The following is a 72089-nucleotide window of genomic DNA, read 5'->3' as shown; positions in this document are numbered from 1 at the left end:
CATATGATGATGTGCAAGTAGAGATACTGGTGTGCAAAAGAGCAGAAAAGTAAATAAAATAAAAACAGTATGGGGTGAGTTAGGTAGATTGGGTGGGCTATTTACAGATGGACTATGTACAACTTCAGAACCCCCATCAGAAGCTAGCCAGCTAACTAGCTACTAGCTAGTAGTCAGTTAGACACGGCTAGCGGTCTTCACCGTTAACTCGGACACCAGCCAGCCTCAGCTCGGTCAATACCTGCCAGTCTGCACAGCGTGATATCAACCCAGAGCATATCAGACTGCTTTTTCTCTACCACATCTCCGGACTCCTACCCCAAGCTCTGGACCTTTACACCGGATCATCACAGCTAGCTAGCTGCTATTGCCAGGTCGCAGTTGTAAATGAGAACTTGTTCTCAACCTGCCTACCTGGTTAAATAAAGGTGAAATAAATATCAGAGTGGCAACTTCTGGCTAACATCTCTGTCCTGAACCAGTTAGCCTTGAGCTAGCCTCGAGTTAGCCCATCTTCCGGCTTGACGAAGAGGTCCACCAGCTAATTCTTGGGCTACAATACCTCTTTTGACAATTGGCCTGGACCCTTTACTGCCGACACGGAGCCCCGCCGATCCATCACGACTGGTCTGCCGACGTAATCGTCCGAGGTGGTTTCAACAGGCTCTTCCGTTGCGGCCTCACCGAAGTCCCATCTGCTAGCCTGCTAGCCCCGGTCTGAATCACCGTGTCTCCAGCTCGGCTAGCGTAGCCCCGGCCCGCTAGCTGTCTGAATCACCGTGTCTCCAGCTCGCCTAGCGTAGCCCCGGCCCACTAGCTGTCTGAATCACCGTGCCTCTAGCTTGCCTAGCGTAGCCCCAGCCCGCTAGCTGTCTGAATCACCGTGCCTCTAGCTTTCCTAGCGTAGCCCCGGCCCGCTAGCTGTCTGAATCACCGTGTCTCCAGCTCGCTTAGCGTAGTAGCGACTACTGAATCGGCTCCCTGACTCATCTATTGCTACTCATTGAACCCTATGATCACTCGGCTACACATTCCTCTCCCTAATGTCAATATGCCTTGTCTATTGCTGTTTTGGTTAGTGAATATTCTCTTATTTCACTGTAGAGCCCCCAGCCCTACCCAATACGCCTTAGATAGCCCTTTTGTCCCACCCCCCACACATGCGGTGACCTCACCTGGCTTAACTGGTGCCTCTAGAGACAAAACCTCTCTCATCGTCACTCAATGGCTAGGTGTACCTCCACTGTACTCACAGCCTACCATACCTTTGTCTGTACATTATGCCTTGAATCTATTCTTCCACGCCCAGAAATCTGCTCCTTTTACTCTCTGTTCTGAACACACTAGACGACCAGTTCTTATAGCTTTTAGTCGTACCCTTATCCTACTCCTCCTCTGTTCCTCTGGTGATGTAGAGGTTAACCCAGGCCCCGCAGCCCCCAGCAACACTCCCATTCCCCAGGCGCTCTCATTTGTTGACTTCTGTAACCGTAACAGCCTTGGTTTCATGCATGTTAACATCAGACGCCTCCTCCCTAAGTTTGTTTTATTCACTGCTTTAGCACAATCGGCCAACCCTGATGTCCTAGCCGTGTATGAATCCTGGCTTAGGAAGGCCATCAAAAAAGCTGAAATTTCCATCCCCAACTGCAACATGTTCCGACAAGATAGAACTGCCAAAGGGGGCAGAGTTGCAATCTACTGCAGAGATAGCCTGCAGAGTTATCTCATACTATCCAGGTCTGTGCCCAAACAATTCGAGCTTCTACTTTTAAAAATCCACATTTCCAGAATCCCTGGACACCATATGTGAATTGATTGCCACCCATCTATCTTCAGAGTTCGTACTGTTAGGTGACCTAAACTGGGATATGCTTAACACCCCGGCCATCCTACAATCTAAGCTAGATACTCTCCATCTCACACAAATTATCAAGGAACCTACCAGGTACAACCCTAAATCCGTAACCATGGGCACCCTCATAGATATCATCCTGACTAACTTGCACTCTAAATACACCTCTGCTGTCTTCAACCAGGATCTCAGCGATCGCTGCCTCATTGCCTGCATCCGTAATGGGTCCGCAGTCAAACGACCACCCCTCATCACTGTCAAACGCTCCCTGTGAAACGCACACTTCTGCGAGCAGGCCTTTCTAATCAACCTGGCTCGGGTATCCTGGAAGGATATTGACCTCATCCCGTCAGTAGAGGCTGCCTGAACTAAGAACAGATAGAGCCCCTGGTTCACCCCAGACTTGACTACCCTTGACCAGCACAAAAACATCCTGTGGCGTTCTGCATGAGCATCAAATAGCCCCCGCGATATGCAACTTTTCAGGGAAGTCAGGAACCAATATACACAGTCAGTTAGGAAAGCTAAGTCTAGCTTTTTCAAACAGAAATGTTCTTCCTGTAGCACTAATTCCAAAAAGTTTTGGGACACTGTAAAGTCCATGGAGAATAAGAGCACCTTCTCCCAGCTGCCCACTGCACTGAGGCTAGGAAACACTGCCACCACCGATATATCTAAAATAATTGATCATTTCAACAAGCATTTTTCTACGGCTGGCCATGCTTTCCACCTGGCTACCCCTACCCCGGCCAACCCCGGCCAACAGCGCTGCACTCCCAGCAGCAACTTGCCCAAGCCCCCCCCACTTCTCCTTCACCCAAATCCAGACAACTGATGTTCTGAAAGAGCTGCAAAATCTGGATCCCTACAAATCAGCTGGACTAGACAATCTGGACCTTCTCTTTCTAAAATTATCCACCGAAATTGTTGCAACCCCTATTACTAGCCTGTTCAACCTCTCTTTCGTATCGTCTGAGATCCCCAAAGATTGGAAAGCTGCCGCTGTCATCTCCCTCTTCGAAGGGGGAGACACTCTAGTCCCAAACTGCTGCAGACCTATATCCATCCTGCCCTGCCTTTCTAAAAATCTTTGAAAGCCAAGTTAACAAACAGATCACCAACCATTTCGATAAAAGACAGTACTGTGCAGCCGTCTTCATCGACCTGGCTGAGGCTTTCGACTCTGTCAATCACTGCATTCTTATTGGCAGACTCAATAGCCTTGGTTTCTCAAATGACTGCCTCGCCTGGTTCACCAACTACCTCTCAGATAGAGTTCAGTGTGTCAAATCGGAGGGCCTGTTGTCCGGACCTCTGGCAGTCTCTATGGGGGTGCCACATGGTTCGATTCTCAGGCCGACTCTTTTCTCTGTATACATCAATGTTGTCGCTCTTGCTGCTGGTGATTCTCTGATCCACCTCTACGCAGACGACACCATTCTGTATACATCTGGCACTTCTTTGGACACTGTGTTAACACACCTCCAAACGAGCTTCAATGCCATACAACACTCCTTCCGTGGCCTCCAACTGCTTTTAAATGCTAGTAAAACTAAATGCATGCTCTTCAACCGATTGCTGCCCGCACCTGCCCGCCTGACTAGCATCACTACTCTGGACGGTTCTGACTTAGAATATGTGGACAACTACAAATACCTAGGTGTCTGGTTGGACTGTAAACTCTCCTTCCAGACTCAATTAGGCATCTCCAATCCAAAATTAAATCTAGAATCTGCTTCCTATTTTGCAACAAAGCTTCCTTCACTCATGCTGCCAAACATACCCTCGTAAAACTGACTATCCTACCGATCCTTGACTTCGGCGATGTCATTTACAAAATAGTCTCACCAAAGCCCCATATACTACCCACCACTGTGACCTGTATGCTCTAGTCGGCTGGCCCTCGCTACATATTTGTCGCCAAACCCACAGGCTCCAGGTCATCTATAAGTCTTTGCTAGGTAAAGCCCCGCCTTATCTCAGCTCACTGGTCACCATAGCAACAACGACCCGTAGCACGCGCTCCAGCAGGTATATAACACTGGTCATCCCCAAAGCCAATGTCACGTTCTGACCATAGTTCTTGTGTGTTGTGCTTGTTTTAGTGTTGGTCAGGACGTGAGCTGGGTGGGCATTCAATGTTGTGTGTCTAGTTTGTCCGTTTCTATGTTTGGCCTAATATGGTTCTCAATCAGAGGCAGATGTTTTGTGTTGTCTCTGATTGGGAATCATATATAGGTGGCTTGTTTTGTGTTGGGATTTTGTGGGTGGTTGTTTCCTGTCTCTGTGTTTTCTCTGCACCAGATAGGGCTGTTTCGGTTTGCCACGTTTGTTATTTTGTAGTATTTGTAAGTGTTCACAGTATTCGTCTTGTTAATTAAACATGTTGAACACGAGCAACGCTGCGTCTTGGTCCGATCCCTGTTACACTCTCTCTTCTCGTGAAGAGAGGGAAGGCTGCCGTTACAGCCAACACTTTCTTTAACTGCCTTTACTTCTAGTTCTCTACTGCCAATGTTTGAAACGAATTGCAAAAATCACAGAAGCTGGAGTCTTATATCTCCCTCTCTAACTTTAAGCATCAGCTGTCTGAGCAGCTTATGTTTATGTGGGAGGGGGATGAAGTTACCCTTGGACACTGATCGAGGGTCAGGTTCGTTCCCATCACCACAGGATTGGATGATGCGTAACTGAACTTAGATCTGTGTCTGAGACAACTTGATCGTCTTCTGTTTTAAGTGCCTTCTGTTTGTTTTATAAAGCAGATATTGTACCTATACACAGCCAATCTGTAAATAGCACACCCTACTACCTCATCCCCATATTATTACTTACCCTGTTGCTCTTTTGCACCCCAGTATCTCTACTTACACATTTTCTAGCTCTGAGTCTCTACTTTTATCAATGTAATAAATATAATTTCTAATTTTGCTACATAAGACCGAATCAAGCCGGTCGGTCACATTTGACTGTGTAAAACCTAGCAGTACTACTGATTTCTCTGAGAGTGAGGCAGATATATATTATTACTGTGTAAAACCTAGCAGTACTACTGATTTCTCTGAGAGTGAGCCAGATATATATTATTACTGTGTAAAACCTAGCAGTACTACTGATTTCTCTGAGAGTGAGGCAGATATATAGCATTTAGCAAATACCCATGACTATTTGTCTCTCTGAAATGAAACCATCAAGTGATAGATTTTAAACAAATACATGTCTTTCATTGAACAAGCATTCCATGATTAGCTAGTAAAAAAAAAAAAACTGACCAATCTCTTTCATAATTTCTTTAAACAATAAAATTACATTTACGCACATTTTTCAAAAAGGATGTATAGCGTTTTGGAATGAAACTTTGGAATTAAATATTTCCCAATCTGAGCTCAGAGTAGATGAGAGATGTAATGTTTGTCTCTGTTGTGTTGAAGTCCAATCAAGCAGGAGAGACCAGCCTCCCCTGTACCCAGCTGTGTGTCCATGAAGAGTGACCGGTCTATGAAGCAACCTATATACTTTAGAGAGGGAGACTTTTCTACTGAACAAAGGTAAGAAGAACTCATGGGTCATGGTCAGTGAGTTAAACAACATTGTATCTAGTCATTTCTCCTCTCCCATTTTCCCATTTCTTTTTGTTGTTTTCATAATCCATAGGCTAATCCTTTTGTCCATGTTCATAGTCCTAAAACAATATTAAACAAACACAACATTCCCTCCCTGTGTGTGTGTGTGTGTGTGTGTGTGTGTGTGTGTGTGTGTGTGTGTGTGTGTGTGTGTGTGTGTGTGTGTGTGTGTGTGTGTGTGTGTGTGTGTGTGTGTGTGTGTGTGTGTGTGTGTGTGTGTGTGTGTGTGTGTGTGTGTGTGTGTGTGTGTGTGTGTGTGTGTGTGTACTCCCTGGATGAGGAGATGTATCTCATGTTTTGTCCACAAATTGAAGTAACGCAGTTACAAAATGTCTGTTGAAACTGGCTCATTAGATTAGAACAGTGGTGGACAAAGTTCTGAATTAAAGTAGTAAAAGTAAAGATACCTTAATATAAAATGACTCAAGTAAAAGTGAAAGTCACCCAGTAAAATACTACTTCAGTAAAAGTCTAAAACTATTTGGTTTTAAATATAATTAGTATCAAAAGTAAATGTAATTGCCAAAATATACTTAAGTATCAAAAGTAGATGTAAAGTAGTAATAATTTAAATTCCTTATATTAAGCAAACCAGACGGCACCATTTTCTTGTTATTTTAATTTACGGATAGCCAGGGTCACATTACATCAGTCAGACATCATTTAAAAACAAAGCATTTGTGTTTAGTGAGTCTGCCAGATCAGAGGCAGTAGGGATGACCAGGGATGTTCTCTGTTTAGTGAGTCCTCCAGATCAGAGGCAGTAGGGATGACCAGGGATGTTCTCTGTTTAGTGAGTCCACCAGATAAGAGGCAGTAGGGATGACCAGGGATGTTCTCTGTTTAGTGAGTCCTCCAGATCAGAGGCAGTAGGGATGACCAAGGATGTTCTCTTGATAAGTATGTGAATTGGACCATGTTCTGTCCTGCTAAGCATTCAACATGTAAATCATAAGCATTAATATGGAGTTGGTCCCCCCGTTGCTGCTATAACAACCTCCACTCTTCTGGGAAGGCTTTCCACTAGATGTTGGAACAGAGCTGCAGGGACTTGCTTCCATTCAGCATTAGGGAGGTCGGGCACTGATGTTGGGTGATTAGGCCTGGCTTGCAGTCGGTGTTCCAATTCATCCCAAAGGTGTTTGATGGTGTTGAGGTCAGGGCTCTGTGCAGGCCAGTCAAGTTCTTCCACATCGATCTCGACAAGCCATTTCTGTATGGACCTCACTTTGTGCACGGGGACATTGTCATGCTGAAACAGAAAATGGCCTTCCGCAAACTGTTACCACAAAGTTGGAAGCACAGAATCGTCTAGAATGTCATTTTATGCTGTAGCGTTAAGATTTCTCTTCACTTGAACTAAGTGGCCAGAACCATGAAAAACAGCCTCAGACCATTATTCCTCCTCCACCAAACTTTACAGTTGGCACTATGCATTCGGGCAGGTAGCGTTTTCCTGGCATCTGCCAAACCCAGATTAGTCCGTCGGACTGCCAGATGGTGAAGTGTGATTCATAACTCCAAAGAACACGTTTCCACTGCTCCAGAGTCCAATGGCGGTGAGCTTTACAGCACTCATGCCGATGCTTGGCGTTGCGCATGATCTTTTGTGCGGCTGCTCGGCCGTGGAAACCTATTTCATTATATCTCCCGAAGAACAGTTATATCGCTGACATTGCAGTTTGGAGCATCAGAGGACAGACCATTTTTATGCGCTTCCGCACTCGACGGGCTCGTTCTGTGAACTTGTGTAGCCTACCACTTCACGGTTGAGCTGTTGCTCCTCCTAGACGTTTCCACTTCACAATAACAACACTTACAGTTGACCGGGGCAGCTCTAGCAGCTCTAGCAGGGCAGGAATTTGACAAACTGACTTGTTGGAAAGGTGGTTTCCTATGACGATGCCACGTTGAAAGTCAGTGATCTCATTCTACTGCCAATGTTTGTGTATGGAGATTGCATGGCTGTCTGCTCTATCTTATACACCAGTCAGCAACGGGTGTGGCTGAAATAGCCGAATCCACTAATTTGAAGGGGTGTCCACATACTTTTGTATATATAGTGTAGATGCTCTGTCCTGGTCATTTATGATATGTAGGTTATATACAGTACATTCTCTGTCCTGCTACTGGTAGGACTATAACATTATGTGAACTGATCTGAACAGGTTTAGACTGGTCATCTATGATATGTAGGTTATATACAGTACATTCTCTGTCCTGCTACTGGTAGGCCTATAACTTTATGTGAACTGATCTGAACAGGTTTAGACTGGTCATCTATGATATGTAGGTTATATACAGTACATTCTCTGTCCTGCTACTGGTAGGACTATAACATTATGTGAAACGGATCTGAACAGGTTTAGACTGGTCATCTATGATATGTAGGTTATATACAGTACATTCTCTGTCCTGCTACTGGTAGGACTATAACATTATGTGAACTGATCTGAACAGGTTTAGGCTGGTCATCTATGATATGTAGGTTATATACAGTACATTCTCTGTCCTGCTACTGGTAGGTCTATAACATTATGTGAACTGATCTGAACAGGTTTAGGCTGGTCATCTATGATATGTAGGTTATATACAGTACATTCTCTGTCCTGCTACTGGTAGGACTATAACATTATGTGAACTGATCTGAACAGGTTTAGACTGGTCATCTATGATATGTAGGTTATATACAGTACATTCTCTGTCCTGCTACTGATAGGACTATAACATTATGTGAACTGATCTGAACAGGTTTAGGCTGGTCATCTATGATATGTAGGCTATATACAGTACATTCTCTGTCCTGCTACTGGTAGGACTATAACATTATGTGAACTGATCTGAACAGGTTTAGGCTGGTCATCTATGATATGTAGGTTATATACAGTACATTCTCCGTCCTGCTACTGGTAGGACTATAACATTATGTGAACTGATCTGAACAGGTTTAGACTGGTCATCTATGATATGTAGGTTATATACAGTACATTCTCTGTCCTGCTACTGGTAGGCCTATAACATTATGTGAACTGATCTGAACAGGTTTAGACTGGTCATCTATGATATGTAGGTTATAGCTGAGGTATAGACCTCGATCTGCATATCACTAACAACCCACTACTATACATTATAACCTAGTCTACTTTACATAATATAACATCTACATATCACTAACAAACCACTACTATACATTATAACCTAGTCTACTTTACATGATTTAACATCTCTTACTTGATGCAAAACACCTTTCTGAATGGATCAAAGATTTCCCCCTCAGATCAATCATGTCCATTTCAGCCCTTCCGTCTACATTCTCAGATACGTTTAGAAAATAACAGATTGAAAGACAGAGACAATAAATAGCCTACTTTTAGTGAATACAAATAATTGTGAGACATGGCCTTGTGTTGCTGTACTGGCTAGAACTACCTTAACAAACAGTGACTTATTATTATTATTGTTGCTGTACTGTCTAGAACTACCTTAACAAACAGTGACTTATTATTATTATTATTATTATTATTGTTGCTGTACTGTCTATAACTACCTTAACAAACAGTGACTTATTATTATTATTATTATTGTTGTTGTACTGTCTAGAACTACCTTAACAAACAGTGACTTATTATTATTATTATTATTATTATTGTTGCTGTACTGTCTAGAACTACCTTAACAAACAGTGACTTATTATTATTATTGTTATTATTGTTGCTGTACTGTCTATAACTACCTTAACAAACAGTGACATATTATTATTATTATTATTATTATTATTATTATTATTGTTGCTGTACTGTCTATAACTACCTTAACAAACAGTGACTTATTATTATTATTATTATTATTATTGTTGTTGCTGTACTGTCTAGAACTACCTTAACAAACAGTGACTTATTATTATTATTGACAGTTACCATGGAGATGAAATGTCACATGTCACATAAACAATACGTGTTTATATCACCTACTGGAGACACCTGTTCTCACACCACATTCTGGGGACACCACTTTCCTGACAACCTGGAGACAAGATGAAAACATAAAAACATTTAAAAAATAATCTATAATAAATACACCCCTTTAAATGTAATTTGATTCATTGAAATCAGGGTAGATGACATTGTGGGGACTGGGAAGGTGAACAATGTGGGGACCCAAGAGGAAACTCCTTATTTGGCATCAACAGGAAGTCCCATCTGGGGACCAAGTTCCGACCACCATATGTTTGTATTAGTAGAACCGCCTGGCCTTGCAACATATCATTACCCACTAGAGAACGTTGCCGGGCGTCCTCTTTAGTATATATTGAATATATAGATATATATTATTGTGTGGGCTATGTGTCCTGCTTGCGGAACAACTTCTGGTGAAATTCAAATAAATAATCATAAAAATGATGGATATTAAACATTTAGGTACATACAAGTGTCTTATATCGGTTTAAAGATTAAATTCTTGTTAATCTAACTGCACTATCAGATGTACAGTAGCTATTACAGCGAAAACATGCCATGCGATTGTTTGAGGATGGCGCCCCACATCAAAATATTTTTCCACCGGCACAGGTTTCATAAATTCACAAATAGCGATTAAATATTCACTTTCTTTGTGAAAATCTTCCTCTGATTTGTCATCCAAAGGGTCCCAGCTATAACATGTAGTGTCATTTTGTTAGTTAAAATCATTCTTTATATCCCAATAAGTCAGTTTAGTTGGCACCATCGATTTGAGTAATCAACTCGTTCAACATGCAGAGAAAGGAATCCAAAAATCTACCCCTAAACTTTTTTTCAACAAGTCAAAATAAGTTTCTATTTAATCCTCAGATACCCTAAAATGTAATCAAACTGTAATATTTCTTACGTATGTTCAATAGGAAACCTAATTTAGCAGGTGTGTTCTGTCTTCATCGTGTGCGAATACACAAATTTCCAAGACTGTGTCCCTGTACTAAAACAGATATTTCTTATTCATTTTGGAAGTTACAAGCCTGAAACCTTGAACATAGACTACTGACACCCTGTGGAAGCCATAGGAACTGCATCCTGGGAGCTAAAATTCAGTATGCCCCTATACTTTCCATTGTAAGAGCACAGGCTCTCAAAAAAAAAATCAGGTTGGTTTTCCTTTGGATTTTCTCCTACCATATCTATTATGTTATATTCTCTTACATTATTTTAACATTTCTACAAATGTCAAAGTATTTTCTTATATCCTGGCTTCAGGGCCTGAGCAACAGGCAGTTTACTTTGGGCATGTCATTCAGACGGAAATTGAGAAAAAAGGGGCCTAGCCCTAAGTAAGTGTGAGACATGACCTTGTGTTGCTGTATTGTCTATAACTACCTTAACAAACAGTGATTTATTATTATTGAGAGTTACCATGGAGATGAGACTACACGTTAATCTGATTACAATAAATAACCTGACTGTTTCGATATGTCTGTTAGTAAATATTTTTTTTCTCAAAGAGTTAATGAATAAATGATAACAATTGACATTCAATAATTAGTTGTCACTGTGTTAACCACAACCAACATGCTGGATCTCTGTTTAGGGGACAGTGCTCTAAAATGAGTCTCTCTGGGGAGAGAGAGGAGGGGGGCCCTGCCTCTAAAATGAGTCTCTCTGGGGAACATGACACCAAAGCTAAGAGGTAAGATGACAATTTTATGAAGAATTTATTAAGTTAATTTCCAAAATAAATAGCTATCTTAAGATGAATGCACTTACTGTAAATCACTCTGGATAAGAGCATCTGCTAAATCAGGGGTTCTCAATCCGGGGTCTGTGGAGGTACTGCAGGGGTTCTCAATCCGGGGTCTGTGGAGGTACTGCAGGGGTTCTCAATCCGGGGTCTGTGGAGGTACTGCAGGGGTTCTCAATCTGTGGTCTGTGGAGGTACTGCAGGGGTTCTCAATTCGGGGTCTGTGGAGGTACTGCAGGGGTTCTCAATCCGGGGTCTGAGGAGGTACTACAGGGGTTCCACGGCACCCTGACTGTACTCGTTGCAAATTTAGACATTTGATATAATTTTCACATGACACAACCACTTTTCCTACTCTTAATTATTGCCTAATATAATGGATTGCATATTTTTTTACCATTTCTGAACTTTGTTACAAGCAGAATTTTGACAATATTACCGTTATATCAACACACTCTTCACACCCGTTTAACAACTCTACATAGCTTTGGCATAGTAGGCATCAAGTCCCTTGCCAATAATGTTCCCTACAACGTTGCATACAATGTTCATTTTCATCGAACACATATTACACCCTAGATGCCTTCAATTGCCCAATTTATAGCCATGCCCAATTTAGGATTATTATTTAATGTGGATGTTGGATGTTGGATGTTGCGTCCAAAGGGAAAACTTGAAATAACATGATGTAGATAACTAAATAATCAAAAGAAAAACGTGTTTATTATACACTCTTAGAAAAGAAGGTTCCTTATATCAAATCAAATCAAATTTATTTATATAGCCCTTCGTACATCAGCTGATATCTCAAAGGGCTGTACAGAAACCAACCTAAAACCCCAAACAGCAAGCAATGCAGGTGTAGAAGCACGGTGGCTAGGAAAAACTCCCTAGAAAGGCCAAAACCTAGGAAGAAACCTAGAGAGGAACCAGGCTATGAGGGGTGGCCAGTCCTCTTCTGGCTGTGCCGGGTGGAGATTATAACAGAACATGGCCAAGATGTTCAAATGTTCATAAATGACCAGCATGGTCAAATAATAATAATCACAGTAGTTGTCGAGGGTGCAGCAAGTCAGCACCTCAGGAGTAAATGTCAGTTGGCTTTTCATAGCCGATCATTAAGAGTATCTCTACCGCTCCTGTGGTCTCTAGAGAGTTGAAAACAGGAGGTCTGGGACAGGTAGCACGTCCGGTGAACAGGTCAGGGTTCCATAGCCGCAGGCAGAACAGTTGAAACTGGAGCAGCAGCACGGCCAGGTGGACTGGGGACAGCAAGGAGTCATCATGCCAGGTCGTCCTGAGGCATGGTCCTAGGGCTCAGCTCCGCCGAGAGAGAGAAAGAAAGAAAGAGATTAAGATAGAATTAGAAAGAGCATACTTAAATTCACACAGGACACCGGATAAGACAGGAGAAGTACTCCAGATATAACAAACTGACCTGTTGCGGTAGGGGAGTTTGCTATAAGACCATTGAGGTACCCCCGTCGAGAGTGATACAAGTCGTCTCACTCAAGTTCTTATGTCACCCGGCTAACAGGTGACTCACAGGTCCGCCGGACTGACCTGGTTAGGTATCCTGCCCTTTATTCGGAGATTAGCCTTATTTATTGCCGGTAGGTTTTTTTTCAGGATCTTAGAGAATTTAATCAGACTTAAAGTACCTCTCATTTTACTTTCACTTTCCCTTTGTATGCTCCTATATCTAGGCTCACGCAAGCTCTGACTTAGTTACGATTCAAATCAAATCAAATCAAATTTTATTTGTCACATACACATGGTTAGCAGATGTTAATGCGAGTGTAGCGAAATGCTTGTGCTTCTAGTTCCGACAATGCAGTAATAACCAACAAGTAATCTAACCTAACAATTCCACAACTACTACCTTATACACACAAGTGTAAAGGGATAAAGAATATGTACATAAAGATATATGAATGAGTGATGGTACAGAACGGCATAGGCAAGATGCAGTAGATGGTATAGAGTACAGTATATACATATGAGATGAGTAATGTAGGTTATGTAAACATAAAGTGGCATAGTTTAAAGTGGCTAGTGATACATGTATTACATAAAGATGGCAAGATGCAGTAGATGATATAGAGTACAGTATATACATATGAGATGAGTAATGTAGGGTATGTAAACATTATATTAAGTGGCATTGTTTAAAGTGGCTAGTGGTACATTTTTACATAATTTCCATCAATTCCTATTATTAAAGTGGCTGGAGTTGAGTCAGTATTTTGGCAACGGCCACTAAATGTTAGTGGTGGCTGTTTAACAGTCTGATGGCCTTGAGATAGAAGCTGTTTTTCAGTCTCTCGGTCCCTGCTTTGATGCACCTGTACTGACCTCGCCTTCTGGATGATAGCGGGGTGAACAGGCAGTGGCTTGGGTGGTTGTTGTCCTTGGTGATCTTTATGGCCTTCCTGTGACATCGGGTGGTGTAGGTGTCCTGGAGGGCAGGTAGTTTGCCCCCGGTGATGCGTTGTGCAGACCTCACTACCCTCTGGAGAGCCTTACGGTTGTGGGCGGAGCAGTTGCCGTACCAGGCGGTGATACAGCCCGACAGGATGCTCTCGATTGTGCATCTGTAGAAGTTTGTGAGTGCTTTTGGTGATTTACAGTCTATGTCCGTCGACTAATACTACTTGAATATTAATATAGAGGATATCTGTTGCAATAAAATGATTATTCTGTCCAGACCATTATATAGCCTTTAGTTTAGAAACTAGACTTATTTCCCTAAATTTGGGAGTGTCAGAGGCGTTTTCTCCCATAGGGATCTAGTTTCTACTTTTTATTCAATGTTTGCAAAGCACACAGTTTTACACGTTATTACAGTTTCTTTACATCCTTAATCTATAACATCAAACAACATCAAAACACTACTATTAATGCCTTATCTATGTATTACAACAAGCAGTTAATTACCTTAGCGTAGGTTGACCTGGTTGGTCCCCAGAGAGTATATTCTTCAACTCACAATTGCTCTACCGGTATAGCCAATCACTTCAGTATCTGTTCCTCCTGCTAGAAGTTGTACCACTTTTTTAATAGTTTTTCTGGTAATGACCGACCCTAAGGGGTGTAAATTAAAACAGAAACCATCAAGTTCAATGATCGATACATACATACCAGGTTGTTGATAAACCCAGGAACTTTAAACCTTTAACCTGTTGAGGACAGAGGGCGCTATTTTCACTTTGGGGGAAAATCGTGCCCAATTTAAATGGCCTCGTACTCAATTCTTGCTCGTACAATATGCATATTATTATAACTATTGGATAGAAAACACTCTCTAGTATCTTAAACCGTTTGAATTATATCTGTGAGTAAAACAGAACTCATTTTGCAGCAAACTTCCTGACAGGAAGTGGAAAATCTGAAATCAATGCTCTGTTCTAGGGCCTGCCAATAAATGGGCTTGATATATATTAGTATACATGCACTTCATACGCCTTCCACTAGATTTCAACAGGCAGTGAGAGAAGAAATGGAGAGTATAACATCATCTGAGGTCGAATAAAAGCTCTTGGCATGACGTGACCCCAATTTCCTGTTTCCTGGAACGCGCGAGAAGGGACCTGGTATTGCCTTCTGTAAAGCTGTCGTTATAGACGACTAATATCTCCGGCTTTGATTTTATTTGATAAATGTGACAATATCATCGTAAAGTATGTTTTTTCAATATAGTTTTATTAGATTATTGAAATTTTTTCGGGACGTTAGGCGTGTTGCTTTGTCTGCGTATGTTCACGAAGGAGAGCTTCGCGCCACTTTGCTAGCTTTCGGTGCTAATTGACTGGAGAAGAGGACATTCTAAAACCAAACAACGATTGTTTTGGACAAAGGACCCCTTGTACAACATTCTGATGGAAGATCATCAAAAGTAGGACCCATTTTATGATGCTATTTCATATATCTGTCGAACATGTGTACTATTAGGTAGCGCCCAGATTTTGGGCACCCTCTCGCTATAACATAAGCTGGATGTCGTAATGAAGTTATTTTTAGAATTCTAACACGGCGATTGCATTAAGAACTAGTGTATCTATAATTTCCTATACAACATGTATTTTTTAGTCATGTTTATGAATAGTTATTTGGTCAGAATAGGTGAGTTTTAGAAAAATATACGCACATTCTGGGAAAAAGATGCTACGTTAGCACAATGTATAACCACTGATTTCAGCTCTAAATATGCACATTTTCGAACAAAACATAAGTGTATGTATAACCTGATGTTATAGGACTGTCATCTGATGAAGCTTATCAAGGTTAGTCAAAAATTATATATCTTTTGCTGGTTTGTTACGATCGCTAACATTTGCTGCTGGTAAATGGCTTGTGTTTCTGGCTATTGTGGTAAGCTAATATAATGCTATATTGTGTTTTCGCTGTAAAACACTTAAAAAATCTGAAATATTGGCTGGATTCACAAGATGCTTGTCTTTCATTTGCTGTACACGATGCATTTTTCAGAAATGTTTTATGATGAGTATTTAGGTATTCCACATTGGTCTCTATAATTACTCTGGCTGCTTTGGTGCTATTTCTGACGGTGGATGTGATGGTAGCTGCAATCTAAAACTGATTTATAGCTCAAATATGCACATTTTTTGAACAAAACATAGATTTATTGTGTAACATGTTATAAGACTGTCATCTGATGAAGTTGTTTCTTGGTTAGTTTGGTTGGTTCTTGGTTAGTTAGGTTGGTTTTGTGCATGCTACCTGTGCTGTGAAAGAAATGCCTGTGCTTTTTTGTATTTGGTGGTGAGCTAACATAAATATACGTGGTGTTTTCGCTGTAAAACATTTTAAAAATCGGACATGTTGACTGGATTCACAAGATGTTTATCTTTCATTTGCTGTATTGGATTTGTTAATGTGTGAAAGTTAAATATTTCTCAAAAATATTTTTTGAATTTTGCGCTCTGCCTTTTCAGTGGAATGTGGGAGGAGTTCCGCTAGCGGAACCCCGGGGCCAGACAGGTTAATGACCATTCAGAACACGTTCTCAGTACCCTAGTAACATATTAGATAACATAGGGATTTTTAGGAGTCCCCCTTTTGACACCCCTAGGGTGTCACTCATTATCCAAAGATTAAAAGAAACACACCTTTATTGTATAAAGAATAAAAACCATCTAATCTACCCTGCTACACCTAACAGGTACTAGGTTGGCTACCACCCACCCAGGAAATGTAAACCTTGACATAAGGTAGGACAACATACAGGGTAAAAGATTACAAGGATATATTGTGAAACAAAAAGCAATGAATTAAACTAAAAATAAGCTATTTTTGTTTTTATTTTTATTATTTTATAGCAAACCATGGATCATCCTCTGTCATCCTCTGTCAAGGCAGTCTCAGCATCCCCCCCGGGAGCAAGCGTGCTCTACATCTGTAAAAGATTTCCTCAAACAGGGGATAATACATGCAGCACAGTACATTAACATAAGAAATACAACTATTAGGGTCAGAATCATTGCAGTGTACTTATCAAATCAGCCACCCAGCCAGGAGAACAGTCCCCCCTCCTCCCCACCTGCAAAACCCTTCATCTCCACAGATAACTTTTCCCACCCACTCAGAGCTTTTGAAATGCTCCCATCCGGACTGGTATTGTTAGGGATAAACGTGCAACATTGTTCTCCAAACATTTTACAAACACCTCCCTGGTTGGCCAGAATCATGTCTAGTGCTAGCCTATTTTGTCTAGCGGTTCGAAAGGTGGCATCCAATTGTTCAGCCATCCCCGTAAGTACGGTGTGGGTGTAGTTAACAAATCGTTGTTGATTATAGTAGACATAATTGATCCAGGCAGTTTGCTTAGCATCCACAATAGCTGGGCCAACAATGGGCAACAAATGCCACAGGCCATCATTCCTGTTTAATGCCTGGAATTCGTGGGGGACCCCTATTGGGACCCCAACAGGTTGGTGTGGATGTTATCTGCACCCTCGGACCAAGGAGCGTCACGTTTCTGCCGTCTCCTGGGTTGGTCCCGAGCCTCTGTGTCATGTGCAGATCCCAGGAGTTGGTTAGCTGTAACCTCCATAATAGTCAATAGTGTTATCAGACTGGCCAAAGCACATGTGCCCTGCCAGTCTCCTTTCAAAATAGGGGTCAACCGCCTGGCAGGTCCACACATCCACCATACATCAGCAACACCTCTAGTTTGGTTCAGCCCTTCAACGGGCCAGGTGGCATTAATAGTGACATTAGTGATGCAGTCAGCAGTAGGGAGCCTCCCATAGTCTATACCCCTACCTGTACCAGTGATACAGCTGTAATTTAACTTCTTATGGCTGCAACTGGCAGCACTGAGTAACCTGGAAAGAGGTGGCCATTTCAAACGGCCTCCTACTCAAATCTTGCTCGTACAATATGAATATTATTATTCTTTTTGGATAGAAAACACTTTCTAGTTTCTAAAAGAGTTGGAATTATTTCTCTGAGTGAAACAGAAGTCCTTTTGCAGCACTTTTCCTGACCAGGAAGTGAAATGTCAGAAATTTATGCTCTTTTCAATCTGATGCCTATACATGGTCTTAACATCTAGGAGTCTGCTGACAGTCTATACGCCTTCCTATTGGTGTAAAGAGGATGTCAGAGAAGAAATTTCTTTGCTCCTCTTGGTCTGTGGTGGAAAAAAACCTATTTCTTTGACCTGAGCGCCCACTTCCGGTATTCTGAAGGAAGTGGGATGGACTTCTGTTTTGCCTTCCTAACGAACGGCTAACATCTCCGGCTCGAATTTTTTTGGATATATGTGACCATATCATCGTAATGTATGTTTTTTCAATATAGTTTAATCAGATTATTGAAACTTTATTCGGGAGTTTTGCCGTGTTCCGTCGTATGACTGTGTTTACGTTGGGCCACGGCTACTGGAAATGCTAAATGAACAGGGATATTTCTCATTCTGAAACGAAACAACGACTCATCTGGACAGAGGACGCCTGTTTCAACATTCTGATGAAAGATCAGCCAAAGTAAGACTCATTTTATGATGTTATTTCATATATCTGTCGTGCATGTGAACGGGTCGTGGGCGCCCAAATGTGTCTCTCTATTGTGGCTACGCTAATATAGCGATACATTTTGTTTTCGCTGTAAAACATTTAATAAATCGGAAATATTGTTTGGAATCACAAGTTGCCTATCTTTCAATTGCTGCAAACTATATATTTTTCGGAAATGTTTTATGATGAGTAATTAGCTATTTGACGTTGGTGTCTGTTGGTGTCTGTAAATATTATGGCTGCTTTCGGTGCACTTTCTGATTTGTAGCTGAAATGTAAAATATGATTTATACCTGAAATATGCACATTTTTTGAAAAAAAATATGCTATACAATAAATATGTTATCAGACTGTCATCTGATGAATTTGTTTCTTGGTTAGTGGCTATTTATATCTTTATTTGGTCGAATTTGTGATAGCACCTGATGGAGTAAGAAACTGATGGAGTTAGAAAAGTGGTGTCATTTGCTAACGTGGTTAGCTAATAGATTTACATATTTTGTCTTCCCTGTAAAACATTTTAAAAATCGGACATGTTGGTTTGATTCACAAGAAGTTTATCTTTCATCTGGTGTCTTGGACTTGTTAATGTGTGAAAGTTAAATATTTTTAAAAACTAGCTTTTGAATTTCGCGCCCTGCACTTTGAGCTGGATGTTGTCATATTGTGGGCGGTGTCGGGCTTGCAGCCCAAACAGGTTAACCCATGTCCACTGATCACACAGTCTTTTCTGTTAAGTGTTTTGGCTGTATACCTCATATAGGCTATCCACATATTATCCTTACCCTCATAGCCAGTTTCAGTCCCCAATTGGTCGCTATCTGAGATATCCTTTACATTTATTACCTGTACCGGATTGGAGAGCTTAGGTGATGATGTTGCACACGGTCTTGAAGTGGTGGAGGAGTTCGGCTGAACCTGGACATGGCCTGTTGGAACTGGTGGTGGTTTTGGGAAATCTTCGTTAAGGAGTTGACCCCCGAACTTTATTAGCTACGGTTCTTCTCCTTAACTCTGTGATAGTTCGGCAGTGTCAGTGTGTCCTACCCTCCTACAAGTGTGAAATGCCCTCAGTCTTACCCGAATACATTGTGTGATATGAACCCAGGTAGTTCTTTCAGCTATTCTCACTGCGAATGCAGTCACCAGGAGTGCTTGGTATGGCCCCTCCCACCGTGGCTGCTTCCAGTCCTTTTTCTTTCGTGATTGGACCCAGACCCAGTCCCCTGGCCCAATCATGTGAGTAATCTCCTCCTGTAGTTCTCCTGTAGAGCATAAAATCTTGGACATACGGGTTTGGTTAATAAACAGTCTTTTAATTAATAATAGTTCTGCTAGAACCTCTGTCATTCTATCTGTTCTATCTGATTAGCTAGAATGTCATCCATTATTATCCTAGTAACCCAACTCTAGGAAGAATATCTTGACCTAATTTTTTAGTTACCATACTCGTGTCCGCCAAGTAAGTTGGGAACGCTATATATATATAAAAAACATTTTTTGTTTATTATTATAGGGCCACAAAGTGCCCTATTCCATCCCCCCTTTGATACATGGCTCCGCCCTTGTATCAATACTGGCGCAAATCTAACAATTCGTGTCTTATCTACTTTAAAAGTTATCAGTGCTGCCCCTTAGTTCCTGAAACCAACTAAGTTTTCCCTCTTTGTCTCCCCTCAGTAACCGTGACCCAGTCTGTGTCACTCCTATCTCTCTGCTCCCAACCTTCAAGGTCTCAGCAGTGTGGGGAGGGCCCCTCTGTCTGCCCTTTCCCCTATCTGTCTGTAGCTTGGTCCCAAACATTAACTAAGTGTCTCACTGTTATCTGAACCCATGGAATTACAAAACAAAAAAAAGCAAAAAACATGTCTATGGTGGCAATTTCTAAAGTCCTTACATAGGTTAAAGAAGGTTATCTCGATCCTATCAATAATCCTGAATCACCACAGATGTCATATATCCCCGTCCACTTTATACTATTCACACTATGATCAAATGAGGCCAAAACGAATGCTAACCATATCATATGCTTTCTGTACTAATGAAATATCTCCTTCAGGAGTACACTGTATTTTATCTATGGGTTAGCCTTATAAAATCACTATTTTTCTATGTTCATCTTTTTCCTGCCCTGTTGGCTTAAAATATGTTCTAAATAGTTAACATGAGTCTACCTTTTATTAAAAAAAATGTATCCTAACTAATTTTCATTGTGTTCCCAGGCCCATATGCTTAAAATCAGCTTAAAATGTCCAATGGCGCCCTCTTGTGGACAATCTCATGGACCTCCATCACCCCCCCCTGTAGCCATTATACCCATTCCACAGCCAAGCATAGTGCAATGAACAGAGAAGTGGGCACTTCAAACCTCCATAAGTTGACCAATGGCGCCCCCAAATTACCTTTCATCCTCCACCACTATCCATAATATTAATTTCACCGCCTTGTTGTATCAAATTACCTTAAACTCAGACGCCAATGACCTTAGATTCTCCATTCAAATGGCTTTCCAATGTGGCTGATCAGACCACAACGGAAAGTCACCTCAGAAGTCATAAACCATACCACCACTTTAAAGTAGTGTTCCCTACTATATTAGACAAAATAAAGAACCCTTTATCTAAAAAATTGACGTATTTATGAAAACTCAGAAAACAAAACTTCTAATAGTCCATATGTGTGTGTACCCCTTTAAGATATCTTGTCTCTGGGAAACATGGAAATCCCCTCAAACCCAACGTTTACTACAAACAAAACCTAGTAATTATAACTGTCCCTTTAACATTAAATCAGCTCCACCGGCATGTTAATATACCTTAACTTCCTGTTAAATTTCACTGGTGTTACCTAGACATTCGAACTAAAAATCAATAAAGAGCTATCATAAACTTTTACGATTCAACTATTCTGACCTTCCTCTCTTATAGCCAAATACAGCCCAGTGAGCGCCAACAATCCGTGATGGCCACCTAGCAATTTTTGTTGCTAGTTTTAGCATCTTTTTAGACTACCCTGACGATATTAGTTTTAAATTTCCTTAATGGTTATATCTAAAACCCATTCATGGTGTATTCTACTTTATGAAACAGTTTTACATTAGAACTCAATGATATCACAACGTTAGTTAGCAACAACCAAACCTATCGCAAGCTTTTAAAACACCATGTACCTCGCTAAATTTATATCGCATGTCAGTCAATCCATAAGAATAATAACGTTCCGATGGGCACAACTTTATCGTATCTGTCCGTTATTAACTGTCTTCTATGATTTAGTAATTTAAATATGACTCCAGTCTCTATACATTATTCCAGCAGATCATTTAGGCAACACAACGTATCACTTCGAAATCGCCTCGCTATCATTTAGAATGGATTAGTCTTTCAATTTAACCTAAACAAGCTATTAAAACGTTCAGTTTATATCCTAAACAAACACTAACTAACCGTATCTCTCCCGGCAAAACATATCAGTGTTTGAATTACAATCAGAATGAATTTTAGTCTCTCGGTGCCAAGGCTGAGATACTAACCCGAGTCTCCCGCATTGTAGGCAAAATGTTTCTCCAGCATAGCCAACCCTATGCGCTTCTTTAGTTTTGCCTTCTCCATGGCATCTTTAAGTTTACCCCTTCGTAACTCTCCCTCCGTTTTCCACTCTCAACAAGTTTGCTTAATCCTGTCCTAGTTGGGTTAAATCTTTCCTGACTTTCCCTAGAGTAGCAATACTTATTTGATTCCTGTCTGTCCGCTCTCTCTCTACATCTATACTTCTCTCAAATTCGTACATCTTTCTCCATTTTGGGCATTAGATTTACTCAAATATTCTACCGGGTTCCCCGTCGACTGGGAGCCCCTCCTTTTTCCACTCCCTGTATAATTTTACTCCTCTCTTCCTCCATTCCTTCCCGTCTTTAGCTCCATTGACTTCTAAAGTGGATTTCAATGTCTTCAACACTTTTCCAACATGTTGGTGCTCCATGGTAGGGTTTTTATTTATCTCCTGGAGTATGACTATATCTTTAAGACTTAAAATTAGTCCCAACTAATTTCTATTATTTTTATTACGGCCACACCCGATGGGGAAAGTACAAATTGTATCCCGTTCCCCGTATAATACCCAATGCTAAATTCAAAGTTGTGGTTAAATATACGGATTTGGCAATTATTGTCAAATGTTGAATATACAGGTAATAGTAAGTAATTTTATCAAATAGTTTGGTACAGTTCAAATCAGGATATTTGTGTTTACATAGGGATATACATTCACACTGTTGCTCTCTTTAATTAAAAACTACTCAACTATAGTACTTATTACTAAATGGAATTAACAATCCCTAATATAAGACATTTTATCAAATATGTATTGAAATTAATCACAGTCACACAGTGAGTGTATAAATTGTATACATTCTTAACGTGCTGTACTGTTCTCGTATTTCATGCACATCTCCTCAATATTCAATGATACAATCGCAGAACCCCAGGTCTGCAGGACTCCTAGCCCTTTTATTTCCCGCAGGACATTCAAACTTGGTATTATCAGTACGCCGACTTAATACCCAATGTACTACATTCATTCGATTTGTCTTTATCAAATCTTCATTCACCCCAGTGAGTTCACCGACTCACCCTCTTGCAAACAAGCAGGTCCCTGACCCGCCTAGTACATCACATTCGCTGTTATATTGCCGTTCATCCACACTCATCCACACTCACACCAGTAGGCACGCCGACCCACCCTCATATAAACCAGCAGGTCCCTGACCCGCCTAGTACATTACATTTACTGTCATATCATTGAATACTTGGCCAGTCAAAATTGCATTCACCACAATACACGCTTCTTACATTCAACAGTTATTGTTATTTATATTTCAGATTTTATCAATCATATAATTTGGTCACTTACGTCAAACAGGTGTCTCACAAAACTAAATTTGGATAATGCCAATGTGCAGAACTTTAGTTTTTACAATAGGTGCTTACCTTTTTAGTTGACTGATCTGGAGTTGTGAGACACCGTCTGACGACAGTAATGGTCAATTGGCTGGCACGCCAATGTCCAGCGAAGTCCTTCACCAGATCACTGTCGGGGGTCACCATATAAGGGATTTGCGTCAATTCAAATCTGGTATCAGGACAAAATGTGATTCAGAGTCACCGAATATACTTTAAGTATTTTTATTAACTTCTACTTGCTACGCATCCCGGATCCGGGAGCACCCCCCACAGTAAAAAAGCTGACTAGCATAGCCTAGCATAGCGTCACAAGTAAATACTAGCATCTAAATATCATTAAATCAAGTCCAAGACACCAGATGAAAGATACACATCTTGTGAATCCAGCCATCATTTCTGATTTTTAAAATGTTTTACAGGGAAGACACAATATGTAAATCTATTAGCTAACCACGATAGCAAAAGACACAACTTTTTTTTCCCACCATTTTTTTCCTGCATGGGTAGCTATCACAATTTCGACCAAATAAAGATATATATAGCCACTAACCAAGAAACAACTTCATAAGATGACAGTCTGATAACATATTTATTGTATAGCATATGTTGTTGTTTTTTAGAAAAATTTGCATATTTCAGGTATAAATCACAGTTCTACATTGCAGCTGCAATCTGAAATAGTGCCGAAGCTGCCAGAATAATTACAGAGACCAACGTCAAATACCTAATTACTCATCTTAAAACATTTCTGAAAAATACACAGCGTACAGCAAATGAAAGCCCAACATCTTGTGAATCCAGCCAATATGTCAGATTTTTTAAGTGTTTTACAGCGAAAACACAATATAGCATTATATTAGCTTACCCCAATAGCCAGAAACACAACCGCATTTACCAGCAGCAAATGTTAGCGATCGTAACAATCCAGCAAAAGATATATAATTGGACTAACCTTGATATACTTCATCAGATGACAGTCCTGTAACATCATATTACACAATGCATATAGGTTTTGTTTGAAAATGTGCATATTTAGCATCACAAATCGTGGTTATACAATGTGATCAGTGGCAACAGGTCATGCATTCTGGCCGGCGCCATCTTGGAAAGGCACCTAATCTAATCAATAAATAATCGTAAACTTGACTAAAAAATACAGGTTGGACAGCAAATGAAAGATGCATTAGTTATTAATGCAACCGCTGAGTTAGATTTTTAAAATGAACGTTACTAGACATACAGTGTGCGTTACAGCCAGACTAGTGCCGCAATAATGGCGGACAAATGCGTTTACATTTTTCCACATAAATACGGAATAACATCATAAATAGCTCTTACTTTTGGACGAGCTTCCATCAGAATCTTGGGCAAGGTGTCCTTTGTCCAAAATAATCGTTGCTTGGTTGTAAAACGTCGTCTTCAACTTCGGAATTAGCAGCTAACATTAGCTATGTGGCCACAACATGCCCAAATCCTCAAAACGCAATACTAAGGAAATTCCGAAAATAGCAATATACTCGCATAAACTGATATAACTCGGTTTAAAATAACTTCGTTATGATGTTTCTAACACCTATATCGAATTAAATTACAGACGGATATATCTAAGGTCGATAATTGAGCGTTTCAAAATGCCATCCTGAGGTCTTGCTTTGCGCAATGACGAACGTCGAAAAGAGAGCTCCCTTCGTTCCTTGGCCTTTTATAAAGTCTGAGATCTACGTAGAAACTCCATTCCAATTCTCATTGGTTACTGACATCCAGGGGAAGGCGGGTGCAGTTCATGTCGACCCATAGGATACATACAGAGCTTTAAACTGATCTGAGAACAGAGCCTCGTTTTCAGACCTTCGCAGTTCCTGTCATGGATTTCGCTGCAGAAAGAGTTCTGGTTCACCCACAGACATAATTCAAACGGTTTTAGAAACTAGAGATTGTTTTCTATCCAATAGTAATAATAATATGCATATTGTACGAGCAAGAATTGAGTATGAGGCAGTTTAATTTGGAGACGATATTTTCCAAAGTGGAAACAGCACCCCCTATATTGAGAAAAGGTTAAACTCAAGCGATAAATGGTAAATGCAATTTTCGTATATACGGGTTCACTGTAACACCTCGCAGGGTAGAACAGGGAACTGGCAGGATGTAAGTAAACAGCTTATACTGTGATAGACGTAGTTCCAACCCGTCTGTTGGCCTATCACAGTAGAGGCTGAGCGTGGTTTAAACTTGCTCAGCCTATCGCCGGCGCTCAGGCTGGTCCCAGCCTCTTGGCGTTCCTTGGTGTCCGGCGCTGTTGCTGTGTAGATTACGCTCCCACACCCTGGAGACTGAGGTCAGACGGTTCTGTAACATTGTTTGAGCTATTTGCACCTGCATAGAAAGCATACTGTTCTCGCTCAAGGTTAACCACAGCTTCTCAGCACACTTATCTGGGGCAAAATGTTACTTTCAGCACACACACACAGACACCCAGGCGCCCAGGCTAACAGTTGCTAATATTCAATCACGTGATGTAGTATTGGGTTATAGTGCAATAAACACAGATCCTCACACAGCTCCTATTAGTTGTATTGAGCACCGTGGCACCAACTCTCCTTCTGAACGTTCTATTCCCAGCTCTTTGTTCTGCATCACAATGGCAGCTTCGTTATTGTTATCAATTAGACCTGTCGGCATGAACCGTGAACTCTGACCTCAGGTAACTTATTATACTGAGATGCCTTAGACCGCTGCACCACTTGGGAGCCCATATTGGTTTTCAGAAATAAGTGTTCAACTTAAACAAAACGCATGTCCCTGCCCTCTTTTTCAAGATGTGGCCGATTTAAGCAGCCAGAAGAATTTTTTTTAAATTAAGAATTATTTTATTTTTTTGATGATTTGTTGTTTCTAAATGGCTGCTGGGTAATTTGATATGTATCAAAATCTTCATTCGTAGACATCGAATTGAGTTATTGCTGCACAGGTTGACTGAGATGCAAACCAAATGGACAGGTCTAGCTCATTGATTTGTACATCTGACGCAGTTGCTACCTCAGATTATGAGCCTAGCAGGTGTTGTGAATGAGTTATGTAGTACCCACAGAAGGCCACAGGGAAGAGCAAGAGAGATATAAACCCAACCCGTTTTTTGCCTTAAACTCTAAACCTAACAATCAATCAAATGTATTTATAAAGCCTTTTTACAACAGCAGATGTCACATAGTGCTATAAGGAAACTCCAACTCTACCAATTTTAGCCTAATTCTAGGGTAGGGTAGCCTAGAACACTTTTAGAAACTATTTTAGTAATAGTATTGTGTTAATAAATACATACAGGAACTATTTTAGTATTCATATTATGTTAGTAAATACAATTATAGTACTAAATAGCATTTTGATTATTTTGTTAATCAAAACCTGTCTAAGCATTGTACTGTTTTTATTTTGTTATTAGTTATTTTATTATATTTATTATTGCAAGGCAGAACACTTGATCAACAAGCCACATTAGTTTTATTTTTCAAATGTGGTTTGAACTGGGTGATCTAGTAACCTCTATGTGAAAGCCCAACAATTGGCTTGGGATATATGGGGCAGGTTGGAGACTGATCTAAGGAATTAGCAAGAAAATTACACGTTATTCTCGGCTGCCTCACCAATGTCTGTCCGTGAATTAATAACTTTTAATTGCTACATTTTCCCAATAGATGGAAGCATAAGACCATGAAGCATCAGTTATAGGCTACAAGCAGCAATATGATTAACATAAAATAGCATGCAACCACATGCTATTTTAGCATGCAACCATATGCATGCAACCATAGCATGCAACCATATGTCCCATGATTTTCTAAAATGGTCACATTACTTTAGTTAGCTATATATCTCGTATTAGGGTTGCATTACTTTTGGGAGAGCAACATGTTTTTTATTAAAGCAGGTATTGTACACTGGACAAATAATCACTACTCAGATATTATTTAGCAACTGCACTAGTACTGAATAATGTGTAATTCCTTACTAAAGTAGTAATTACTTAGAATTGCAAAATGCAACCATCAAATAACCACTCATAGCAAAACAAACATCGAAACTGACATAAACCAGAAACACCATACATTTAGTAGATGAGAGATGTAATGTTTGTCTCTGTTGTGTTGAAGCCCAATCAAGCAGGAGAGACCAGCCTCCCCTGTTCCCAGCTGTGTGTCCATGAAGAGTGACTGGTCTATGGATGAACCTCTAAACTTTAGAGAGGGAGACTTTTATACTGAACAAAGGTAAGAAGAACTCATGGGTCATGGTCAGTGAGTTAAACAACACTGTCTCTAGTCATTTCTCCTTTCCCATTTTCCCATTTATTTTTTGTTGTTTTCATAATCTATAGGCTAATCCTTTTGTCCATTTTCATAGTACTAAAACAATATTAAACAAACACAACATTCCCTCCCTGTGTTTGTGTGTGTGTGTTGACTCAGTCATTGACTCAGTACTGGTACTCCTTATCGTCTCATTATTACCTCAACTACCTGGTACCCCTGCACATTGACTCAGTACTGGTACTCCTTATAGCCTCATTATTACCTCAACTACCTGGTACCCTGCACATTGACTCAGTACTGACACTCCTTATAGTCTCATTATTACCTCAACTACCTGGTACCCCTGCACATTGACTCAGTACTGGTACTCCTTATAGTCTCATTATTACCTCAACTACCTGGTACCCTGCACATTGACTCAGTACTGGTACTCCTTATAGTCTCATTATTACCTCAACTACCTGGTACCCCTGCACATTGACTCAGTACTGGTTCTCCTTATAGTCTCATTATTACCTCAACTACCTGGTACCCCTGCACATTGACTCAGTACTGGTAATCCTTATAGTCTCATTATTACCTCAAGTACCTGGTACCCCTGCACATTGACTCAGTACTGGTACTCCTTATAGTCTCATTATTGTTATTTTATTGTTTTACTTTTCCTTTTTTTATTTATCTAATTGTTCTTACTTTTTAACTGCATTGTTGGGAAGGGGCTCGTAAGTAAGCATTGCATGTCTAAAGTGTACACCTGTTGTATTCGGCGCATGTGAGAAATACATTTTGATTTGAAGCTCATTGGCAGAAACACGTCGTTGGGGCTAACGGTCGTCTCATGCTGAACAGATCATGTTCAGATGTTGAAGCACGATGGCTAGTTAAAACTCCCCAGAAAGGCAGGATCCTAGGAAAAAACCTAGAGAGGAACCAGGTTCTGAGGTGTGGCCAGTCCTCTTCTGTCTGTGCTGGGGGTGAGATTGTAAGAGTACATGGCCATTAAGGCTAGATCGTTCTTCAAGATGTTGAAATATTAATTGTTGACCAGCAGGGTCAAATAATAATCACAGCGGCTATAGTGTTTGCAACAGGTCAGCACCTCAGGAGTAAATGTCAGTTGGCTTTTCATAGCCGAGCCTTCAGAGAGAGAGAGAGAGTCAGTCAGTCAGAGAGAGTCAGTCAGTCAGAGTCAGAGAGAGTCAGAGGTAGTCAAAGAGAGTCAGAGTGAATCAGAGAGAGTCGGAGTCAGTCAGAGGTAGTCAGAGTCAGAGGTAGTCAGAGGTAGTCAGAGTCAGAGGTAGTCAGAGTCAGAGTCAGTCAGAGGTAGTCAGAGTCAGAGGTAGTCAGAGTCAGAGGTAGTCAGAGTCAGAGTCAGTCAGAGGTAGTCAGAGTCAGAGGTAGTCAGAGGTAGTCAGAGGTAGTCAGAGTCAGTCAGAATCTGTCAGAGAGAGTCAGAGTCTGTCAGAGAGAGTCAGAGAGAGTCAGAGTCAGTCAGAGAGAGTCAGAGTCTGTCAGAGAGAGTCAGAGTCTGTCAGAGAGAGTCAGAGTCTGTCAGAGTCTGTCAGAGAGAGTCAGAGTCTGTCAGAGAGAGTCAGAGTCTGTCAGAGAGAGTCAGAGTTAGTCAGAGTCAGTCAGAGAGTCCGAGTCTGTCAGAGTCTGTCAGAGTCTGTCAGAGAGAGTCAGAGTCTGTCAGAGAGAGTCAGAGTCTGTCAGAGAGAGTCAGAGAGAGTCAGAGTCTGTCAGAGAGAGTCAGAGTCTGTCAGAGTCTGTCAGAGTCTGTCAGAGTGAGTCAGAGAGAGTCAGAGTATGTCAGAGTATGTCAGAGAAAGTCAGAGTCAGTCAGAGTCAGTCAGAGAGAGTCAGAGGTAGTCAGAGTCTGTCAGAGGTAGTCAGAATCTGTCAGAGAGAGTCAGAGTCTGTCAGAGTCTGTCAGAGGTAGTCAGAATCTGTCAGAGAGAGTCAGAGTCTGTCGGAGAGAGTCAGAGTCTGTCAGAGAGAGTCAGAGAGAGTCAGAGTCTGTCAGAGAGAGTCAGAGTCTGTCAGAGAGAGTCAGAGTCTGTCAGAGAGAGTCAGAGTCAGTCAGATTCAGTCATAGAGAGTCAGTCTGTCATAGAGAGTCAATCAGTCATAGAGAGTCATAAGAGAGTCAGAGTCAGTCAGAGTCAGTCAGAGAGAGTCAGAGTCTGTCAGAGAGAGTCAGAGTATGTCAGAGTATGTCAGAGTCTGTCAGAGGGAGTCAGAGAAAGTCAGAGTCAGTCATAGAGAGTCAGTCAGTCATAGAGAGTCAGTCAGTCATAGTCAGTCATAGAGAGTCATAGAGAGTCAGAGTCAGTCAGAGAGAGTCAGAGTCAACAAGAGATAGTCAGAGCGAGAGAGAGAGAGTCAGAGATAGTCATAGTCAGTCAGAGAGACTCAGAGTCAGTCATAGAGAGTCAGAGTGAAACAGAGAGAGTCAGAGTCAGTCAGAGTCATAGTCAGAGAGAGTCAGAGTCATAGTCAGAGTCAGTCAGAGAGAGTCAGAGTCAGTCAAAGAGAGTCCGTCAGTCAGAGAGAGTCAGAGTCATTCGGAGTCAGTCAGAGAGAGTCAAAACAGCAGGTTTGGGACAAGGTATCATCCTGTGAACAGGGTCAGGGTTCCATATCCTCAGTCAGACCAGTAGAAACTGGATCAGCAGCACTACAAGGTATCACGTCTGGTGAACAGGTCAGAGTTCATATCCTCAGTCAGACCAGTAGAAACTGGATCAGCAGCACTACAAGGTATCACGTCTGGTGAACAGGTCAGAGTTCATATCCTCAGTCAGACCAGTAGAAACTGGATCAGCAGCACTACAAGGTATCACGTCTGGTGAACAGGTCAGAGTTCATATCCTCAGTCAGACCAGTAGAAACTGGATCAGCAGCACTACAAGGTATCACGTCTGGTGGATCATGTATCAATACTGATAGGATGGAAAGAAAGGGAGCGCTGCTCTCAGATCAGTTTTCTCCATTCAAATCTTTCCTTAACTTTTCTGCGCTACGGATACCGAATACGGGTTCACTTTCCTAAACAACCGCTGAATTGCAGGGCACCATATTCAAAAATATTCCGAAAAATATTTATAATCATGCAATCACAAGTGAAACATACCAAAACACAGTTTAGCTTGTTGTTAATCCACCTATCGTGTGAGATTTTGTAAATATATTTTACAGCGAAAGAAATCCAAGTTTTTGTGAGTGTAGCTGTCAATGCTACATCAGCTAGCCCCAAATTAGCATGGTCAGAAAAGCAATAAAATTAATCGCTTACCTTTCATAATCTTCGGGTGTTTCCACTTACGAGACTCCCAGTTACACAACAAATGTTATTTTTGTTCGATAAATATTACTTTTATCACAAAAAAACGCCATTTGGGTTGCGCATTATTTTGAGAAAACCAAAGCCTTGTTCCGTTCGACAAATCCCAAAAAGTATCCGAAATGGTCGTAGAAACATTTAAAATGTTTTTTATAATCAAACCTCAGGTTGTCTTTAACAAACCTAATCGATAATATTTCCACCGGAGCATAACCTATTCATTAAGAGAGAAAAGGAAAATGGGGAGCCCCTCTCTCGCGCAGGAAACATTCAGAGGACACCTGACCTCTTTTGAAACATCTCGCTAATTTTTCAAAATAAAAGCCTGAAACTATGTCTCAAGCCTGGTCACAGCCTGAGGAAGCCATTGGAAAAAGAATCTGGTTGATACCCCTTTAAATGGAGGTTAGACAGATCAAGAAACAAATATATATTTTTTTAAATATCACTTCCGGGTTACTTTTTCTCAGGATTTCGCTTTTTTTCACAGACATATTTTGACAGTTTTGGAAACTTTGGAGTGTTTTCTATCCTACTCTGTAAATTATATGCATATTCTATGATCTGGGCCAGAGAAAATGTCAGTTTATGTTGGGTACGTTATTTAAAAAAAAAAAAAAAAAATAAACATTCTGACCCCTAGCGCTAAGAGGTTTTTAACATTATAATTATTTCACAATACTGACCACGGATCAGCACCTAGAGAAATATTATCACCTATGGCTGCAAATATTGAGGAGGCTTATTCTAATGCTTACCCAATAAAAATGCACTAAATCCCAGATTTGGCACATCATTGTGTTCATGTTAGGATACACATCATGAAATATATTGAGACATATTACAGACAGTAGCCTACAAGTAGCAAAATAGAACTCAATATATTGAACTTTAAATGTATTTCCATATGATTGTAATAGGACTATAGCCTACTGTATATTTAAATGCAGTCATCTTGGTTTTCATTTTGAAGCATCATTTTATACGTCACTTATTTCTGTCAAATGCAAATACATTTGTAGTTTTGTATTTGTAGTCAAATTTGTTCTGAAGTTATCGGTGGTCACAGAGAGACTGATAAACCATGTGATTCTATGTTTAGATGAGGTCTTCTGTGAATAAATTGATGCGGAAAGGCAAAAAAGCATGTTACGATGCACCTAGCTGTTCCACGTTAATAACAATGGTTTTGGGAAACAGCTTAGAGATTTAATGATGTTCCTACGAAGGATTATAACGATGAACGTAGCTTTAACCTTTCAGTGATACCCATCCCGGATCCGGGAGCATCCTCATCAAAAAGCTGACTAGCATAGCCTAGCCTAACGCGACAGGGATATCATATAATATAATTTCATGAAATCACAAGTCCAATACAGCAAATGAAAGATAAACTTCTTGTGAATCCAGCCATCATTTCCGATTTTTAAAATGTTTTACAGCGAAAACACAATATGTATTTATATTAGATAACCACAATAGCCAAACAAACAACGGCATGTTTTCACCATGTTTCCACCGCATAGGTAGCTTTCACAAAACCCACAAATAGAGATCAAATTAATCACTAACCTTGAACAACTTCATCAGATGACAGTCTTATAACATCATGTTATACAATACATTTATGTTTTGTTCGAAAATGTGCATATTTATAGCTACAAATCCTGGTTTTACATTGCAGCCACCATCACAAATAGCACCAAAGCAGCCAGAATAATTACAGAGAGCAACGTGAAATACATAAATACTCATCATAAAGCATTTATGATAAATACATGGTGTACAGCAAATGAAAGATAAACATCTTGTGAATCCAGCCAATATTTCCGATTTCTTAAGTGTTTTACAGAGAAAACACAATATAGAATTATATTAGCTTACCACAATAGCCAAACACACAAAAACATTTATTCACCGCCAACATAGCTTTCGCAAAAACCAGCAATAGATATAAAATGAATCACTAACCTTTGGACAACTTCATCAGATGACAGTCTTATAACATCATGTTATACAATACATTTATGTTTTGTTCGAAAATGTGCATATTTAGAGCTGCAAATCGTGGTTATACATTGTGAATACGTAGCAACAATTCACCAAAATCTCCAGAGATATTTTGGACAGTCACCTAATCTAATCAAAGAACTCATCATAAACTTTACTAAAAAATACATGTTGTACAGCAAATGAAAGATACACTGGTTCTTAATGCAACCGCTGTGTTAGATTCAAAAAAATAACTTTAGTAGAACATACAGCATGCAGTATTGTGAGACAGCGCTCACATATTCTCCGCCTTGTTGGAGCGAACATTTACCACAAAAATACGAAATAACATCATAAATATTCTCTTACCTTTCTTGATCTTCCATCAGAATGTAGTGCAAGGAGTCCTATTTCCAGAATAAATCGTTGTTTGGTTTTAAAATGTCCATTTCTTCTGTCGAATTAGCAACTTTGGCTAGCATTGTGGAGCGCACGTGTCCATCATCTCTTGGCGCAAAGAACGAAAAATTCCAAAAGTCCCAATAAACGTTGAATAAACTGATCAAACTCGGTTGAAAAATCCTACTTTATGATGTTTTTCTCATATGTATCAAATAAAATCAGAGCCGGAGTAATTCGCCGTGTATACCGAACGCTTTTCAGAAGACAATGTGGAGTTCCCTCGCGCGCCGTCGAAAACTGACAAAAGAGCTGACCTGTCACTCCAAAAGCTCTTATTCGGCCTCACATCAAGCTAGACACCCCATTCAACCTTCTACTGCCTGTTGACATCTAGTGGAAGGCGTATGAAGTACATACAGATCCATAAATAAAAGCCAGTTGAATAGGCAGGCCCTGACACAGAGCCTCGTTTTCAGATTTTTCACTTCCTGTATGGAAGGTTGCTGCCAAATGAGTTCTGTTTTACTCACATATATAATTCAAACAGTTTTAGAAACTTCAGAGTGTTTTCTATCCAATAGTAATAATAATATGCATATTGTATGATCTAGAACAGAGTACGAGGCCGTTTAATTTGGGCACGATTTTTTCCAAAGTGAAAACAGCGCCCCCCTATTCACTTAAGATGCTTTTGGGAAACCTGGTCCTGGATAAAAACATCTGCAGAATTCAAAAGTAAATGTTTTACATTCAGATCTCATGTTACTGGATTTAATCTTTTACGTTATTATTTTTTTTATATTGATGTCACAAATGTATCATTTGTACCTATCTTTATAAAAAAAATTGATATTTGTTACATTTGACTGTGTAAAACCTAGCAGGACTACTGATTTCTCTGAGAGTGAGGCAGATATATATTATTACTGTGTAAAACCTAGCAGCACTACTGATTTCTCTGAGAGTGAGGCAGATATATAGTATTACTGTGTTAAACCTAGCAGTACTACAGATTTCTCTGAGAGTGACGCAGATATATATTATTACTGTATAAAACCTAGCAGTACTACTGATTTCACTGAGAGTGAGGCAGATATATATTATTACTGTATAAAACCTAGCAGTACTACTGATTTCTCTGAGAGTGAGGCAGATATATATTATTACTGTGTAAAACCTAGCAGTACTACTGATTTCTTAAAGAGTGAGGCAGATATATATTATTAGTGTGTAAAACCTAGCAGTACTACTGATTTCACTGAGAGTGAGGCAGATATATATTATTACTGTGTAAAACCTAGCAGTACTACTGATTTCTCTGAGAGTGAGGCAGATATATATTATTACTGTGTAAAACCTAGCAGTACTACTGATTTCTCTGAGAGTGAGACAGATATATAGCAATTAGCAAAAAAAAACATGATTATTTGTCTATTTGAAATGAAACCATCAAGTGATAGATTATAATCAATAATCAAATACATGCCATGATTAGATAATAAAAAATCACATTATGATTAACACAGCAATTTATTTGATTATTTCTTGAAATAATAAAAGCTAATTTACAAAGATTTCTGAAAATGGACATATAGTCTTTTGGAATGAAACTCTTCTTATGTTTCCCCATCTGAGCTCAGAGTAGATGAGAGACGTAATGTTTGTCTCTGTTGTGTTGAAGTCCAATCAAGCAGGAGAGACCAGCCTCCCCTGTTCCCAGCTGTGTGTCCATGAAGAGTGACCGGTCTATGGAACTACCTGAAAGCTTCAGAGATGGAGACTTTTCTACTGAACAAAGGTAAGAAGAACTCATGGGTCATGGTCAGTGAGTTAAACAACACTGTCTCTAGTCATTTCTACTCTCTCATTTTCCCATTTATTTTGGTTGTTTTCATAATCCATAGGCTAATGCTTTTGTCCATTTTCATAGTCCTAAAACAATATTAAACAAACACAATATTCCCTCCCTGTGTGTGTGTGTGTGTGTGTGTGTGTGTGTGTGTGTGTGTGTGTGTGTGTGTGTGTGTGTGTGTGTGTGTGTGTGTGTGTGTGTGTGTGTGTGTGTGTGTGTGTGTGTGTGTGTGTGTGTGTGTGTTGGTGCGTGTGTGTGCGTGTGTGTGTGTGTGTGTGTGTACTCCCTGGATGAGGAGATGTAATCTCATGTTTTGTCCACAGAAACCAACAGGAGAGATCAGAGTCAGAGATTCTCAGTGGTCAGTCTTCCCAGAGTCATCAAACAGACCTGGCCTCCATATTCAGTGTATGTGGTCCTGTTATGTACATTTGTTTTTGTTTACCTCAAGTAAAGTTGATCTGTCAATCATTCATTAATGTGTTAATGAGAAACCATTTAGTCTCTTGCTTAACATATTTACTTGATTTATTTCAGTTGCTTGAAGAGAATATTATGACATTTGTGAAGAACGAGCTGAAGATGTTCAAGAGGATTCTTAGTCCAGAACTCCCAGAAGGCTTTGAGAGTCAGAAGCAAGAAGTGGTGGATGCTGAAGATGAGAAGCAGGAGAGCAGTGCCAGAGAGGGGACTCTGAAGATCACACTGCACGTTCTGAGGAAAATGAATCTGCAGGAGCTTGCTGACACACTGGAGAAAAGTAAGAGCTGTCTGCCTCATGTTGAATTGACCTAATCAAGTAGCAGTGGTGTTGTGTTGTGTTGAATGAGAGAGAACAGAGAAAGAGAGAGACAACATTAATAATACCATCAATAATACCAATAATAATATAATCAGTCACACCAGTCTGTAATGCATTATGAAAACATTTACACATTTATACAGTCAGTTAAGAGAAGAAAGTATTATAATTTAAAACTTTATAACAGTCCTACAATACTGTTGTCATTAAAACAGACATAATATTAATATCCTGTGTTATTTCTAGATTCAGATGAGCTTGCTGTGATTTGCCAACGTGAACTCAAATCTAATCTAAAGAAGAAGTTTCAATGTGTATTTGAGGGGATCGCTAAACAAGGAAACCCAACACTTCTCAATAAGATCTACACAGAGCTCTACATCACAGAGGGTGGAACAGGAGAGGTCAATAATGAACATGAGCTGAGACAGATTGAGACAACAACCAGGAAACAAGCAAGACCAGAGACTGCAATCAAATGTAACGACATCTTCAAACCATTACCTGGACAAGACAAACGAATCAGAACTGTGCTGACAAAGGGAGTCGCTGGCATTGGAAAAACAGTCTCTGTGCAGAAGTTCATTCTGGACTGGGCTGAAGGAAAAGCAAATCAGGATGTCCAATTTGTATTTTCATTCCCTTTTCGGGAGCTGAATTTGATGAAAGGAGACAAACACACTTTCATTGAACTTCTTAATCACTTCTCAATGGAAACCAAACAATCAAGAATCTCCAACTACGACAAGTACAAAGTTCTGTTCATCTTTGATGGTCTGGATGAGTGTCGACTGCCCCTAGACTTCCAGAAGAACAAGATCTGTTGTGACGTCACAGAGTCAACCTCAGTGGATGTTCTGCTGACAAATCTCATCAAGGGAAATCTGCTTCCCTCTGCTCTCCTCTGGATAACTACCCGACCTGCAGCAGCCAATAAGATCCCTTCAGTGTGTGTTGACCAGGTGACAGAGGTACGAGGGTTCAATGACCCACAGAAGGAGGAGTACTTCAGGAAGAGATTCAGTGATCAGGACATGGCCAACAGAATCATCTCACACATAAAGACATCAAGGAGCCTCCACATCATGTGCCACATTCCAGTCTTCTGTTGGATTTCTGCAATAGTCCTTGAACACATGCTGAAACATGAGAGAGAAGAGATGCCCAAGACTCTGACTGAGATGTACACACACCTTGTGGAGTTTCATACCAAACAGAAGAATGAAAAGTATCTTGGGAAAGAAGAGACAGGTCCACACTGGAATAAAGAGAGCATTCTGTCACTGGGAAAACTGGCTTTTCAACAGCTTCTGAAGGGCAATCTGATTTTCTATGAAGAAGATCTGAAAGAGGCTGGCATTGATGTCAATGAAGCCTCAGTGTACTCAGGATTGTGCACACAGCTCTTTAAAGAGGAATGTGGGCTGTACCAGGACAAGGTGTACTGCTTCGTGCATCTGAGCATTCAGGAGTTTCTGGCTGCTGTATATGTGTTCCTCTCATTCAACAACAACAATGAGAATCTATTGGCCGAACCGCAATCAACGTCCAGGAACTATTTTGCGCTGAAGCCTGAATCTACTGTCTACAAAAGTGCTGTGGATAAAGCCTTACTAAATGAGACGGGAAACCTGGACCTGTTCCTCCGCTTCCTTCTGGGCCTCTCACTGGAGTCCAATCAGAAGCACTTACAAGGTCTACTGACAAAAACAAGAAGCAGCTCACAGAGCCATGAAGAAACAGTCAAGTACATCAAGAAGAAGATCAGAGAGAATCCCTCTCCAGAGAGGAGCATCAATCTGTTCCACTGTCTGAATGAACTGAATGACCATTCTCTAGTGGAGGAGATCCAAAGCTCCCTGAGCTCAGGAAGTCTCTCTGAAGCCAAACTGTCATCTGCACAGTGGTCAGCTCTGGTCTTTGTGTTGCTGACTTCAGAAAAGGAGCTGGATGTGATTGACCTGAAGAAATACGCCAGATCAGAGGAAGGTCTTCTGAGGCTGCTGCCAGTGGTCAAATCCTCCAGAGCTGTTCTGTGAGTACATCAAATGACATATAAGAAATATTAAGTTCAGAGGAAATTATGAATTATAATATGTATATAATATTATATTGAAAAACATATAGAATCAGTGCATTGATTTTCACATTAGTATAACAATATGACAATCATATTCTAGGAGACAGAAGATGAATCTATATCTATAATCTATATGTTGTTTGGGAGAATTAACCAAATGCATCTGCCATTGTCCTTCTACACTACTGGTGTTAAATTAACAGTGTGTTTGTGAAGTCATGATGATCTCTTTGTCAGGTTGTCAGGCTGTGGAGTCACAGAGAAAGGCTGTGCTTCTCTGGTCTCAGCTCTGAGGTCAAACCCCTCACACCTGAGAGAGCTGGATCTGAGAAACAATAACCTGAAGGATTCAGGAGTGAAGCTGCTCTCTGCTGGACTGGGGAATCCCCACTGTAAACTGGAGACTCTGAGGTCAGTATTCCTGTAGTTGGTCAACAAGTGATAACTGTTCACCAGATCCACATGTGTTTACCAGACACACATAGTCCACACTTTTATTTGAGGTTACTGGTGAGAGGTTAGTATGTTTTAATATGAATATTATTCATGATTCATTCATGATTTATCTTAATCATGGCAGTCACAGGCTTGATGTAGTCATTGTGTTCATAGAACATGGGACTCAAAACTAATATTTTGACTACTTTAAAACTTCTTGTGGGCAGGGGGCAGCATTTTCACTTTCGGATAAATAGCATGCCAAAATTCAACTGCCTGCTACTCATCCCCAGAATATAAGATATGCATATCATTAGTTTGGCTAGAAAACACTCTGAAGTTTCTAAAACTGTTTGAATCATGTCTGTGAGAATAACAGAACTTATGTAGCAGGCAAAACCCTGAGGACAAACCATTCAGAATTTTAATTTTTTTGATGTCACTGTCTTTTCAATGAAATTTCTTAGAGACACCAGATTTCTAATGGACTTGCTTGCAGTTCCTACCGCTTCCACTGGATGTCACCAGTTCTTGGAAATCGGTTGAGTTTATTCATTTGTGTAATAAAGAAGTAGGGCTATCGTAAATGAGGGTCACATGAAGTACATTTTTTGAGAGAGGCACGTTACGAAAAAAGTTGCGTCAGTTTGTTTTCTTTTTGTATTGAACACAGATCATCCCGTCTTCAAATTGATCGATTATTAATGTTTAAAAATACCTAACGTTGTATTACAAAAGTAGTTTGAAATGTTTTGGTAAAGTTTACATGTAACTTTTGATATATTTTGTAGTGACATGGCGAAAGTTGGAAGCTGTGTTTTTCTGGATGAAACGGTTCAAATAAATTGACATTTTGGATATATATTGACGGAATTAATCGAACAAAAGGACCATTTGTGATGTTTATGGGACATATTAGAGTGCCAAACAAAATAATTTCGTCACAGGTAAGGCATAATTAAATTTTTAATTTCTGCGTTTTGTGTCGTGCTTGCAGTGTTGAATTATGCTACTCTCTTTGTTTACTGTTGTGCTATCATCAGATAATAGGATCTTATGCTTTCGCCGAAAAGCCTTTTTGAAATCTGACATGTTGGCTGGATTCACAACGAGTGTAGCTTTAATTTGGTATCTTACATGTGTGATTTAATGAAAGTTAGATTTTTATATAATTTTGTTTGAATTTTGCGCTCTGTGTTTTCCCTGGCTATTGGCCGGTGGGACGTTTGCGTCCCACCTGCCCCAGAGAGGTTAAAACCTCTCTGAACCACCCATCCCGGATCCGGGATAATTGTCATCAGCAACGCTGAATAGCATAGCGCCACAGTCAAATAATATTACTAGAAAATATTCATATTCATGAAATCACAAGTGCAATATTGCAAAACACAGCTTTGCCTTTTGTTAATCCACCTGTCGTCTCAGATTTTGAAATTATGCTTTACAGCGAAAGCAATACAAGCGTTTGTGTAAGTTTATCGATCGCTCGACAAAACATTAAGTACACTTAGCATCTGGTAACTTGGTCACGAAAATCAGAAAAGCAATCAAATGAATCATTTACCTTTGATGATCTTCGGATGTTTTCACTCACGAGAATCCCAGTTAGACAACAAATGTTCCTTTTGTTCCATAAAGATATTTTTATATCCAAATACCTCCGTTCGTTTCGCCCGTTATACTGAGAAATCCACAGGAAAAAGCGTTAACGACAACGCAGACAAAAATTCCAGATAAAAAAAATAAAAAAAAATAAAAAGTATCCATAATGTCCATAGAAACATGTCAAATGTTTTTTATAATCAATTTTATAATTTGTTTTTCAAATATCTATTCGATAATATATCAACCGGGACAGTTGGTTTTTCAATAGGACCGGGAGTAACAATGGCTGCCCTTCTCTGTTGCGCACAACTCACTCTGAGAGCCCCCACCTATCCACTTACGCAATGTGATCGTTCTCGCTCATATTTCAAAATAAAAGCCTGAAACTATGTCTAAAGGCTGTTGACACCTTAGGGAAGCCATAGAAAAAGGAATCTGGTTGATATCCCTTTAAATGGGTAATAGGGATGCATAAGAACAGAGAGGTTTCAAAAACAGAGGCACACCTGATTGGATTTTCCTCAGGTTTTAGCCTGCAATATCACTTCTGTTAAACTCACAGACAAAATGTTGACAGTTTTGGAAACTTTAGAGTGTTTTCTATCCTAATCTGACAATTATATGCATATTCTAGTTTCGGGGGCTGAGAAATAGGCAGTTTCAAATGGGTAAGTTTTTTAGCCAAAAACAAAAATACTGCCCCCTACAGTTAAGAAATGCACTATAAGTTAATTGGTCAGAATACTTAATTGGTCAGAGAACAAGTTCTCATTTACAACCAAAATAAAGCCAAGATAAGCAAAGCAATGCAACAACAACAACAACACAGAACACAGAGTTACTCAAACAAACGTACAGTGAATAACACAATAGAAAAATCTATGTACAGTGTGTGTAAATGTAGTAAGATTAGAGAGGTAAGGCAATAAATAGGCCATAGAGGTGAAATAATTACAAATTAGCATTAACACTGGAATGAATGCTAGATGTGCAGATTAAGATGTGCAAGTGGAAATACTGGGCTGCAAAAGAGAGAAAAAATGAATTGCTCTATGGGGATGAGGTGGTTTGGTGTGCTATTTACAGATGGGATGTGTGCAGGTACAGTGATTGGTAAGCTGTAGTGACAGCTGATGCTTAAAGTTAGATAGGGGGATACAAGTCTCCAGCTTCAGTGATTTTTGCAATTCGTTCCAGTCATTGGTAGCAAAGAACTGTAAGGAAAGGCGGCCAAAGGAAGTGTTGGCTTTGGGGTAATCAGTGATCTCGTTTGGGCCCTTTGTCGACACGGCGCCCCGCCGTACCACCACGACTGGTCCGCCGACTTAACTCCATCCGCTGTGCCATCAACCGGCCGTTGCCAGACGTCGGAGCAGACGCTTCTACTTACCCCGGCCTGCTAACTTTAAACGACGTGTCTCCCGCGTGCTAGCGTAGAAACGACTACCCCGCGGCTTCCATGTTCCATCTATTGCTGTTCACTGGACCCTATGATCACTTGGCTACGTAGCTGATGCCTGCTGGACTGTTCATTTATCACGGTACTTCATTTTGTTTATTTTTTAATCTGTTGGCCCCAACTCAGGCCCTGTGTGGCGTTAACCGACCCTCTCTGCCCATTCATCGCCATTTTACCTGTTGTTGTCTTAGCTGATTAGCTGTTGTTGTCTTACCCGTTGTTGTCTTAGCTGATTAGCTGTTGTTGTCTTACCCGTTGTTGTCTTAGCTAACTCTCCAAATCAACACCTGTGATTGCTTTATGCCTCGCTTTATGTCTCTCCCAAATGTAAATATGCCTTGTACACTGTTGTTAAGGATAGTTATTGTCTTAGTTTACTGCTGAGCCCATAGTCCCACTCAACATACCTCAGATACCTCCTTAGTCCCACCTCCCACACATGTGATGACCTCACCCAGCATAACTAGCCCGTCCAGAGATGCAACCTCTCTTATCATCACTCGGTGCCTGGGTTTACCTCCACTGTACCCGCACCCCACCATACCCCTGTCTGTACATTATGCCCTGAATCTATTCTACCACGCCCATAAATCTGCTCCTTTAATTCTCTGTCCCCAACGCACTAGACGACCAGTTTTGATAGCCTTTAGCCGTACCCTCATCCTACTCCTCCTCTGTTCCTCGGGTGATGTGGAGGTTAACCCAGGCCCTGCGTGTCCCCAGGCACTCTCCTTTGTTGACTTCTGCAACCGAAAAAGCTTTGGTTTCATGCATGTTAACATCAGAAGCCTCCTCCCTAAGTTTGTTTTACTCACTGCTTTAGCACACTCCACCAACCCTGATGTCCTTGCCGTGTCTGAATCCTGTCTTAGGAAGGCGACCAAAAATTCTGAGATTTCCATACCCAACTACAACATTTTCCGTCAAGATAGAACTGCCAAAGGGGGAGGAGTTGCAATCTACTCCAGAGATAGCCTGCAAAGTTCTGTTATACTTTCAAGGTCTATGCCCAAACAGTTCTAGCTTCTAATTTAAAAAATGTATCTCTCCAGAAATAAGTCTCTCACTGTTGCCAACTGTTATAGACCCCGCTCAGCTCCCAGCTGTGCCCTGGACACCATATGTGAATTGATATCCCCCCATCTATCTTCAGAGTTCCTTCTGTTAGGTGACCTAAATTGGGGTATGCTTAACACCCCGGCAGTCCTACAATCTAAGCTAGATGCCCTCAATCTCACACAAATTATCAAGGAACCCACCAGGTACATCCCTAAATCCGTAACCATGGTCACCCTCATAGATATTATCCTGACCAACTTGCCCTCCAAATACACCTCTACTGTTTTCAATTAGGATCTCAGAGATCACTGCCTCATTGCCTGCATCCGCTATGGGTCTGTGGTCAAATGACCACCCCTCATCACTGTCAAACGCTCCCTAAAATACTTCAGCGAGCAGGCCTTTCTAATCGACCTGGCCCGGGTATCCTGGAAGGATATTGACCTCATACCGTCAGTCGAGGATGCCTGGTCGTTCTTTAAAAGTATTTTCCTCACCATCTTAAATAAGCATGCCCCTTTCAAAAAATGTTGAACTAAGAACAGATATAGCCCTTGGTTCACTCCAGACCTGACTGCCCTCGACCAGCACAAAAACATCCTGTGGCGGACTGCACTAGCATCGAATAGTCCCCGCGATATGCAACTTTTCAGGGAAGTCAGGAACCAATACATGCAGTCAGTCAGGAAAGCAAAGGAAAGCTTTTTCAAACGTTTTGGGACACTGTAGAGTCCATGGAGAATAAGAGCACCTCCTCCCAGCTGCCCACTGCACTGAGGCTAGGTAACACTGTCACCACCGATAAAATCCACATAGCATTTCTCTACAGCTGGCCATGCTTTCCTCCTGGCTACCCCAACCCTGACCAACATTTCCGCACCCCCCGCAGCTACTTGCCCAAGCCTCCCCAGCTTCTCTTTCACCCAAATCCAGATAGCAGATGTTCTGATAGAGCTGCAAAACCTGGAACCCTACAAATCAGCCAGGCTAGACAATCTGGACCCTCTCTTTCTAAAATTATCCGCCGCCATTGTTGCAACCCCTGTTACCAGTCTGTTCAACCTATCTTTCGTATCGTCTGAGATCCCTAAAGATTGGAAAGCTGCCGCGGTCATCCCCCTCTTCAAGGGGGTGACACTCTAGACCCAAACTGTTATAGACCTATATCCATCCTGCCCTGCCTTTCTAAAGTTTTTGAAAGCCAAGTTAATAAACAGATCACTGGCCATTTCAAATCCCACCGTACCTTCTCCGCTGTGCAATCCGGTTTCCGAGCTGGTCACGGTTGCACCTCAGCCATGCTCAAGGTACTAAACAATATCATAACCGCCATCGAAAAAAGACAGTACTGTGCAGCCGTCTTCATCGACCTGGCCAAGGCTTTCAACTCTGTCAATCACTACATTTTTATTGGCACATTCTTATTGGCAGACTCAACAGCCTTGGTTTCTCAAATGACTGCCTCGCCTGGTACACCGACTACTTCTCAGACAGAGTTCAGTGTGTCAAATCGGAGGGCTTATTGTCCGGACCTCTGGCAGTCTCTAAGGGGGTGCCACAGGGTTCAATTCGCGGGCCAACTCTTTTCTCTGTATATATCAATGATATCGCTCTTGCTGCAGGTGATTCCCTGATCCACCTCTACACAGACGACACCATTCTCTATACATCTGGCCATTCTTTGGACACTGTGTTAACTAACCTCCAAACGAGGTTCAATGCCATACAACACTCCTTCTTTGGCCTTCAACTGCTCTTAAACACTAGTAAAACCAAATGCATGCTTTTCAACCGTTCACTGCCTGCACCCACCCACCCGACTAGCATCACTACTCTGGACGGTTTTGACTTAGAATATATGGACAACTACAAATACCTAGGTGTCTGGCTAGACAGTAAACTCTCCTTCCAGACTCATATTAACTTATTTCGGCTCATTGGGACGCTAGCGTCCTACCTCGACAACATCCGGTGAAATTGCAGAGTGCGAAATTCAAAAAACAAAAGTAGTAATATTAAACATTCATAAAAATACAAGTGTTATACACCATTCTTAGAATCTTGGTAATCGAACAGCTTATCAAACAGCTTTACGGCGAAAGCATTTGATCGTCTGAGGACAGCGCCTCACTAACTTTCTGCATTAGCATAAATTAATAACCTGCACAAGTGTCACAAAACTCAAAAATAGTGCTAAAATAAATCCCTTACCTTTGAAGATCTTCATCTTTTTGCAGTCCAAAGGGTCCCAGTTACACAATGAATGGTCGTTTTGTTTGATAAAGTCCTTCTTCAGAAATCCACCTGTTCCAACTCGCCCACCATGCCTAAAAAGTTACCTGTAAACTTCATCCAAACAATTCAAACAACGTTTCTAATCCTCTAGTCCTCAGGTACCATAATATGTAAATAATCAATACAATTTAAGACTGAATATACGGTGTTCAATACCAGAGAAAAAGAACGAGAGTTCTTCTGAGGTATACTTCAAAAGAATACAAACACTTCTTAATTTTTCAAAAAACAAGCATTAAAATAATTTCTAAAGACTGTTGACATCTAGTTGAAGCCATAGGAACTGCAATCTGGGTCCTAATTATTAGACTTTCCCATAGAAAAGCATTGAAAAGTCTAATGACCTCAAAAACAAATTTTCCTGGATGGATTGTCCTCTGAATTTCACCTGCCAAATCAGTTCTGTTATACTCACAGACATTATTTTAACAGTTTCAGAAACATTAGAGTGTTTTCCATCCAATACTACCATGCAAATGCATATCCTGGCTTCTGGGCCTGAGTAACAGGCAGTTTACTTTGGGCAACTCAGTCATCCAAACTTCCGAATACTGCCCCCTAGTCTTAAAAAGTTAAACATTTCCAATCCAAAATTAAATCTAGAATCGGCTTCCTATTTCACAACAAAGCCTCCTTCACTCACGCCACCAAACATACCCTCGTAAAACTGACTATCCCACCGAGCCTTGACTTCGGAGATGTCATTTACAAAATAGGTTCCAATCCTCTACTCAGCAAACTGGATGTAGTATAACACAGTGCCATCCGTTTTGTCACCAAATCCCCATATATCACCCACCACTGCGACCTGTATGCTCTAGATGGCTGGCCCTCGCTACATATACGTCGCCAGACCCACTGGCTCCAGGTCATCTATAAGTCTTTGCTAAGTAAAGCCCCACCTTATCTCAGATCACTGGTGACGATAACAACACCCACCTGTAGCACGCGCTCCAGCAGGTACATCTCACTGGTCATCCCCAAAGCCAACACCTTCTTTGGCCGCCTTTCCTTACAGTTCTCTGCTGCCAATGACTGGATCGAATTGCAAACATCGTTGAAGCTGGAGACTTATATTTCCCTCACTAACTTTAAACATCAGCTTTCTGAGCAGCTAACCGATTGCTGCAGCTGTACGTAGCCCATCTGTAAATAGCCCACCCAATCTACCTACCTCATCCCCATATTGTTTTTATTTACTTTTCTGCTCTTTCGCACACCAGTATTTCTACTTGCACATCATCATCAGCTATTTATCACTCCAGTGTTAATTTGCCAAACTGTAATTACTTCGCTACTATGGCCTATTTATTGCCTTACCTCCTTACTCCAATTGCACACACTGTATATAGACTTATCTATTGTATTATTGACTGTACGTTTGTTTACTACATGTGTAACTCTGTGTTGTTGTGTCGCACTGCTTTTCTTTATCTTGGCCAGGTTGCAGTTGTAAATGAGAACTTGTTCTCAACTAACCTACCTGGTTAAACAAAGGTGAAAAAATAAAAAGTAAATTAAAAAATATACCTGCTGGAACGCGTGCTACTGGTGGGTGTTGTTATCATGACCAGGGAGCTGAGATAGGGCGGAGCTTTACCTAGCAAATACTTATAGATGACCTGGAGCCAGTGGGTCTGGCGACAAATATGTAGCGAGGGCCAGCCTATTACAGCATACAGGTCGCAGTGGTGGGTGATATATGGGGCTTTGGTGACAAAACGGATGGCACTGTGTTATACTCCATCCAGCTTGCTGAGTAGAGTGCTGGGGGCTATTTTGTAAATGACATCTCCGAAGTCAAGGATCCGTAGGATAGTCAGTTTTACTAGGGTATGTTTGGCATCATGAGTGAAGGAAGCTATGTTGCGAAATAGGATGCCGATTCTAGATTTAATTTTGGATTGGAGATGCTTAATGTGAGTCTGGAAAGAGAGTTTACACAGCTAGGGATTTGTAGTTGTCCACATATTCTAAGTCAGAACTGTCCAGAGTAGTGATGCTGGACGGGCGGGCAGGTGCAGGAAGCGATCGGTTGAAGAGCACGCATTTAGTTTTACTAGCATTTAAGAGCCGTTGGAGGCCACGGAAGGAGTGTTGTATGGCATTGAAGCTCGTTTGGAGGTTTGTTAACACAGTGTCCAATTAAGTGCCAGATGTTTACAGAATGGTGTCATCTGCGTAGAGGTGGATCAGAAAGTCACCAGCAGCAAGAGCGATATCATTGATAAATACAGAGAAAAGAGTCGGCCCGAGAATTGAACCTTGTGGCACCCCCATAGAGACTGCCAGAGGTCCGAACAACAAGCCCTCCAATTTGAGATACAATCTAAATATGATACCTCACTGTCTTTTGACTGATACTGCTTTTTAAACTGGTCTGGTTAGTCTACTCAAAAAATTGTACTATACATTTTTCTCTCTACAAGTAATATTATGATCATTTATAATAATGAAACATTCATTTATGAACAGATATGGCAGGTTTCAGGACACTGATGTATCTGAACATTTTGAAAAAATATTCTGCCACTTTTTTCACGACCTGTCACGTTCCTGACCTTATTTTTCCTTTGTTTAACTTTGTTTAGTTGGTCAGGACGTGAGCTGGGTGGGTAGTCTATGTTTTGTGTTTCTATGTTGGGGTTAATGTGTTGCCTGATATGGTTCTCAATTAGAGGCAGGTGTTTGACGTTTCCTCTGATTGAGAACCATATTAAGGTAGGGTGTTCTCACTGTTTGTTTGTGGGTGGTTGTCTTCTGTGTCTGTTATGTCTACCACACGGGACTGTTTCGTTTGTCGTTCGTGTATGTAGTCTGTTCCTGTTCGTGCGTTCTTCGTAGTTTGTAAGTTCTCAAGTCAGGTCTGTCTACATCGTTTATTTGTTTTGTAGTTTGTTAAAGTGTTTTCGTGTTTCGTTCTATCATTTAAATAAATCATTATGTCAAACTATCACGCTGCGCTTTGGTCCAATGAGGAGGAGAACGACCGTTACAGAACCACCCACCAAACAAGGATCAAGCAGCGTGAGAGGAACCAGCAGCAACGGCCAAAAAAACAGGACTCGTGGACTTGGGAGGAGATTCTGGACGGAAAAGGACCCTGGGCACAGCCAGGAGAATATCGCCGTCCCAAAGCTGAGCTGGAGGCAGCGAAAGCAGAGAGGCGGCGATATGAGGAGGCAGCACGTAAGCGAGGCTGGAAACCCGAAGAGAAACCCCAAACATTTCTTGGGGGGGGGGGGCTAAAAGGGAGTGTGGCGAAGTCAGGTAGGAGACCTGCGCCTACTCCCTGTACTTACCGTGGAGAGTGAGAGTACGGGCAGACACCGTGTTACGCAGTAGGGCGCATGGTGTCTCCTGTACGTGTTCAGAGCCCGGTGCGGTACATACCAGCTCCTCGTATCGGCCGGGCCAGATTGAGGATTGAGCCGGATGTCATGAAGCCGGCCCAACGCATCTGGTCACCAGTGCGTCTCCTCGGGCCGGCTTACATGGCACCAGCCTTACGCATGGTGTCCCCGGTTCGCCTACATAGCCCGGTGCGGGTTATTCCACCTCCCCGCACTGGTCGGGCGACGGGGAGCATACAACCAGGTAAGGTTGGGCAGGCTCAATGCTCAAGGGAGCCAGTACGCCTGCACGGTCCGGTATTTCCGGCACCACCTCCCTGCCCCAGCCCAGTACCACCAGTGCCTACACCACGCACCAAGCCTCCTGTGCGTCTCCAGAGTCCTGTACGCACTGTTCCTTCTCCCCGTACTCGCCCTGATGTGCGTGCCCTCAGCCCGGTACCACCAGTGCCGGTACCACGCACCAGGCCTATAGTACGCCTTGAGAGTCCAGTGTGCCCTGTTGCTGTTCCCCGCACTAGCCTGAAGGTGCGTGTCCTTAGCCCGGTACCTCCATGTCCGGCACCAGGCATACAGTGCGCCTCAGCCGGCCAGCGCTGTCTGTCTGCCAAGCGCCGTCAGAGCTGCCCGTCTGTCCCGAACCGTCAGAGCTGCCCGTCTGTTCCGAGCCGTCAGAGCTGCCCGTCTTTTCGGAGCCGTCAGAGCTGACCGTCTGTCCCGAGCCGTCAGAGCTGCCCGTCTGTCCCGAGCCATCAGAGCTGCCCGTCTGTCCCGAGCCGTCAGAGCCGCCCATCTGTCCCGAGCCTTCAAAGCCGCCCGTCTGTACTGAGCCTGCAAAGCCGCCCGTCTGTACTGAGCCTTCAGAGCCGTCCGCCAGACAGGAGCCGCTAGAGCCTTCCGCCAGACAGGAGCCGCTAGAGCCTTCCGCCAGACAGGATCAGCCAGAGCCTTCCACCAGACAGGATCAGCCAGAGCCTTCCGCCAGACAGGATCAGCCAGAGCCTTCCGCCAGACAGGATCAGCCAGAGCCTTCCGCCAGACAGGATCAGCCAGAGCCTTCCGCCAGACAGGATCAGCCAGAGCCTTCCGCCAGACAGGATCAGCCAGAGCCTTCCGCCAGCCATGAGCAGCCAGAGCAGCCAGCCAGCCATGAGCAGCCAGAGCCGCCAGCCAGCCATGAGCAGCCAGAGCCGCCAGCCAGCCATGAGCAGCCAGAGCCGCCAGCCAGCCATGAGCAGCCAGAGCCGCCAGCCAGCCATGAGCAGCCAGAGCCGTCAGCCAGCCATGAGCAGCCAGAGCCGTCAGCCAGCCATGAGCAGCCAGAGCCGTCAGCCAGCCATGAGCAACCAGAGCCGTCAGCCAGCCATGAGCAGCTAGAGCCGTCTAGCCAGGATCCGCCAGAGCCGTCCAGCCAGGATCCGCCAGAGCCGTCCAGCCTGGATCCGCCAGAGCCAGCCAGCCAGGATCCGCCAGAGCCAGCCAGCCAGGATCCGCCAGAGCCAGCCAGCCAGGATCCGCCAGAGCCAGCCAGCCAGGATCCGCCAGAGCCAGCCAGCCAGGATCCGTCCCTCAGTCCGGAGATGCCCCTCATTCCGGAGATGCCCCTCATTCCGGAGATGCCCCTCATTCCGGAGATGCCCCTCATTCCGGAGATGCCCCTCATTCCGGTGTTGCCCCTCATTCCGGTGTTGCCCCTTAATCTAGTGGGGTTAATTTGGAGGGTGGTCATTTTGAGGAGGCTACGAAAGCGGGTAGTGACTATGGTGGGGTGGGGACCACGACCAGCGCCAGAGCCGCCACCGTGGACAGACGCCCACCCAGACCCTCCCCTAGACTTTATGCTGGTGCGCCCGGAGTTCGCACCTTAAGGGGGGGGGGGGGGGGTTATGTCACGTTCCTGACATTATTTTTCCTTTGTTTAACTTTGTTTAGTTGGTCAGGACGTGAGCTGGGTGGGTAGTCTATGTTTTGTGTTTCTATGTTGGGGTTAATGTGTTGCCTGATATGGTTCTCAATTAGAGGCAGGTGTTTGACGTTTCCTCTGATTGAGAACCATATTAAGGTAGGGTGTTCTCACTGTTTGTTTGTGGGTGGTTGTCTTCCGTGTCTGTTATGTCTACCACACGGGACTGTTTCGTTTGTCGTTCGTGTATGTAGTCTGTTCCTGTTCGTGCGTTCTTCGTAGTTTGTAAGTTCTCAAGTCAGGTCTGTCTACATCGTTTATTTGTTTTGTAGTTTGTTAGAGTGTTTTCGTGTTTCGTTCTATCATTTAAATAAATCATTATGTCAAACTATCACGCTGCGCTTTGGTCCAATCCCTACTCCTCCTCTTCAGACGAAGAGGAGGAAAACGACCGTTATACCACCAAAGAATAGCAGTGTGATTTTAATATGATTTGACTCTTTGCAGGTTGTCAGGCTGTCTAGTCACAGAGGAAGGCTGTGCTTTTCTGGTCTCAGCTCTGAAGTCAAACCCCTCACACCTGAGAGAGCTGGACCTGAGTAACAATGACCTGAAGGATTCAGGAGTGAAGCTGCTCTCTGCTGTACTGGGGAATCCCCACTGTAAACTGAAGACTCTGAGGTCAGTATTCCTGTCGTTGGTCAACAAGTGATAACTGTTCACCAGATCCACATGTGTTTACCAGACACACATAGTCCACACCATATGTGTTTGGACAGTGAAGCTTACAGTTTTACATTTGGTGCTATGCTCCACCATTTTGGATTTGAGATAGAATGTTTCATATTAGGGGACAGTACAGAATGTCACCTTTTATTTGAGGTTAATGGTGAGAGGTTAGTATGTTTTGTTGTATCCTCTGTTATTGGTAATGGTGAGAGGTTAGCATGTTTTGTTGTAGTCTCTGTTATTTGTAATGGTGAGAGGTTAGCATGTGTTGTTGTAGCCTCTGTTATTGATAATGGTGAGAGGTTAGCATGTTTTGTTGTAGCCTCTGTTATTGGTAATGGTGAGAGGTTAGTATGTTTTGTTGTAGTCTCTGTTATTGGTAATGGTGAGAGGTTAGCATGTTTTGTAGTCGCCTCTTTTATTGGTGATGGTGAGAGGTTAGCATGTTTTGTTGTTATTCATTATTAATCATGATTCATTCATGATTTTTCTTAATCAAGGCATCATCAGGATTAATTTAGTAGAGTTTAGAAACATGTTATCTACTCACTTACACGGAAAATTACTTCAGTCGTCATCCACCATTCAGTTACTATTGGGCAAAACACAACCAAAACAAACTGCAAAGTGGTCAGAATACTTATGACTTTTTCAAATAGGGGGACTAGATACATAAAGTGCTTTCATTTCTAAATGGTGAAACAGTAATGTATTAAAATACCCTCAAATAAAAGGTGACATTATATACTGTCACCTCATGTGAAACATTTGATCTGAAATCCAAAATGTTGGAGTATAGAGCCACATTTAAAATGTTAGCTTCACTTTCAAAATAGGTATGGTGTGTACTGTATACTCAATACAATCTAAATCTGATACCTCACTGTCTGTCTTTTGACTGATACTGCTTTTTAAACTGGTCTGGTCAGTCTACTCAAATATTTGTACTATACATGTTTCTCTCTCCAAGTAACATTATGATAATTTATAATACTGATACATTCATTTATGAATAGATATGGCAGGTTTCAGGACACTGATACAGTTGAAGTCGGAAGTTTACATACACCTTGGCCAAATACATTTAAAATCAGTTTTCACAATTCCTGACATTTAATCCTAGTGAAAATTACCTGGCTTTGGTCAGTTAGGATAACCACTTTATTTTAAGAATGTGAATTGTCAGAATAATAGTAGAGAGAATGATTTATTTCAGCTTTTAATTCTTTCATCATATTCCCAGTGGGTCAGAAGTTTACATACACTCAATTAGTATTTGGTAGCATTGCCTTTAAATTGTTTAACTTGGGTCAAACGTTTTGCGTAGCCTTCCACAAGCATCCCACAATAATTTGGGTGAATTTTGGCCCATTTCTCCTGACAGAGCTGGTGTAACTGAGTCAGGTTTGTAGGCCTCCTTGCTCACACACGCTTTTTCAGTTTTGCCCTCAAATGTTCTATAGGATTGAGGTCAGGGCTTTGTGATGGCCACTCCAATACCTTGACTTTGTTGTCCTTAAGCCATTTTGCCACAATATTGGAAGTATGCTTGGGGTCATTGTCCATTTGGAAGACCCATTTGCGACCAAGCTTTAATTTCCTGACTGATGTCTTGAGATGTTGCTTCAATATATACACAAAATGTTCCATCCTCATGATGCCATCTATGTTGTGAAATGCACCAGTCCCTCCTGCAGCAAAGCACCCCCCACAACATGATGCTGCCACCCCCGTGCTTCACGGTTGGAATGTGTTCTTCAGCTTGCAAGCCTCCCTCTTTTCCTCCAAACATAACTATGGTCATTATGGCCAAACAATTATATTTTTCTTTCATCGGACCAGAGGACATTTCTCCAAAACGTACGATCTTTGTCCCCATGTGCAGTTACAAACCGTATTCTGTCTTTTTTTATGGCAGTTTTGGAGCAGTGGCTTCTTCCTTGCTGAGCGGCCTTTCAGGTTATGTCGATATAGGACTCGTTTTACTGTGGATATAGATATATCCTCCAGCATCTTCACAAGGTCCTTTGCTGTTGTTCTGGGATTGATTTGCACTTTTCGCACCAAAGTGCGTTCATCTCTAGGAGACAGAACGTGTCTCCTTGCTGAGCAGTATGACGGCTGCGTGGTCCCATGGTGTTTATAGTTGCGTACTATTGTTTGTGCAGATGAACTTGGTACCTGCAGGTGTTTGGATATTGCTCCCCAGGATGAACCAGACTTGTGGAGGTCTACAATTTTTTTCTGAGGTCTTGTGTGATTTCTTTTGATTTTCACATGATGTCAAGCAAAGAGGCACTGAGTTTGAAGGTAGGCCTTGAAATACATCCACAGGTACACCTCCAATTGACTCAAATAATGTCAATTAGCCTATCAGAAGCTTCTAAAGCCATGACATAATTTTCTGGAATTTTCCAAGCTATTTAAAGACACGGTCAACTTAGTGTATGTACACTTCTGACCCACTGGAATTGTGATACAGTGAATTTTAAGTGAAATAATCTGTCTGTAAACAATTGTTGGAAAAATGACTTGTCATGCACAAAGTAGATGTCCTAACTGACTTGCCAAAACTACAGTTTGTTAACAAGAAACTTGTAGAGTTGTTGAAAAATGAGTTTTAATGACTCCAACCTAAGTGTATGTAATCTTCTGACTTCAACTGTGTATCTGAATATGTTGAAAAAATATACTGCCACTATTTTCACCACCAAATAATAGCAGTGTGGTTTTAATACTCTTTGCAGGCTGTCAGGCTGTGGAGTCACAGAGGAAGGCTGTGCTTCTCTGGTCTCAGCTCTGAGGTCAAACCCCTCACACCTGAGAGAGCTGGATCTGAGTAACAATGACCTGAAGGATTCAGGAGTGAAGCTGCTCTCTGCTGGACTGGGGAATCCCCACTGTAAACTGGAGACTCTGAGGTCAGTATTCCTGTAGTTGGTCAACAAGTGATAACTGTTCACCAGATCCACATGTGTTTACCAGACACACATAGTCCACACCATATGTGTTTGTACAGTGAAGCTTACCGTTTTACATTTGGTGCTATGCTCCAGCATTTTGGATTTGAGATAGAATGTTTCATATTAGGCGACAGTACAGAATGTCACCTTTTATTTGAGGGTATTGTCCTACATAGCTGTGTTACTGTTAAGAAATGAAAGCATTTCATGTATGTAGTCGTAATTATTCAGACATATTCACTTATATTGTATTAAAGTAGTCATAAGTTTGGTATTCGGTCCATTATTCCATGCCTGTAGTGATTACATCAAGCTTGTGATTCTACTAACTTGTTGAATACATTTACAGTTTGTTTTGGATGATGTTTTTCCAAATAGAAACTGAATGGTGAATAATGTCCTGTCATTTTGGAGTCACTTCACTTGTATTGTCAGTAAGAATAGAAGATGTTTCTGAACACTTCTACATTCATGTGGATGCTACATTGATTATGAATAATCATGAATGAATTGTGAATAATGACGAATAACAAAGGTACAGAGTCACAAAGATCATACCCCCTATGTTATTGGTAATGGTGAGAGGTTAGCATGTTTTGTTGTAGTCTCTGTTATTGGTAATGGTGAGAGGTTAGTATGTTTTGTTGTAGTCTCTGTTATTGGTAATGGTGAGAGGTTAGCATGATTTGTTGTAGCCTCTGTTATTGGTGATGGTGAGAGGTTAGCATGTTTTGTTGTAGCCTCTGTTATTGGTAATGGTGAGAGGTTAGCATGTTTTGTTGTAGCCTCTGTTATTGGTAATGGTGAGAGGTTAGTATGTTTTGTTGTAGTCTCTGTTATTGGTAATGGTGAGAGGTTAGCATGTTTTGTTGTAGTCTCTGTTATTGGTAATGGTGAGAGGTTAGCATGTTTTGTTGTAGCCTCTGTTATTGGTAATGGTGAGAGGTTAGCATGTTTTGTTGTAGTCTCTGTTATTGGTAATGGTGAGAGGTTAGCATGTTTTGTTGTAGTCTCTGTTATTGGTGATGGTGAGAGGTTAGCATGTTTTGTTGTAGTCTCTGTTATTGGTAATGGTGAGAGGTTAGTATGTTTTGTTGTAGTCTCTGTTATTGGTAATGGTGAGAGGTTAGCATGATTTGTTGTAGCCTCTGTTATTGGTGATGGTGAGAGGTTAGCATGTTTTGTTGTAGCCTCTGTTATTGGTAATGGTGAGAGGTTAGCATGTTTTGTTGTAGCCTCTGTTATTGGTAATGGTGAGAGGTTAGTATGTTTTGTTGTAGTCTCTGTTATTGGTAATGGTGAGAGGTTAGCATGTTTTGTTGTAGTCTCTGTTATTGGTAATGGTGAGAGGTTAGTATGTTTTGTTGTAGCCTCTGTTATTGGTAATGGTGAGAGGTTAGCATGTTTTGTTGTAGCCTCTGTTATTGGTAATGGTGAGAGGTTAGCAAGTTTTGTTGTAGCCTCTGTTATTGGTAAAGGTGAGAGGTTAGCATGTTTTGTTGTAGCCTCTGTTATTGGTAATGGTGAGAGGTTAGCATGTTTTGTTGTAGCCTCTGTTATTGGTAATGGTGAGAGGTTAGCAAGTTTTGTTGTAGCCTCTGTTATTGGTAATGGTGAGAGGTTAGCATGTTTTGTTGTAGTCTCTGTTATTGGTAATGGTGAGAGGTTAGCATGTTTTATTGTAGCCTCTGATATTGTTAATGGTGAGAGGTTAGTATGTTTTGTTGTAGCCTCTGTACATTTCTCATTCATTATTATTCATGATTCATTCGTGATTTTTCTCAATCAAGGCATCATCAGGGTTAATTTAGTTTTGAAACTTACTAAGAAAGAACAGTACTCCAGTCATCATCCACCATTGTAATTTTGGGCAAAACACAACCCAAAACACAACCAAAACAAACCGCAAATGCATCCACCGAGTTTGGTACCAAATAACTTTTGACAACTTTAATACACTATGAGTGAATTGGTCAGAATACTTATGACTTGTTCCAATAGGGGGACAAGATACATAAAGTGCTTTTATTTTTCTAAATGGTGAAACAGATATGAATAAAAATACTCTCAAATTTAAAGGTGACATTATATGCTGTCACCTCATATGAAACCTTTGATCTCAATTCCAAAATGTTGGAGTATAGAGCCACATTTAAAATGTTAGCTTCACTGTCAAAATAGATATGGTGTGGACTGTATACACAATACAATCTGAAGCTGATACCTCACTGTCATTATAGATATGGTGTGGACTGTATACTCAATACAATCTAAATCTGATACCTCACTGTCAGTCTTTTGACTCATACTGCTTTTTAAACTGGTCTGGTCAGTCTACTCAAATATTTGTACTATACATTTTCTTCTCTTCAAGCAATATTATGATCATTTGTCGTTTTTAATAATGATACATCCATTTATTAATTGATATGGCAGGTTTCAGGACACTGATATCTGAATATGTTGAAAATATATACTTCCACTATTTTCACCACCAAAGAATAGCAGTGTGGTTTTAATATGATTTGACTCTTTGCAGGCTGTCAGGCTGTCTAGTCACAGAGGAAGGCTGTGCTTCTCTGGTCTCTGCTCTGAGGTCAAACCCCTCACACCTGAGAGAGCTTGACCTGAGTAACAATGACCTGAAGGATTCAGGAGTGAAGCTGCTCTCTGCTGGACTGGGGAATCCCCACTGTAAACTGGAGACTCTGAGGTCAGTATTCCTGTAGTTGGTCAACAAGTGATAACTGTTCACCAGATCCACATGTGTTTACCAGGCACACATAGTCCACACCATATGTGTTTGGACAGTGAAGATTACAGTTTTACATTTGGTGCTATGCTCCAGCATTTTGGATATGAGAACGAATGTTTCATATTAGGCGACAGTACAGAATGTCACCTTTTATTTAAACGTTTTCATACATATTTTACCATTTATAAATGTAAATGCTTTATGCATACTTCACTTTATGCTGTTGAGTTTACCTCCACTGTACCCGCACCCCACCATACCCCTGTCTGTATATTATGCCCTGAATCTATTCTACCACGCCCATAAATCTGCTCCTTTAAAACCGCTTAGAACTAGGGGGCGCAGTTTTCGCTTTTGGCTAAATAGGCGTACCCATTTGAAACTGCCTATTTCTCAGCCCCCGAAACTAGAATATGCATATAAGTCAGATTAGGATAGAAAACACTCTGAAGTTTCCAAAACTGTAACATTTTTGTCTGTGAGTTAAACAGAACTGATATTACAGGCTACAACCTGAGGAAAATCCAACCAGGAAGTGGCCCTGTTCTTGAGACCTCTCTGTTCCCATGCACCCCTATTGCCCATATAAAGGGATATCAACCAGACTTCTTTTTCTATGTCTTCCCTAAGGTGTCAACAGCCTTTAGACATTATTTTCAGGCTTTTATTTTGAAGGATGAGCGTGAACGACCACATTGCGTAAGTGGATAGGTGGGGGCTCTCCGAGTGATTTTTGCGCAAAAGTGAAAGGCAGCCATTGCGGTCCTAGTGAAAAGCCAACTGTCCCGGTTGATATATTATCGAATAGATATTTGAAAAACACCCTGAAGATGGATTATAAACAACGTTTGACATGTTTCTGTGGACATTATGGATATAATTTGGAATTTCTTCCAGCGTTGTCGCGACCGCTCTTTCCGGTGGATTCCTGGGCATAAAACGCAGCAAACAAATGGAGGTATTTGGATATAAAAAATATCTTTATGGAACAAAAGGAACATTTGCTGTCTAACTGGTCTCGTGAGTGAAACCATCCAAAGATCATCATAGGTAAACAATTAATTTGATTGCTTTTCTAATTTTCGTGACAAGGTTACCTGACGCTAGGTGTTCTTATTGTTTTGTCGAGCAATCGATACATTTACACAAATGCAAGTATTGCTTGCGCTGTAAAGCATCATTTCAAAATCTGAGACGACAGATGGATTAACAAAAGGCTAAGCTGTGTTTTGCAATATTGCACTTGTGATTTCATGAAATTAAATTTTATTATATACCGTTCCCGCTAGGCTAGGCTATGCTAGTCAGCGTTTCTGATGACAAATATCCCGGATCCGGGATGGGGAGTCCAGACAGGTTTAATTCTCTGTCCCCTTCGCAATAGACGACCAGTTTTGATAGCCTTTAGCCGTACCCTCATCCTACTCCTCCTCTATTCCTCGGGTGATGTGGAGGTTAACCCAGGCCCTGCGTGTCCCCAGGCACTCTCCTTTGTTGACTTCTGCAACCGAAAAAGCTTTGGTTTCATGCATGTTAACATCAGAAGCATCCTCCCTAAGTTTGTTTTACTCACTGCTTTAGCACACTCCACCAACCCTGATGTCCTTGCCGTGTCTGAATCCTGTCTTAGGAAGGCAACCAAAAATTCGGAGATTTCCATACCCAACTACAACATTTTCCATCAAGATAGAACTGCCAAAGGGGGAGGAGTTGCAATCTACTCCAGAGATAGCCTGCAAAGTTCTGTCATACTCTCCAGGTCTATGCCCAAACAGTTCGAGCTTCTAATTTTAAAAATGTATCTCTCCAGAAATAAGTCTCTCACTGTTGCCGCCTGTTATAGACCCCCCTCAGCTCCCAGCTGTGCCCTGGACACCATATGTGAATTGATTGCCCCTCCCCCATCTATCTTCAGAGTTCGTTCTGTTAGGTGACCTAAACTGGGATATGCTTAACACCCCGGCAGTCCTACAATCTAAGCTAGATGCCCTCAATCTCACACAAATTATCAAGGAACACACCAGGTACAGCCCTGAATCTGTTAAAATGGGCACCCTCATAGAAATGATCCTGACCAACTTGCCCTCCAAATACATCTCTGCTGTTTTCAATCATAATCTCAGCGATCAAATCAAATCAAATTGTATTTGTCACATACACATGGTTGGCAGAGTGTAGCGAAATGCTTGTGCTTCTAGTTCCGACAATGCAGTAATAACCAACAAGTAATCTAACCTAACAATTCCACAACTACTACCTTATACACACAAGTGTAAAGGGATAAAGATATGTACATAAAGATATATGAATGAGTGATGGTACAGAACGACATAGGCAAGATGCAGTAGATGGTATAGAGTACAGTATATACATATGAGATGAGTAATGTAGGGTATGTAAACATAAAGTGGCATAGTTTAAAGTGGCTAGTGATACATGTATTACATAAAGATGGCAAGATGCAGTAGATGATATAGAGTACAGTATATAAATATACATATGAGATGAGTAATGTAGGGTATGTAAACATTATATTAAGTGGCATTGTTTAAAGTGGCTAGTGGTACATTTTTACATAATTTCCATCAATTCCCATTATTAAAGTGGCTGGAGTTGAGTCAGTATGTTGGCAGCGGCCACTAAATGTTAGTGGTGGCTGTTTAACAGTCTGATGGCCTTGAGATAGAAGCTGTTTTTCAGTCTCTCGGTCCCTGCTTTGATGCACCTGTACTGACCTCGCCTTCTGGATGATAGCGGGGTGAACAGGCAGTGGCTTGGGTGGTTGTTGTCCTTGATGATCTTTATGGCCTTCCTGTGACATCGGGTGGTGTAGGTGTCCTGGAGGGCAGGTAGTTTGCCCCCGGTGATGCGTTGTGCAGACCTCACTACCCTCTGGAGAGCCTTACGGTTGTGGGCGGAGCAGTTGCTGTACCAGGCGGTGATACAGCCCGACAGGATGCTCTCGATTGTGCATCTGTAGAAGTTTGTGAGTGCTTTTGGTGACAAGCCGAATTTCTTCAGCCTCCTGAGGTTGAAGAGGCGCTGCTGCGCCTTCTTCACAACGCTGTCTGTGTGGGTGGACCAATTCAGTTTGTCCGTGATGTGTACACCGAGGAACTTAAAACTTTCCACCTTCTCCACTACTGTCCCGTCGATGTGGATAGGGGGGTGCTCCCTCTGCTGTTTCCTGAAGTCCACAATCATCTCCTTTGTTTTGTTGACGTTGAGTGTGAGGTTATTTTCCTGACACCACACTCCGAGGGCCCTCACTGCCTCATTGCCTGCATCCGCTATGGGTCCGCGGTCAAACGACCTCAAACGCACCCGAAAACACTTCTGCGGGCAGGCCTTTCTAATCGACCTGGCCCGGGTATCCTGGAAGGATATTGACCTCATCCCATCAGTCGAGGATGACTTGTCGTTCTTTAAAAGTATTTTCCTCACCATCTTAAATAAGCATGACCCTTTAAAAAAATGTAGAACTAAGAACAGATATAGCCATGGTTCACTCCAGACCTGACTGCCTTCAACCAGCACAAAAACATCCTGTGGCGGACTACAATTGCATCGAATAGTCCCCATGATATGCAACTTTTCATGGAAGTCAGGAACCAATACACACAGTCAGTCAGGAAAGCAAAAGCTAGCTTTTTCAAACAGAAATTTGCATCCTGTAGCTCTAACTCCAAAAAGTTTTGGGACACTGTAGAGTCCATGGATTACAAGAGCACCTCCTCCCAGCTGCCCACTGCACTGAGACTAGATAATACTGTCACCACTAAAAAATCCACGATAATTGAGAATTTCAGTAAGCTGGCCATGCTTTACTCCTGGCTACCCAAACCTCGGCCAACAGCGCCACACCCCCCACAGCTACTTGCCCAAGCCTCCCTAGCTTCTCCTTCACCCAAATCCAGATAGCAGATGTTCTGAAAGAACTGAAAGAACTGAAAAACCTGGAACCCTACAAATCAGCTGGGCTAGACAATCTGGACCCTCTCTTTCTAAAATTTTCCGCCGCCATTGTTGCAACCCCTATTACCAGTCTGTTCAACCTCTCTTTCATATCGTCCGAGATCCCTAAAGATTGGAAAGATGCCGCGGTCATCCCCCACTTCAAGGGGGTGACGCTCTAGACCCAAACTGTTTTATACCTGTATCCATCCTGCCCTGCCTTTTTAAAGTCTTCGAAAGCCAAGTTAATAAACAGATCACTGACCATTTCGAATCCCACCGTACCGTCTCCGCTGTGCAATCCGGTTTCCGAGCTGGTCATGGATGCACCTCAGCCACGCTCAAGGTACTAAACGATATCATAACCGCCATCGATAAAAGATTGTACTGTGCAGCCGTTTTCGACCTGGCCAAGGCTTTTGATACTGTCAATCACCGTTTTCTTATTGGCAGACTCAACAGCCTTGATTTCTCAAATGACTGCCTCGCCTGGTTAAACCAACTACTTCTCAGAGAGAGTTCACTGTGACAAATCGGAGGGCCTGTTGTCCGGACCTCTGGCAGTCTCTATGGGGGTACCACAGGGTTCAATTCTCGGGCCGACTCATTTCTCTGTATATATCAATGATGTCGCTCTTGCTGCAGGTGATTCCCTGATCCACCTCTACGCAAACAACACCATTCTGTATACATCTGACCCTTCTTTGGACACTGTGTTAACAAACCTCCAAACGAGCTTCAATGCCATACAACTTTCCTTCCGTGGCCTCCAACTGCTCTTAAATGCTAGTAAAACCAAATGCATGCTTTTCAACCGTTCACTGCCCACATCCACCCGCCCGACTAGCATCACTACTCTGGACGGTTCTGACCTAGAATATATGGACAGCTACAAATACCTAGGTGTCTGGTTAGACTGTAAACTCTCCTTCCAGACTCACATTAAGCATCTCCAATCCAAAATTAAATCTAGAATCAGCATCCTATTTTGCAACAAAGCCTCCTTCACTCATGCTGCCAAACATACCCTCGTAAAACTGACTATCCCACAGAGCCTTGACTTCGGAGATGTCATTTACAAAATAGCCCCCAGCACTCTACTCAGCAAGCTGGATGGAGTATAACACAGTGCCATCCGTTTTGTCACCAATGCCCCGTATATCACCCACCACTGCGACCTGTATGCTGTAATAGGCTGGCCCTCGCTACATATTTGTCGCCAGACCCACTGGCTCCAGGTCATCTATAAGTCTTTGCTAGGTAAAGCTCCGCCTTATCTCAGCTCACTGGTCACGATAACAACGCCCACCAGTAGCACGCGCTCCAGCAGGTATATCTCACTGGTCATCCCCAAAGCCAACACCTCCTTTAGCCGCCTTTCTTTCCAGTTCTCTGCTGCCAATGACTGGAACGAATTGCAAAAATCGCTGAAGCTGGAGACTTATATTTCCCTCACTAACTTTAAACATCAGCAATTTGAGCAGCTAACCGATCGCTGCAGCTGTACATAGCCCATCTGTAAATAGCCCACCCAATTTACCTACCTCATCCCCATATTGTTTTTATTTTATTTTATGCTCTTTCGCACACCAGTATTTCTACTTGCACATCATCATCAGCTATTTATCACTCCAGTGTTAATTTGCCAAACTGTAATTACTTCACTACTATGACCTATTTATTGCCTTACCTCCTCACGCCATTTGCACACACTGTATATAGACTTTTCTATTGTATTATTGACTGTACGTTTGTTTATTCCATGTGTAACTCTGTGTTGTTGTTTGTGTCGCACTGCTTTTCTTTATCTTGGCCAGGTCACAGTTGTAAATGAGAACTTGTTCTCAACTTGCCTACCTGGTTAAATAAGGTGAAATAAATAAATAAAAATGCATGTAGTTCTCCAATTTGAAGAAGTTTTAATTATTTGGACAAATTAACTTATAGTGTATTAAAGTAGTCAGAAGTTTAGTATTTGGTCGTAAACGCTGGTTGCATTTGCAGTTTGTTTTGTTTGTGTTTTGGAAAACTTTTTTCCTAATAGAAACTGACTGGTGGATGATGACTTTAATTTTGGAGTCAATTCACTTGTATTGTCAGTAAGAATAGAAGATATTTCTGAACACTTCTACATTCATGTGGATGATACCATGATTATGAATAATCAGGAATGAATCGTGAATAATGATGAATGAGAAAGTTACAGAGGCACAAAGATCAGACCTCTGTTATTGGTAATGGTGAGAGGTTAGCATGTTTTGTTGTAGCCTCTGTTATTGGTAATGGTGAGAGGTTAGCATGTTTTGTTGTGGCCTCTGTAACTTTCTCACTCATTATTATTCATGATTCATTCATGATTTTTCTTAATCATGGCATCATCAGAATTAATTAAGTAGTGTTTTGAAAACATGTTATCTTCACAAAGAAAAGTGAGTTCAGTCATCAGCCACCATTCATTCATTCATTGCTATTAGACATAAACATAACTCATAACACAACCAAACAAACTGCACATGCAATCAACGAGTTTACGACCAAATACTATACTTACTAGATACATAAAGTGCTTTCATTTCTAAACAGTGAAACAGATATGTATGAAATATCCTCAAATTTAAGGTGACATTATATACTGTCACCTCATATGAAACATTTGATCTGAAATCCAAAATGTTGGGAGTATAGAGTCACATTTAAAATGTTAGCTTCACTGTCAAAATAGATATGGTGTGGACTGTATACTCAATACAATCTAAATCTGATACCTCACTGTCTGTCTTTTGACTGATACTGCTTTTTAAACTGGTCTGGTGTCACACCCTGACCTTAGAGCCGCTATATTTCTTTATTTGGTTAGGTCAGGGTGTGATGTGGGGTGGGCATTCTATGTTCTATTTTCTATGTTTTGTATTTCTTTGTTTTGGCCAGGTCTATTGTAGCCCTTTTCCCCACCTGTCTTTGTGGGTAGTTGACTTTGTTAGAGGCATTTTGCCCTGTTACTGTTTACTGTCGTTTTGTATTGTTTTGTGGCGGCATTTCTAATAAAAAATGTAAATGAAAACATTTCTAATATGCAACGACAACCGTGACATCTGGTCAGTCTACTCAAATATTTGTGTTTTATATGTTTCTATCTACAAGGAATACTTTGATAATTTGTCATTTCTAATAATGAAACGTCCATTTATGAATAGATATGGCAGGTTTCAGGACACTGATGTATCTGAATATGTTGAAAAATATACCTCCACTATTTTCACCACCAAATAATATCAGTGTGGATTTAATATGAATTGACTCTTTGCAGGCTGTCAGGCTGTTTAGTCACAGAGGAAGGCTGTGCTTCTCTGGTCTCAGCTCTGAGGTCAAACCCCTCACACCTGAGAGAGCTGGACCTGAGCTACAATCACCCAGGAGACTCAGGAGTCAGACTGCTCTCTGCTGGACTGGAGGATCCACACTGCAGACTGGAGAAACTCAAGTATGTAGAGGGTTTATGTCAATGTTCATATCAGACATGTTTGACTTATCAGGCTAGTTAAGACAAACATTCTTACCACCACTTGGACAAGGTTATATGCTGACTGTGTGTGTGTTCAGTGTGTGTGTGGGTCCAGTGTCTGAGTTCAGGTGTATCCCTCAATGAAAGGTGTGTGTGTCCAGTGTGTGTGTCCTGTGTGTGTGTGTGTGTGTGTGTGTGTGTGTGTGTGTGTGTGTGTGTGTGTGTGTGTGTGTGTGTGTGTGTGTGTGTGTGTGTGTGTGTGTGTGTGTGTGTGTGTGTGTGTGTGTGTGTGTGTGTGTGTGTGTGTGTGTGTGTGTGTGTGTGTGTGTGTGTGTGTCACTCAATGACTTTCTTTTCTTCTGCTTACCGCTACAGTGTGGAACATGGTGGAGAGAACAGAATGAAACCTGGGCTTAGAAAATGTGAGTGTTGACTGCTGTGAAGAATATGACTAAGAATAAGACTTAATTCAAGTTAAGTCAAAGTCAAAGACCACCATCATTACTTACTGGGACATATTGAATATCAGCTGTAGTTCTACAGAAGCAGAAATCAGGGACACTAAAGTTTACAAAGTTGCTTTGACTGTGTGTGTGTGTGTGTGTGTGTGTGTGTGTGTGTGTGTGTGTGTGTGTGTGTGTGTGTGTGTGTGTGTGTAACTAATGGGAATACGTGTGTGTTATATTACCATACAGTATAACATATGATCATTCAACAAGTCTCAAGTTACCTTAAATTCTCCTTTTGATACCTAGAAACATCTACATTAAATGAATTAGGGAAAAGTGAGTTAACATTCTAATGTGAATGATGATGATTTCTAATATTGTGTTTGGTTTCATCCATCAGATGTCTGTGATCTCACACTGGACCCAAACACAATAGACAGACACCTCTCTCTGTCTGAGGAGAACAGAAAGGTGACATGGAGGAGAGAGGAGCAGCCGTATCCTGATCACCTAGAGAGATTTGAGGACTGGGGACAGGTGCTGTGTAGAGAGGGTCTGACTGGGCGCTGTTACTGGGAGGTAGAGTGGAGTGGGAGGAGGGCTGTTACAGGAGTGACATATAAAGGAATCAGCAGGAAAGGAGGGGTTAATGACTGTTGTCTTGGATACAATGACAAGTCCTGGAGCCTGTTCTGCTATGACAACCGTTACACTGCCAGGCACAATAATAATCCCATTTCCATAGATGTCCCCTCCTCCAGCTCCCACAGAGTAGGAGTGTATCTGGACTGGCCAGCCGGCACTCTGTCCTTCTATAGAGCCTCCTCTGACACAGTGACCCACCTGTACACATTCACCTCCACATTCACTGAGCCCCTCCATCCAGGGTTTAGGGTTCATTATGTTGACTCCTCAGTGTCCCTGAAATAATAACACACACAGGACACACGCTGGACACACACACACTGGACACACACACACACACACTGGACACACACACACACTGGACACACACACACACTGGACACACACTGGATACACACACACACACTGGAGACACACACTGGACTCACACACACACACACACACACACTGGACTCACACACACACAATGGACTCACACACACACACACTGGACTCACACACACACACTGGACTCCCTGGAAATAATAACCTGACACACACACACTCGTGCCTCACCGGGAAAGCCCTGGAGGTGTTTAGGGGTTTCCGTTGGTGCTACTACGGTGGAAGGTCCAGACCAGGTCTCCACCGTGCGCATTCCCTCAGAATATGCCGATTTGGCTCTCTAAAAAGAAGGCGACTCAATTACCACCCCATCGACGGGGCGATTGTGCGATAAATCTCGTAGTAGACGCTGCACTTCCCAGGAGTCACGTGTATCCTCTCTCACAGGCTGAGATGGAAACATATCTCTCCGAATCCCTGCGGCAGGGGTACATTCGGTCCTCCACTTCACTTCTCCTCAAGTTTCTTTTTTGTGAAGGAGGGAGGTCTGCGCCCGTGTATTGACTATCGAGGTCTGAACCAGATCACTGTGAGGCTACCACAGCGATTGAGTCACGGGCTTCTTCCCCAAACTAGATCTAAGGAGCGCTTACAACCTGATGCGTATCCGCCGAGCATGTGTCCCTGGTGTGCAGAGTGCTTGGTCGCCTGTTGGAGCATGACCTGTACGTCAAGGCTGAGAAATGCTTGTTCTTCCAGCAGTCCGTCTCCTTCCTAGGGTATTGCATTTCCACGTCAGGGGTAGAGATGGAGTGACCGCATTTCAGCCGTGCGTAATTGGCCGACTCCAACCACGGGAAAGGAGTTGCAGCGATTTTTTTCTACTACCGGAGGTTTATCTGGGGTTTTGGGAAGGTAGCGGCTCCCATTACCTCACTGATGAAGGGGGGCCCGGTACGCTTGCAGTGGTCAGCTGAGGCAGACAGGGCTTTTAGTCACCTGAAGGCTCTGTTTACCTCGGCTCCCATGCTGGCCCATCCGGATCCCTCTTTAGCGTTCATAGTGGACGCGTACGAGGCTGGGATAGGTGCTCTCTCAGCGCTCGGGTACGCCACCGACGCTCCGCCCCTGTGCCTTCTTCTCGAAGAAGCTCAGTCCGGCGGAGCGAAACTATGACGTGGGGGACCGGGAGCTGTTGGCTGTCGTCAAGGCCTTGAAGGCATGGAGACATTGGCTTGAGGGGGCTAGACACCCTTTTCTCATCGGGACTGACCACCGTAATCTGGAGTACATCCGGGCGGCGAGGGGACTGAACCCTCACCAGGCAAAGTGGGCCATGTTTACCCTTTCCTACAGACCAGTCTCCCAGAACGTGAAGGCAGACGCATTGTCTCGGCTGTATGACACAGAGGAGTGGCCCATGGATCCCACTCCCATACTCCCTGCCTGGTGGCGCCGGTAGTGTGGGAGCTGGACACGGACATTGAGCAGGCGTTACGTCTATCTTGGCTAAGGACGTGAGAGTTTATGTTTCCTCCTGCTCGGTGTGCGCCCAGTGTAAGGCTCCTAGGCACCTGCCCAGAGGTAAGCTACATCCCTTACCTGTTCCACAACGGCCGTGGTCACACCTGTCGGTGGATTTTCTGACCGATCTTCCACTCTCACAGGGTAACACCGTGATCCTGGTCGTTGTAGATCGTTTCTCTAAGTCCTGTCGTCTCCTCCCTCTGCCCGGTCTCCCTACGGCCCTACAGACTGCGGAAGCCCTGTTACCGCACGTCTTCTGGCACTACGGGGTACCTGAGGATATAGTGTCTGATCGAGGTCCCCAGTTCACGTCTAGGGTCTGGAAGGCGTTCATGGAACGTCTGGGGGTCTCGATCAGCCTTACCTCAGGTTTTCACCCCGAGAGTAACGTGCAGGTGGAAAGAGTTAACCAGGATGTGGGCAGGTTTCTGCGGTCATATTGCCAGGACTGGCCGGGGGAGTGGGCGGCGCCCTGGGTTGAGATGGCCCAGAACTCGCTCCGCAACTCCTCTACTAACCTCTCTGCCTTCCAGTGTGTACTGGGGTACCAGCCGGTTCTGGTGCCTTGGCATCAAAGTCGGACCGAGGTTCCTGCGGTGGACGACTGGTTCAGGCGCGCGGAGGAGACATGGGAAGCTGTCCGTGTTCACCTTCAGCAGGCCGTGATGCGCCAAAAGGAGAACGCAGATCGCAACCACAGTGAGGCCCCAGTGTTCGCACCAGGGGACCGGGTCTGGCTCTCGACCCGAAACCTGCCCCTCCGCCTGCCCTGCCGGAAGCTGGGTCCGCAGTTTGTGGGGCCATTTAAAGTCCTGAGGAGAGTGAACGAGGCTTGTTATAGGTTACAACTTCCACCCGATTACCGTATTAACGTCTCGTTCTATGTGTCTCTCCTCAGGCCGGTGGTGGCTGGCCCACTCCAGGAGTCTGAGGTGCGGGAGGTTCCTCCGCCCCCTCTGGACATCGGGGGGCTGAGGCATCTCGTGGAGTGGGAGGGGTACGTTCCGGAGGAGAGGTGCTGGGTTACGGTCGATGACGTGTTGGACCCCTCAATGCTGCAGGAGTTCCACCGTCTTCGTCCGGATCGCCCTGCGCCTCGCCCTCCGGGTCGCCCCCGAGGCCGGTGTCGGCGCGCTGCTGGAGCCGCGCATCAAGGGGGGTTACGGGGGGGGGGGGTACTGTCACGACTTTCGCTGAGGTCGGTTCCTCTCCTTGTTCGGGCGGCGTTCGGCGGTTGACGTCACCGGCCTTCTGGCCATCGCCGATCCACCTTTCATTTTCCATTAGTTTTGTCTTGTCTTTCTCACACCTGGTTCCAATTCCATAAATGACATGTGTATTTAACCCTCTGTTTCCCCCCATGTTCGGAATTGTTTCTTGTTCTTGTCCTTGCTCTTGTCCTTGTTCGGAATTATGTTTATTAAACGACACAGTTGTAAATCAGTTTTCGCTCTCCTGCGCCTGACTTCTCTGCCACCAGTACGCACATTGTTACACACACACGCATTTGTGTTTATGCAGGTGGGGACATCTGTTCTCTCATCACATTCTGTGGACACCACTTTCCTGACAATCTGGCAACCTGACAGGACAAAAACATCAAATCTCAATAAAAATCTATAATGAATACACCCCTTCAAATGTAAATGATTCATTAAAATAAGGGTGGATGACATTGTTCCTGCCAACTAGTACCATCTGGGGACAATAGTGTAGGCAATTTTTTTTTAGGGCACAAGGGGAAGATGGCTTCTAATCTAGATAAGTTTGTATTGGTAGAACCGTCTGGCCTTTCAGCATATCAACTAGAGAACCAACTAGAGAATGTTGCCGGGCGTTCTATTTAGCATATGCATCAGATGCATTTCAACCTGCAAGGTGTGCAAACATGCTTCATAATTAAATGCTTTATAAATAGTGCATAAACTATTGTAAATGATTAATTGCATGAAGAAATATTAATGGGAATATATCAATAAAAAAACAAGTTATTTTTTTAGAGTCAAGGATGTTTTGTATAATTCTACTGTCCTAGAAACACGTAGGCCTTGAACCTATTTTAGTTTCCCTTACAATAAAACACTACAGTGGAATCCATTTGATCAACTTTATTTATAGGTTCCATTAGAAATAGAGTTATAGTCATTAATAAAGTCCAGTTCTAACAGAAACTAACAGATAATAATAACACTATAACCAGCCAGGTGATTAGTTATAGTCATTAATAATAACACTATAACCAGCCAGGTGATTAGTAATAGAGTTATAGTCATTAATAATAACACTATAACCAGCCAGGTGATTAGTAATAGAGTTATAGTCATTAATAATAACACTATAACCAGCCAGGTGATTAGTTATAGAGTTATAGTTAGTCATTAATAATAACACTATAACCAGCCAGGTGATTAGTTATAGAGTTATAGTTAGTCATTAATAATAACACTATAACCAGCCAGGTGATTAGTTATAGAGTTATAGTTAGTCATTAATAATAACACTATAACCAGCCAGGTGATTAGTAATAGAGTTATAGTCATTAATAATAACACTATAACCAGCCAGGTGATTAGTTATAGTCATTAATAATAACACTATAACCAGCCAGGTGATTAGTAATAGAGTTATAGTCATTAATAATAACACTATAACCAGCCAGGTGATTAGTAATAGAGTTATAGTCATTAATAATAACACTATAACCAGCCAGGTGATTAGAAATAGTTATAGTCATTAATAATAACACTATAACCAGCCAGGTGATTAGTAATAGTTATAGTCATTAATAATAACACTATAACCAGCCAGGTGATTAGTAATAGAGTTATAGTCATTAATAATAACACTATAACCAGCCAGGTGATTAGTAATAGTTATAGTCATTAATAATAACACTATAACCAGCCAGGTGATTAGTAATAGTTATAGTCATTAATAACAACACTATAACCAGCCAGGTGATTAGTTATAGAGTTATAGTCATTAATAATAACACTATAACCAGCCAGGTGATTAGTAATAGTTATAGTCATTAATAATAACACTATAACCAGCCAGGTGATTAGTAATAGTTATAGTCATTAATAACAACACTATAACCAGCCAGGTGATTAGTAATAGTCATTAATAATAACAATATAACCAGCCAGGTGATTAGTAATTGTCATTAATAATAACACTATAACCAGCCAGGTGATTAGTAATAGTCATTAATAATAACAATATAACCAGCCAGGTGATTAGTAATAGTCATTAATAATAACAATATAACCAGCCAGGTGATTAGTAATAGAGTTATAGTCATTAATAATAACACTATAACCAGCCAGGTGATTAGTAATAGTCATTAATAATAATACTATAACCAGCCAGGTGATTAGTAATAGAGTTATAGTCATTAATAATAACACTATAACCAGCCAGGTGATTAGTAATAGAGTTATAGTCATTAATAATAACACTATAACCAGCCAGGTGATTAGAAATAGTTATAGTCATTAATAATAACACTATAACCAGCCAGGTGATTAGTAATAGTCATTAATAATAATACTATAACCAGCCAGGTGATTAGTAATAGAGTTATAGTCATTAATAATAATACTATAACCAGCCAGGTGATTAGTAATAGAGTTATAGTCATTAATAATAACACTATAACCAGCCAGGTGATTAGTTATAGAGTTATAGTCATTAATAATAACACTATAACCAGCCAGGTGATTAGTCATAGAGTTATAGTCATTAATAAGGTTAATTTATTTGTTGTATTCCTGAAAAAAAGCACCAGTGCATGAACAGTTGTAAAGGATTAATTGCATAAAGAAATATTTGTGTAAATATATTCATGACAAGATATAAAAATAGTATTTTGTTGATTGAATCAGACACTGTATTGTGCCCTTACACCCATCTTCTCTTTACACATGAATCAATCACGTCTTCTCTTTACGTTTCGGGTCCACAGTCAGCTTCGGGGATTTGTGTGAACAAGCCCCATAAACAAATCAGTTGCACTGCCAACAGTTTTCATGGGCCTTGCAGGACCTGCTGTCTCCTTGGTGCTGTGGAGCTGGGGGAAGAGGGAGAGCAGGACCTGCTGCCTGCTTGGAGCTGTGGTGCTTGGGGAAGAGGGAGAGCAGGACCTGCTGCCTGCTTGGAGCTGTGGTGCTTGGGGAAGAGGGAGAGCAGGACCTGCTGCCTGCTTGGAGCTGTGGTGCTTGGGGAAGAGGGAGAGCAGGACCTGCTGCCTGCTTGGTGCTGTGGTGCTTGGGGAAGAGGGAGAGCAGGACCTGCTGCCTGCTTGGAGCTGTGGTGCTTGGGGAAGAGGGAGAGCAGGACCTGCTGCCTGCTTGGTGCTGTGGTGCTTGGGGAAGAGGGAGAACAGGACCTGCTGTCTGCTTGGAGCTGTGGTGCTTGGGGAATAGGGAGAGCAGGACCTGCTGTCTGTTTGGTGCTGTGGTGTTTGGGGAAGAAGGAAAACAGGACCTGCTGTCTGCTTGGTGCTGTAGCTTTTTTATTGGCATTCATGTGGTTCTCATGAAGCTCACATGCCAGATCCAGTGGGATGCATGGTGCTGAGGATGCAAACATTTATTTATTTTACATCTGTACACCGTGAGTGTTGCTTTACCACTCGCCATCACCGATGTGGAGTAGAGCTCCTCTGGTATGTTGTTTTGTGCAGAGGGGGGGGGGGGGGGGGGTCAGCTCTCGCCTTTATTTGTTCACTATTCCCGAGAAGGCTCATCTTCTTTGCAGTCAACAAGTCTGCCAGGTTAATTAATGTGAAGAAGTTGACGATGGTCATATTCCTGCCTTTGTCCATGTAAGGCTCCAAGATGTTTCAACACCAGTCTCTCACGCGCCTGGTTTCATCTTTCACCAGATATGGAAACCATTGAGCAAGTACTTGGTTTCCACATTGGCACAAACAAAAACTTAACTGAAATCACATGCACCATTATTCGTTTATTTCTGGTTGCTGGCGCCCATTCATCCATTAACAACAGAATAGCATATTTTAATGTTACGTTTATTATGTTACTAGTTTTTGCTTAGTTGCCAGATCAATGCTGCCGAGTGGTCATGTACTGAATGCAGGGACAGCACGAATATTCTTGGAAAAAGATGCACCTCTTAAATTCAGTTATTTGTCAA

At 42.0% G+C, this 72089-nt stretch overlaps 1 protein-coding gene across 1 annotated transcript; it reads left to right on the top strand.

Moving 5' to 3' along the window:
* The first annotated feature begins 36006 nt into the window (after nt 1-36006).
* LOC139539797 (NLR family CARD domain-containing protein 3-like) lies at nt 36007-68372 on the top strand. Its single transcript, XM_071343101.1, has 6 exons — nt 36007-36031; nt 36136-37924; nt 53558-53731; nt 63790-63963; nt 64360-64406; nt 64834-68372. The coding sequence occupies exons 1-6, from the start codon at nt 36007-36009 to the stop codon at nt 65361-65363; spliced, it is 2739 nt and encodes a 912-aa protein (XP_071199202.1). The 3' UTR covers nt 65364-68372.
* Nucleotides 68373-72089: the final 3717 nt, after the last annotated feature.

This window comes from Salvelinus alpinus, chromosome 1 (assembly GCF_045679555.1).
Source record: "Salvelinus alpinus chromosome 1, SLU_Salpinus.1, whole genome shotgun sequence".
Taxonomy (NCBI): domain Eukaryota; kingdom Metazoa; phylum Chordata; class Actinopteri; order Salmoniformes; family Salmonidae; genus Salvelinus; species Salvelinus alpinus.
This window is presented reverse-complemented; position numbering and strand designations above follow the sequence as displayed.

Coding starts and splice junctions, on each gene's coding strand:
- LOC139539797 (XM_071343101.1), top strand. CDS start 36,007: ATGAAAACATTTACACATTTATACA. Junction 37,925..53,557: donor AAATCCTCCAGAGCTGTTCT/GTGAGTACATCA, acceptor TACTCTTTGCAG/GCTGTCAGGCTGTGGAGTCA. Junction 53,732..63,789: donor TGTAAACTGGAGACTCTGAG/GTCAGTATTCCT, acceptor GACTCTTTGCAG/GCTGTCAGGCTGTTTAGTCA.